The sequence below is a fragment of the Ochotona curzoniae genome, unplaced genomic scaffold (assembly GCF_017591425.1).
Source record: "Ochotona curzoniae isolate NIBS_2020 unplaced genomic scaffold, NIBS_Ocur_1.0 scaffold_3835, whole genome shotgun sequence".
Lineage (NCBI taxonomy): Eukaryota > Metazoa > Chordata > Mammalia > Lagomorpha > Ochotonidae > Ochotona > Ochotona curzoniae.
This window is the reverse complement of record NW_024467114.1, coordinates 23878262-23949458: the sequence shown is the minus strand read 5'-3', so window position 1 is coordinate 23949458 and position 71197 is coordinate 23878262. Positions and strand designations below refer to the sequence as shown.

The window sequence follows — 71197 nt, the reverse complement described above, 5'->3', positions numbered from 1 at the left end:
CTTTATTATTGCCAGTGAAAAGCATATCTTTTTAAAGTTACATTTTCTAACTTTAGTTGTTGATGAATAGCCTTCCTCTTAAGTTTTTCTGTGTTCTGCATTTTACAATCTTTATAAAATCACATTTCTAGGGACAGGTATGGTAGCCTAGTGGTTAAAGGTCTCACCTTGCATGCCCTGGGATCCCTTATAGGCTCCAGTTTGTATTCCAGCTGCCCCCACTTCCCAGCCAGCTCCCTGCTTGTGGCCTGGGAAAGCAGTCAAGGATGGCCCAAAGCCTTGGGATCCTGCACCTGCATGGGAGACTTGGAAGAGGCTCTTGGCTCCTGGCTTGGATTGGCTCAGCTCTGGCCATTGCAGCTACTTGGGGAGTGAACCAGTGAATGGAAAATCTTTCTCTCTGTAAATCTGACTTTCCAATAAAAACAAATCTTTTTTAAAAATCACATTTCTAGTAGCTTACATGTCTTTTTGTGATATTTTACTTCTTCCTCATCTTATTATACAAGCAATAATATTGAATAGAAACGATGACAGAAGACAAAGCTTCCAGCATGTTACCAATGTACATTGCTCCTGCCAGAGGTTTTTGGGTAGCTGCCAGGCAAACAACGTTGCTTTCTCTATGTCATCTACTAAGGTTATTGGTTATGACACAGTGTTGACCATTCTAAGGAGTTTTTCTACATTTATGGAGATGATCATAACATTTCCTGTGACAGGTCTTATCATGAGATCTAATTTTAACTATCCCTGCTTTTTTTTTGGTATGAATCCAGCTTAGCCATGGTGTATTTTTAATAGGCATTTCTATATTAAGTTGCCTCAATTCTTTTTTCCCATCTATATTTAGAAGTGAAATAAGTCATCAGTTTTTATTTCTCGTGCTGTCCTTATGATTGCCATATCCTGATGTGCTGTGCTTCATAGACTGAGGTGGGCAGTGTCCCTTCATTTATATTCACTGGAACAGTTTGGATAAGGAACAGAGATCGGTTCTTTGAAGTTTGAGTCTAACTGGCGAAAGCTCATGGACTTACCAGGTAGCATGCTGCCTTTTCTAAACTTTTTTCTTTTGGAGAGGAGATGAGAGGAGGGTAGATTTTAAAAACTCTTAATTCAAGTGTCCCTCTAATCCAAAATTGTATTTTTCCTTGAGTAGCTCTATTAAGTTATATCTTTGTGAGTAATTGTGCAACTATATTTTCAATTTAAACTGACTGTGGGTGTCTAGAACTGTGCCTACATGACCCTGAGGATTTACTCTTGAATGAAACCAGCTAGGCCTGGCCCTCCTTCAGCAAGGAGAAGCTGGAACAGGAACAGATTCAAGTTCAGCTACACTCAGGGCCAGTACCAACCTCCCTTGGCAGGAGGTCTCCCCACTCCCCTACAGCCTTGCAATGCCCCACAGCAGCTGGATCTCTTAGCACCTCCTGTAAGCAAGCAGCAAGCTCTGAAATCCAGACCACTCCGGCCAAGCAATCTGCTCACCTGCCATAGCCAAGGCAAAGTCTGGTGCTTACACTGAAAGAAGGCAGGTAGAGTAGCCGGGGGCTGACAGCTCTCTGATATGCAAAGCTGTGTAGGTCCAGTACATCAGCCTGGCCTTGACATGACTCTTCATGCAATGATGAAGGAACAAAGACTACACATCTCAGCCCTTATTGTGACTCTTATTGGGGTAGGTTTCCCCAGTAGAGCTTGATCTCAAGCCACGTTACCTTTTGAGATTTGTACAATATGGCGCCCAGCAGGTGGTAATAATGATAGCAATAATTTTGTGCAGCCATGGTATGACATTTCCACCACTGTGGAGTTCATCTATTAAAGTTATCTCCAATGACTTGTGCCACGGTGGGTTAAGCTGCCACATACGATACTGACTTCCAATAGGGGTTTCTTTCGACCCAATTCCCTGCTGATGTGTCTGAGAAAGCTATGGAAGATGACCCAAGTACTGCACCCCTCCACCCACACGGAAAACACAGATTGAGTTCCTTCAGCCTGTCCTAGACCTAGGTACGGAGGCCATCTGAGAAGTGAACTAGCCAATAGAAGATTCCCTCCACCTCTGCATCTCTCTTTTTGTCTCTCCTGTGTGTGCACTTCCCTTTGTAACTGTTTTTTAAGTAAACACCTTAAATAAAAGGAATTCTATGCACCCCCACCCCAACTGCACCTTCAAGGTCACCTTCAAGGTTTCATAGTTGTGTTGTTTGTTTATGTATATACAGATTAAAATTGCTACATTTGAGAAGAATAAAATTGCTTGCTTCTATGTAAAAAAAAAAAAAAAAGAAAGAAAAAGAAATTCGGTACCCACTATGTAGTCTGTTTTCTCTCTTCTACAGCCCTAATGCAGGAAAACTCCTATTCTGGATTTTTCTATTCTAGCTGATCCAGAGCCAGGAACCAGGAACTTCTTCCAGGTCTCGCATATGGCTATAGGGTCCCAAGTCTTTGGCTATCCTCTACTGCTTTCCCAGGCAATAAGCAGGGAGCTGGAAAGGAAGCAGAGCAGCCAGGACTAGAACTGGTATCCATCTGGGATGCCAGCACTTGCAGGTGCTAGATTAGTCTGCTGAGCCATGATACCAGCCCCCCAAATGAATGATTGATTTGAGAAATGGAGTGAGAGAGTGAGAGTACCTGCCTGCTGATCACTACCCAAATGCCTGCTATAGCCAAGGCAGGGCCAGGGCTGGAGCCCAGAGGCAGAAATGCAACCCAATTCTCCAACAAGAGTGGAATCATCCCAATTATTTTAGTCACCACTGCTGCCATTCAAGGTCCACTTAAAAGAAACTGGAGTCCACCAGCACCCACTGGTGCTCATGAGAACCAAGGTGGGTGTAGTATGGGGTTGGTCCCTGCTGAGCCATGCGTGAGCTGTGTTTGGGTGTGGATAAGCTTGGCTGGGCTGTAGCACCTAACAGTAAGAAATGGAATGGGTAAGGGCTGGTCAGGAAAGGCCACTGTTGCTGCTAGGACAGGGGGTGGACTAGGTTGGGCTGGGCCATGGTATGCTCCAGATCTGGCATTGGGAGAAGTGCTGATGGAGGAGTTTTGGAAACTCCTCGGTTGGTATGCAGTCCCTCCAGGTGAGTGCAAGAAACAAGCCTTGGAGCAGCCTAGACCAGGCCAGGTTACAGTACCCACCAGCATACATTTGGTTCAGGTCTTGGGGGAGCTAGGCTGGGCCAGTTTATATCACCTGCTGGCAGATCTGAGAACTAGAATGGGGCGTGGGACAAGCTGGGTAAGTCACCATACCAGCCAATTAGCCAGTTCACATTAGGGCTAGGGGCTAGCTGGGCTGGGCTAGGTTGTAGCACACACCAGCATGAGCTGAAACTGGATGTGGGTCAGGTTGGGCCAGACTACAGCACTTACTGGCAAATGCTGAGGGAGGTGGGCCATGCAAGAATGGGCCACAGCGCCCAACAAGTACATGTGAGACCCAGAGAGAGGGGTGTGAGACTAGTAGGGTGGCTCCAGAGAACTCTTCTGATGGGCCACTATTCCCATTGGTGAGCTTGAGAGCTGGGATTAAGGGCAGACTAGGATGGCAGGGCTACAACATCTGTTGGTCTTCATGTGAACTGGGTTAGGAGGAAAATCAGGCTGGGTTGACAGTACCTACTAATGTATGCATAAGCCAAAGTGGGTGCAAGTTGGTTGGCCTTTGCTGTAGTATCAGCAGGCAGGTGCTGGCACTGGTGGCAAATTTTGTCAAGCTAAACCGCAGAACTACCTGGAGAGTAAAAGATCTGGCAGTGGATGTGGGCCCATTAAAGAAGCTGGGCACCTCCCTCATGGGGTGCCACTCCCACTGGAGAGCATGAGGACCAAGACTGGGGGAGGGCATGGCTAGATAGAGCGTGGCACCTACTGCCACCTGCATGGACTGGATAGTGGGTCTGGTTGGGCTGAATTATGCTTCAATGCTCATTGACATGTATGAGAGCTGAATGGGATGTGGGAGAGACTGGATCAGTCTGTTGTACATGCTGGTAAGCATGGGAACCAGGGCAGGGGAAGATCCTGGTGGGGTTATTGGGAGTTGCTCCAACTAGGATGCAGCTCCCGCTTGTTTACATGAAGGCCAAGTGTGTGGTGGGCATGACTGGGTTGGGCTGCAACACCCATTAATTTGTGCAGGAGATGGGACTGGAGACAGAACTGACCCAGCAACAGCAACCACTTATGCACATAAGCTGATTTGGGCCATTGACTGTGCCAGACCCTGTATTTTCAAGCATACATAATAATCAGGTCTAGGATCACCTTAGATGAGGTTTCTTTGGGGATACCTGCAACTGAACTGCTGGACTCAGAACTCTACCATGGGGAGAATTGCAGGTTTCATTATCTGACCATGGAATGCACGCCAGAGCTGGGCCTCCTCAGTGGCTTAGACGGAGCAGTGCACAGCTTAACCAGATGCACATGGATGATATGGCAGTACATTGGAGTCTGTAGAGAACACTTGGTATTGTAACAGAGGCTGGAGGACAGAACAAACTGGTCATCTACCCCAGCCAAGCATTAGCAGTGAATGTCTGGGCAAATGGAGATTCTAAATTTGACTTTGTCAGATCTGAAGAGATGGGTTTGATCATGCTTGGAGTGGCAAGATTGACAGCAATTCAGAACTATTGAACTATCAAAACCACTTGAGTGGGACCCTCAGAGCCTACCCTACACTAGGGATCCTGGGATGGCATTGGGTGGCTGTCCCCCTTTGGGTACGAAGGCGGTTGGGTGTGGCTTCTACCCTTATCTCCTCCCTTCTCCCAGATACAGGAAGGGAAAAAGAGAATGTGGAAACAATGGTCTCTCCCACTTTCCTCTAGCTCTTGACCCTTCCCACCCTAGCCAACTATGTAAAAATCATCAAAAATAAAATTGAAACAAACAAAAAAAGAAACTGGAGTCCAGAGCTGAGAATAGAAGTCAGGTACATGGACATGGGATGCAGGTGTCTTTTTTGGGGGAGGGGTATGATGAGCACTATAGCAACAGCCTCTTTTTTTTTTTTTTTTTTTAAGATTTATTTCTTTTTATTGGAAAGGCAGATTTATAGAGAGAAGGAGATCCAGAAAGAAAAATCTTTCGTCTGCTGATTCACTTCCCAGTGGCTACAATGGCCAAAGCTGAGCTGATCCAAAACCAAGAGTCAGGAGTGGGTGCAGGGTCCAAGGCTTTGGGCCATCCTTGACTGCTTTTCCAGGCCACAAGCAAGGAGCTGGATGGGAAGCAGGGCTGCTGGGATCAGAACTAAGGCCCATATGGGATCCTGGTGCATGAAAGTTGAGGACTTGAGCCATTAGGCCACTGCGTCGGGCCCAAGGAGGCTTTTTAAAAAATATATGTTTGCCAATTTCATATTGTAGCACTCTGTCATCAGAAATCCTTGACATTTTTCGTATTCACTGAGTCATGTAAACTGAATTGTTCAAATCCTCCATATTCTGTTGTTTGCCTGTTTTGAATGGAATGTTGTCCTTCCTCCTTTCTCTCTCGGTGAATGCTTTTGTGGTGAATTGTTCATATTTTATTTTTTTCCCCCTACTTTCTCATTTCTAATAAAGTAAAGTCCTTTCTAATGTCTATATAATTATGCTGTCTTTGGGGTTCTGTTGTGTCATAAATTTTTAAGATGTGCTTAGAACTTGTGCAATTATTTTGTGTTCCGTTATTTTTTTCTTTCTTTTTTTTTTTTTTTAAAGACATTTATTTTCATTGGGAAAAACAAATTTACAGAGAAGGAAAGACAGAGAGAAAGATGTTCCATCCTTGGTTCGCTCCCTAAACAGCCACAACACCCAGAGCTGAGCCCATCAGAAACCAGCAAACCCCTCTAGGTCTCTCATGTGGGTGCAGGGTCCTAAAGCTTTGGGCCGTCCTCGACTGCTTTCCCAGGCCACAAGCAGGGAGCTGGATGGGAAGCCCAGCTGCCGGAATTAGAACCAGCGCCCATATGGGATCCTGGTGTGTTTAAGGCGAGGACTTTAGCCGCTAGGCCACGCCGCCGGGCCCAGCTTCCTAACTTTTAAATCTCCATGACTCTAGTTCTCATTCCTAGATATTCCAACATACTTCCCTTTTTTTTTTTTTTTTTGGTATAGCAATAGCAAAAGCCAGCACATAATAACGCAGTCTACTACACACACATAACCCTCAAAATAAGCCGCCAGTGCAGGTGCCCTAATGTTCCCACTTCACAAAGGGCCCAAGGCACAGAGATGTTGATAGGTCACCCCAGTCCACAGAGTTGCAAGTGGCAGTGTTAGCATTGGAACCAGCAATTTAGCTCCGGTTTCCATGCTCGTCACTTCCGCTCAGCTACTTGCGGGGATATGTGCTTTTCTTGGTATTTTAATTGCATTTCAGGACTTTATTAATTCTAAGCAAGATTATACTCTTTTTAGTTTATCATGTGAAGTTTTAAGAAGCCTTTCAGCCCATTTGTTGTATCCACTGACGTTGAAGGAGGATTTTTTTCTCACGTTTCATCATTTTTTGTTTATGAGCTCATCTTTGAAGCTGCTTGTTTTCCCGCAAGAATCCCCTGTGACTGGAATTACAGACCTATCCCTTGAGAGCTGTTTTACACTTGCTACTGAACGATCACCTGGACCATTTTGCTGGTTATTATCTTAGGTCATTTATCCTCATGGTTCCTGGATCATCTGAACATCTGAACCTGCGGACATTTCCCCTTGTGCACACAGGTTGGTATGTTTTGTGCCCCTGTGCCAGTGAATCAGTTTATGACTCTGCCCTTTCAGCGTGGGTGCAGGCCTTGGCAAACGGCGGCAGTTCTGAACTAGCCCCAGCTGGATCAGTGTCTCCAGCTCGCCACTCTTCCCCTTTTGTTGCTGACACACTCTGACACATTTGCAGCCTGTCTTTCTACTTTGCCAATCCATCCTTGCATTTAAAATAAGTTTTGCTGTATTTTGTCCAGCATTTCTAGGCAATGTGACAGGAGAGCTTTCACATGCTCTTTTCACTCACCTTCTCTGAGTAGAATTCCAGTTCCAGCTTCTTATTAATACAGACAGGGGAGGCAGCAGATAATAGTCCAAGTTCTTATGTCCCTGTCACCCAAGTGGGAGACTTGGATTGAGCTCCAGGTTCCCGGCTTCCACAGGGCCCAGCCCTAGCTGTTGAAGGCATTTGTGGAGTGAAGCTGGAGATGCAAGATTATAGGATGACAGTCAGAATCTTTGCTATTGAGGGAGACAGAGCCAGTTGAATCTCCTCTGACAGGCCCAAGAGTAGTTAAAAAGGAGATGGATCAACAGGAAACCTCCTGGTTCCCAGGTTTACATAAAGGACCTGTTAGAGGAACAAGTTGTGTATTGGGGGACTGTCCCTTGCTGTTGAAAAGTAAATGGCTCAAGCCCCTTTCCCTGGATGCCTACATGACAACCTTCTTTTAGATGCTGTTAATAAACTTTGGCTATTGATCATCAGTCAGTAGTCCATGCGTGTTATTCTAGGCTCTGTGCACCAGTCCATTGCTGCAGGATAGCAAACAGATCTCTGCTTCTTCCTATCTCTATCTCCACCTTTCAGGCAAAATGAATAAACTCTATAATAAATGAAAATTTAAAATACAGTGCCAATTGTTTTCTCTTGCTAAGAATAATTTTAAAAACAGGACATGCATAAAAATGTTGAGAGGAAAACTTCCCATGGTGCCACTGTTTGGAAACCAACTGTTAATGAGTTTCCCTCTTTTTATTCAATGTGTGTCTAGATTTACCCATATATATATATGTGTATATATATATATATATAAAAGATTTATTTTATTTTTATTGGAAAGTCAGATTTACAGAGAGAAGGAGAGACAAAAAGATCTTCCATCCACTGGTTCATTCCCCAAGTGGCCACAATGGCTACAACTGAACTAATCTAAAGCCAGGAGCCAGGAGCCTCTTCCAGGTCTCTCATGCAGGTGCAGGGTCCCAAGGCTTTGGGCCTTCCTTAACTGCTTTCCCAGGCCACAAGCAGAGAGTTGGATGGGAAGCGGGGCTGCTGGGATACAAAGTGGCGCTCACATGCAATCCTGGTGCATGAAAGGCGAGGACTTTAGTCACTAGGCTACCACACCAGGCCCTCTGTGAACTTTTTGAAGACTAATCCTATGCAAGGCTTTTTTTCACCAATAGAAAGTTCTCTCAATTTCACTTTCTACAAACTTTTCGAAGCATTGTTACATTATGTTGTATTAGTTGTACTGCATTAAAATTCACTTAAGGGGCCAGTGCATTGGAGTAGTAGTAGGCTAGACTTCTGCCTACAGTGCCAGAATTCCACATGGGTACAAGTTCAAGTCCCAGCTGTTCCATTTCTGATCCAACTCCCTGTTTATGGTCTGGGAAAGCAGCAGAGGATGGCTCAAGTCATTGGGCCCTTTCATCCACATGGGAGACCTGGAGGAAGCTCCTGGTTTCTAGCTTCCGATCAGTTCAGCTCTGGCCATTGTGACCATTTGCGGAGCGAACCAGTGGGCATGTTTCTCTCTGTTTCTCCTTTTCTCCGTAAATCTGCCTTTCTAATAAATAAAAGCAAATTTTAAAAAATTGTGACTAATAAAGAAAAACATCTGTCTTAGAAGTTTGAGGAGAAGTGAGAGGCATGCATTTGACGCTGATTTTGTGCACCCTGCAGACTAGAAATGAAAAGAGAAATCCTGGGGAAAGTACTGTGGATCAAGGCTTTGTGATGCTCACAGCCCATACTGGAGTGCTGTTTAGAGTCCTGGCCACTCCTCTTATGATCCAACTTCCTGCACATGTGCTGGGAAAGGCAATGGATAACAGCCCAAAACTTGGCTCCACGTCACCCAACGTGGGAGACCTGATCTTGGCCTCTTGGCATCATCCCAGTCCAGTCCTGGGTGTTGCCAGAATGTGGAGAGTGAACCAGTAGGTGGAGATACTATTTATGCTAGAAGTCCTATGATCCAAAGTAACTTTGCACCACTAATAGATGCCTTATATTTAAAGTGAGAGTATCCCTCCCACAGAAATGATTTTTATCAACCAGTCTGAGTTAGTTATTTGGTTGTATTTCCAGTCTCTAACTTGCTACAACTAAGTCTTAGATACATCTCCATTCCAGTTTTCTTATTAAAAATTGCTCTCTTGGTGAAGCCTGGGATGTGTAAAATAGTCCCCCAGGACAGCTTCTGTGTCTGGGCTACGAGCAGGATTTAATAGCAAGCACTTCTGCAGGCCTGAGCATAAAGACACTGTGAACCGAGGCTAGGAATGACAAATGTGATGGATAGATGGACACAGGTGTCACTCCCCTCCCTCCTGGGAGCCATCTGGCCTCAGGAGAGTGGCTGTGGAGTTTCATTTAGGGTTGGAAGTGTTTCGATCCAGTGTCTCCATCTTCCCTCCCAAATCCATGCCCCAACTGACACATGATTGCACAAGAGTGATGGAATATTAGAGGGGTGAAGACCCTGGGAACTGTGAGGGGAGGGCAGGCAGACATTCTTGAGAGGCCAGGGTTCTCAGCTCACAGCAGCCAGAGGTCCACTCAGACCCATGTACAGCCATGAAACAAAGTAAGAAGGTACACTTCTCAGCAATTACCCCACAGCCCTTCGTGCTGAAGTCAGAACTGGGCTGTGCCTCCACCAAACGGATTTGAGTGCCAAGTTGAGTTCCTGAAACTCAAATTAGTCCGGGATTGAGATTGCTTATGTTGGTAACATAAACAATAGCTTTAAAATCCAACACTGTGGACTTCCAACAGCCAGAATTTAAGAAAGAGGAATTTCATGTTTCAAAACCTTGCATTTGTTATTGACTCTAGTTTTTGACATACTCTTAATATAAATCGAGAAGCAGTCAGCCAGACAAGGTTAACTGAATCGAAGTTTAAGCTTGAGTTTAAGGGGGACAGCATGGCCAGGAGAGATTCCTCTGAATGGCTACCCTTGGGGAGCTGACTACAGGTATGGGTTGAGGAGATGTGGCCACACCCTCTCCGCCTCTACCTTAACCTCCTCTGCACCCAGCACTTGGGTGTATTGTGCCAAATGCTGTTCCTCTTGCACAGCACACTCAACATGGTGACCTTGCTCATGGCAGCTGTCTGGGGAGGTCATGCAACAGTGGCACTGGGCTGTTCTGGGCATGCTAGGAGATGGGGAAAGTGCCTACTAGAGCAGTAGACTTCAGGAGTGGCTGGGAGTTGGCTGCCATGGCTTGTGCTGACCTGCAGCTGATGGATGCAGGGCCATGTGGGGGAGGGGCTTAACCGCTGTGAGTCCTGTTTTCATCCTGTCTCATACCCAGAAAGGTCAGAGCACAAAGTTTACAGTGTCGGCACAAACTAGCAGGGTAACTACTTCCTGCCAATTAAAGGTGGCCCAGACTTAACTCAAATATCTTTTTATCAAGGAAAGAAGATTAAAATGTTTAGGTACTGGTGAATTCCCACCTGGGACACAAGAATGTGTGACAGTAGCCAAAGACCTCCAGAAGGGCTGTCAAATTAAGGTGGGGAGGAAGGGCTGTCATGAGGACATATGATTCAGGATGAGGGGGCACCACTCATACCTCAGTGACACATCTGTCCAGGGGAATAGCTCCCTATACCAACCAAGCCCAGAGATGACCTCTAAAGAGAAACCGAAGTGTGTGAGAATAATCCACCCTGTGTGGAACTCAAATCGCCTGGGGAAATGATGCAATGACCAAGTTTATCTGCAGCTTATTTGATTGTTTTTCTGCCAGCAGGTGGAATAAGGCCTCTAAAGAGACCCTGAATTGTGTTACAGGAAAATAAAGTTCAATTGCTTGCCTATTTGAGTTTGTAGCCTCTGAAAATCCTGCTCACCAAATCAGGAGAAGCAATGTGAGGGAATTCATTATAACTAGGCAGGTGGGCATCCCACGGAATTCAAGGGGAAGAGTGTGGGCTGGGCTCACAAAGGACCAGAACCAGGGCCTGAAAAGCCCAGGGATCTTGCTCAACTCTCTGCACTGTTCCTCACTTCACATCTGCTTCCCTTTCTCTTTCAAGAACCAGTTTTCTCCACTACTCCATCCATGTGTCAGAATGGATCGGTTTTCAGGTCCTAACGTGTGACACAGTTCCAGCCACACATAAATGCTAACCTTCTCTCTTGGCCTTATTTCTAAATACTCAGACAAGAATTTAACCCTATGTCTGTCTCCCTCCATTCATCCAACAGTGCCCGCAGGGTCACTGGCCTATGCTGCAGACTTGACTGCTCTGATTCCAACACCTTGGGTCAAAACGCAATCCCAGGGAATTACAAATGGTTGTGAGCTGAGAACACCTCCCCCTCCCCACTATGCCACAAAGTGATGACTTCTCAGTCACTATGGACCTGTCCCTCGTTTGTTCCTTCAACACAGTAGTAGAGAGTAAAATCTGTGGCACTCCTGCTTTTCAGTGAATGCATAGAGAACTGATGTGCCCTCACCACAATCCAGGAAGCTGTTAACCATGCTATATATCTTAGCACATCCTGAAAACAGCCCTAAGAAGCTGGCATTTTAATTTCCATCTTTATACCTAAGGGGTGGGGGAATGATGTTTGCAGAGATCAAATCTTACAGCTGGTGAGTGACAGAACTCAGACCTGAACTAGGAGTGAACAGCACCGCAGCCCTGGCAAGAGTTGTCACAGAGACTCAAATCACAGGTCTCTACGTGGGAGACCTGCTCCAAGGGCTCTTACATGTAGCAGAGATTCAAAACTGGAAGTCCCCTTCGTGAGAGCACCTCACCCTTCAATTACAGCCCAAGTCCTACTGTCCTACTGTCCTAAAAGGTTCTGCTCCCATGAGTCCACCAAGCACCTCTGGGAAGTAGGCACCCATCTGCTTTAAGAGGTTTTTGCCGCGACACATTTTATTAAAAAGGAAAAGGGACATGAAAACAGCAGCCACGACACATTTTATTAAAAAGGAAAAGGGACATGAAAACAGCAGCTGATACCTGTTTTAACTATACTTGACCTTCAGCCTCCTTCTGCTGCAGTGGATTACAGAGCTTCTAAAGCTCCCAGCTGCTTCAGGGGAGGTGTGGCCTTGACAGCCCAGGAGCGTGTTGCTGCAGTCTTTAGAATTCATTCACGTGTTCTGCTCTCCTGACCTCCTGGAGCTAAATATAACTTTTTCTTCCCACTGTGACCGAGCAGATCCACAAAACTCAGGCTCTCTTTCTCAAGACAGGTTTGTCAACAGGTAATGATTTATCAGCCTCTGTATTCTCAGTCCTGAGAATATTAAGCCACTGAGATACAATCCATGCATCTGAAAGCATTGGTTTCTATGCCACTTAAGCTAAGAAATGGATCTTGAAGGAAATGCAAATCAAAGCAGCAGTGAGATAGCTCTTTGCGGGTACTAGACTGGCTAGACTTTTTTTTTTTTTAAAGAAACAAACAAATAACAAGTACTGGCAAGGATCTAAAGAATTTGGAACCCTTATCCTTTGTTGTAGAAAATGGTGCAGCTGCCGTGGAAGACTGTGTGGCAGTTTCTCAACACATTAAATATAGAATTATATACTATATGACCCAAAAATTCCACTCCTGAGTATATACTCAAAAGAAGTGAAGACATATTCAGCCTGGGCATCTAACGCAGGGGTTAAGTGACTGCTTGGGACAACTCACTTCCCATATCAGGGTCCCTGGTTCAAACCCCAGCCCTTCTGTTTCTGATCCAGCATCCTGTTAATGTGTACCCTGGGAGGCAACAAGTGATGGCTGAAGTACGCAAGTCTCTGGCACCTACGTGGGAGACCTGAATTGAATTCCTTGGCTCCTGGCTCGGATCTGGCTTCACCCTAGCTTTCTCAGGCATTTGAGGAGTGAACCAATACTTTTTCCTTTTGTCTCTTTCCCTTTATGTGTGTCACTCTGTGCTTCGAGCAAAATGCAAATAAATTTGAGAAATTTAAAATAAAACCAAAGCTCATACACAAATGATCATAGCAGCACCACTCACAATAGTTAAATGATGGGACCAGTACTGATGCCCAGTACACAAGATGGATTCTGACCATAAGATGTACTATTTTGCAACCATGGAATGCACACACTAGCAGAAGGAATGATGTTTGACCACATGATACTAAGTGAAAGAAACCCCCAACAAAAGATAACATGTTCCATGATTCCCTTTTAGATGAAATATCTAGAACAGATAAACCCCTGAAGACAAGAAGGAGATTAATGGGGAGAAGGAAGAATGGGACATGACTGCTTAATGGATATGAGGTTTCATTTTAGGTTATGAAAATGTTCTAGAAAGAGCAAGTAATTATGGCTACACTACATCAAGAATGCACTAAACGTCACTACTGGCAAATTTTGTTATGTGTATTACAACAATTTTTTGTAAAAACAAAATTCTAAGATTCAACTATATAATTACCAATCAGATGTAATTTGGGTGAAATTAATTCATGTTATCTTGAGAGCATTTCTTAAAATCCTTCCTGCTATGTAAAGTAGTATGGTTGATGGTAGATTTCCTTTAGCTAAAAGCAGTAGGGTTAAGTGAGTGACTCCAAGCACTGTTAATGGGTTTCTAATCTGTAGGGTGGTCATGGCATTGGTCATCCAGACTGACACTTATATCTAAGACAGATGCTAACTCACAAAAGGCACCTGGGCAGAGCAGCCAGTCCCTGGTACCTCTGCCAGTAAATCTGGGTAACCAGGAGACTCTCCCTTTGGAACGCGTGGTGGATTTGGGAATATACCTGCAAAATCACTAACAGATAATATAACAGATACTTTCAGTGTTTCACTGAATTCCATAAATTTCTTTTTTTAAAAAAAAAAGATTTATTTTTTACTTTATTTTTTTTATTGGAAAGGCGGATATACAGAGAGGAGAGACAGAGAGGAAGATCTTCCGTCCCCAAGTGAGCGCACTCTCCAAGTGAGTGCAACGGCTGATACTATGCCGATCCGAAGCCAGGAGCCTCTTCCGGGTCTCCCACACGGGTGCAGGGTCCCAAAGCTTTGGGCCATCCTCGACTGCCTTCCCAGGCCACAGGCAGGGAGCTGGAAGGGAAGCGGGGCTGCCGGGATAGAACCGGCGCCCATATGGGATCCCGGGCATGCAAGGCGAGGACCTTAATCACTTGCGCCACCGCGCCGGGCCCGAATTCCATAAATTTCTGAGGAGAAAATCTTTTATATCAGAATTTCTACCCCGACCCATACCCCATACTTTCATTCCTTCATTTTTTGGAAGTTTTGTGGTCCTATCTTTACGTGACAAAGAATTTTTCAATTTGATCCTCTCAAACATATAACCTCTGGCTTCTTTACCAAAGCCAGTCATGGTATATGTTGCGATGATTCTGTTCTACCCAGGAGAAAAATGAAACACAAGGACAGAGTCCAGAGAGAGACACTATAGTCAAGAAGCTGGAGTGACAAGGTTGCACCTGCAAAAACATCCATCTTTTCCTTTTTTCAGGTCTGCCACTTCTGAGGTCATCCATATTTTCATTTCCTACTATGGAAGGTAGCCAGAAAATTAAGCTCATGGTGGCTATCAGAAAGACAGCCTGTTAGAAACAGACTAACACAAGGATTGGAGTGGACATGGAAGGAAGAATTTACAGTTCACAAACTTGCCTTCCTTTACCTTGAAAATGAGTCAGGTGAGTTTGTGTGTGTGATTTTTAATCTTTTTGTCTTTTCCAGAGATACATTGTGGGGTGGATTCTATCTAAGTTTCCAAACCAATAAGCAAATAGGGTTAAGGATCTAAAAGTATGGGGCCAGAGTTTTGGTGGGCCATCTGTGGGTGCCCACACCCCATGACATGGGTTCATGTCCCAAGTACTCCACTTCTGATCCAGCTCCCTGCTAATGGCCTGCAAAAGCAGTCAAGGATGATCCAAGTGTTTGGGATCCTGTACCCACGCGGGAGACCTGCATGAAGTTCCTGGCTATTACAGTCATCTGTGGCATGGACATCTTAGCCACCATACCAAACATCCACTCCCAACAGGGAACTTTTGGGGGAGCCCTACTATACAGATGTTAGAGATCTGTGAAACAAAGCAGTATGCTTGACTTAAATATACGAGCACACACACAGATGATCCTCAACTGAAAAGTGGTATATATTTCAGCAGAAATTGTACTTGGATTTTGAGTTTAGATCTTTTTTCTGGGATAACACCCATGTAGGGTGATATTCTGGTCAATCAGCCGTACCTTCAGGAGGGGAAGCCAGCAGGAACACAGTAAGTCTCGTGGCTAGGCTGGAATGTTGGTTACATTAGGAGGTACCACTTAGACTGTTTCAGGACACACTGCCACTCTAAGTCAGTGAGCACTTCCTACAGAATTATAGGAGCTACGATCAGGAAACATCAGTGTGAGACTCCCTGAGCTCCCGCCTGGGCATCCATCAATTGCTCTTCTGAGAGGTAAAATCAGAACACACTGACTTGGGAGCTACTTTTGGAAACCGGTCCATCTGGCTGTTCTGAGTTTGGAAAAGAAACACCACCAGATCCACATTTAGATCTCTCCGTGTCCTCTGCCAAGTGTGCACAGACCATACAAGACCCTCACACTGTGCTCATGTTACACTTTTGGTTACCACTATAGGGTTTTTTTTTTCTCTACTTTGTTTCATAAATTATGACACACATTCAGCTTCTTATGTCTGAATCCACTCCCTTCCATAAAATCATTTGTCTATGTGCGAACGTTGGTGTGTGGGTGGTGCACGTGGCGGTGCATGGGTTGGTATGCACAGGAGTTTTGAGTGATGCTCTTGCGATGTCTCTCTAGAGGGTGAACTAAGGTGATAGGTCCTAACAAGCTTCAGCAGATGCAGTAAATCATGGTCAGAAAGGAGAATGACCTAATAGTGGCTTTGCTACCCCAAAGTCTGTCTCTCAGCACCAGTCATGAGATATGGTCAAGAACGACGTGCTATGGATTGTATTTTACTGAAGGAAGGCAATGCAGATGTTGAGAAACAGGAAGAATCAGAAACTAGTCTAGTTGAAAATAAGGGCAAGAGAGGGAACAATTAATTGCACAATTCAGAATACTAAAGTGGTTAAGTGAACCAAATCTTAAGTATTTCTGTTTCTCTAATATACATAAAAGAAAAATGGTTAGTAGATGAATTTGAACACAAAATCTAAGTCTGAAATCCCATAGCTCCCTTAAATTCTAAGTTCAAATGTATCAGAAGAACTTAAAAAAATGAAAAAACAAAAATCTAAGGTCCATGGCAGCTGCTGGCCAGGAGCTGGAGCCACTGCTTAGGGCTTCTGTAGCCCCTATCAGAGTGTGAATTCAAGTCCTGAGTGCACTTCCAATTCAGTTCTTGCTAATGTGCTGCCTCCCAGAATGCCCACCACCCATGGGGGAGGCCTAGCTGGAATTCCCTGCTCCTGCCATCAGCCTGCCTGACCCCTGCTGCTGTGGGTTTTAGGGGAGTGAACCAGCAGATGAAAAACCTCCACTTTCCCCTTCTCTCCACGTGTCTCTTCCTTTCACACAAAGAAAACTTAAGAACCAACTGAAGCAAAACTTAGGACTGGCAGATTCAGGCATAAATTGCAGAATGAGTTTTTCTAGCAGGGCAGGCAGGTGTGCTACAGAAAATCCTTCTAAGCTCTCCCCAGAATCTAGGTTATGCATCATAGACTCAGCATGTATATATTTTACATTTTTGCTGCTCTCCAAGCTTCATCTGTTTCTGGACTCTGGCTGCAGGGTGGCACAGCTCTGGCCTGGCATGGCTGGAGCCCCTGTTCATCCTCCCAGCCCACAGCCAGGGCTGAGTGTTTTTGAGCGTACTGTGGGGAAGACATGATGGGCACATTTCCCATGATGATCTCTGGGTGTCACCTGTCCAGACTCTCAGGTCCTCTCACACCTCTGGCCACTTACAGTGACAAATTACCTACTGTCTTATTGACCACGACCACCACCTTCTCAAACTTGGGGTCCACGGTCCCCCTCGATGCAAGGGGACTCCCTTGAGCTCAACAAAGGTTGAATGCTTCTTATATGCTTGGTTTCCCTTACTGTATAATTGAAATGCTGTTACTAAAGGGAATGGCTAATTCAATGGATTTACCAACAGGGATGTGCACAAAAGATCAAATTAGATGTGAACACCAATCCTACTTACATTGGAATAGAAACCACGGAAAATTCCAGAACAAGGGTGGGCAGATGAGGCAGCTCTGGTAAGACAGCCAGGGGTAGATCTTCTGATGACTTTACACAAATCCAGGGGCATGTGACTTCTGCAGAGGAAACTTCTACAGAGAGGTGTAAGGACTCCAGGATCTGAGTTTCTGCTATCCATGTGGCAGATCTGGTTTGAGTTCCTGGCCCAGTCCTTACCCTGGCAGACATTCGGGGACTGAACCATTGGATGGGATGTCTCTTTCTCTTTGCCCCTCAAATAAAACACTCTAATAAACAGTGACATTTTGGTAATATCACCATTGTATGTTGAATCTTTATGTACTTGGGTTTTTTTTTCATTGTCCTGTGTATTTGTTTTCTACCATAGCAGAAAAATATATAATCCCACCAGCTGACAGCAACATCCATGGTGCCCAAAGTCAGGAGTGCCAGCACAGCCTCGCATGGCTGGGTTCTCCACAGGCTCAAGTCAGGCTTAGATATTTCAGGCTTGTTTCTGGCCGAATCCAGCTCCTTGTACAAGACAGGTAAAGTCTCCTTGCCTTGCTGGCTTTGGCTGGGGGTTGCTCTCAGTCCTGAACACCTGCTCTCAGATACATGACAGGAGGTTCCCTCCATCTCCCACCTCAGTGGGGAATCTCCCTGGTGAGGAAGCCACCCGCTCCTGTGAGTCTCTAGGGAGAGCCCAAGTGCCTCTCTAGAGCTTCTCTGATTGGTCAGGCACCTCAAGAATCATCTCTGCATCTCAAGCGCAATTAATTTAGGACTTTACACCTAAAGAGTCCTTCACAGCAGCCGACTGGAGGCAGATGGGCGTGTTTGGTCAGCTGTGCAGGGGACGGCTGAGAAGAACGCCTGGTTTACAACCTGTAGGTTCCACATGCAAAGTTAAGCCACCACCATGTAATGCTGGCATCGCATAGGAGTGCCCGATGAAGTTCCACACTCCTGATCCTTTGGTGGAGTGAGCCAGCTGATGGAAGATCTCTGTCTCTTCCTCTCTCTATGTAACTATGCCTCGCAAATTAGAAAAAGAATTAAAAAAAAATTTCCTTGGTGGCAAAAAAACCACGCCCCGTGCATGTTGCTCTTACACCCAGTACCCAGCACGAGCTTCATAAATGTTCACTGAAGTGAACCGAAGTGCGTTCCAGGAGGCCAGGAAATAGCCAAGTCAGATCATCATATAGCAGCATTAAGTTCTAAGTTGAGGACCAACTTCCAATAGAAAAAAAGTATATTTAAAAAAAAAATGAAAGAAAAAAGGATTCGACTTCCAGGATGATTTTAGGCAAATCACCAAAACCTCTTCCCCACCAAAAGATGAGTTTCGCTTTGGAACTGCTCCTTTGATTCGCTAAGGGGACTTGAGGGACTGTCCGGAGGGAGGAATTCCCGCCTCGGTGCTGCGAGGAGCGCAGAACCTTCCAGAGTCTCCTCAACTGAGGAGAGGGCGTGCAGCTGTCACTGCGGCTGATTCCTCGGGTTTACGTGCCCGGAGCGAGAGCAGCCAGGAAGGCACACCTCAGGGGCAGAAGCGGGTCGAAAGTTCACAGAACAAGCGTGGCTGGTAGCGCGGGACCACGGCGAAGCCGTCCTCCCGGCTCGTGCGATGCGCGCCTTCTGCCCCCTTCCTATTCCGCTACATCCGCCGGAGGAAAGGGACTTCAGGTTCGGAAGAGGAAGCTCTGTGTCCCCCCGAAATGTCCCAAATAGCTTCACGCCAGGTCCAAGTTTACCTCAGCGTGAACTGCGCTGAGGAAAACGCCTCAACCGCCGCAGCCCGGCCGGCCACGAACCCGGGCCCGCGCCGTGACGTCACCGAGCTGGCGGGCCGCCGCGCCGATTGGCCGGGGTCCGTGACGTCACGGGCCGGGGCGGTCCCCGCGCTCGCCCAGGAGGCCCCGGGATGCTCCGGGTTTGCCGAAAACTCCCGGGGCCCTGGGAGTAGGGAGGAGCCGGGGAGGCGAAGCAGGAAACCCCGGAGGCTGCGGAGGGGCGGCGGCCACTCCCGCCCGGCCGCGCCGGCCCCTCAGGGTCCGCCCGACCGGGGGCGGAGCAGGCGGGCCGGCGCGGGGAGGAGCCGCGCGCACGGCCCGCGCCGTCCGCCGCCCGCCCCGGCTGCATCCCGCATGTAAACAGTCGCCGCGGGTTCGAGCCGCGAGAGCCGGTGTGGGGGAACACCCGCGCCACCCCACGCCACGCCACGCTGCGGGGCCCGCCCGGGAGGAGACGCCGAGAACCGGAGGCGGCGGCTGGGCACGGCGACGGCGGCGGACGCGATGGATTTCCAGCAGCTGGCGGACGCTGCGGAGAAATGGTGCTCGCACACGCCCTTCGAGCTCATCGCCACGGAGGACACCGAGCGCAGGATGGATTTCTACGCCGACCCCGGCGTCTCCTTCTATGTGCTGTGCCCGGACAACGGCAGCGTCGACAATTTCGTGAGTGCAGTGCCGTGGGGGAGAGACTGGTCGCCGGGGCGGCTGCGGGTACCGGGCAGTGTATAGGGTCGGGAGGAGGGCAGGCGTACCCCGCCGCCGCCCCGGTGCTTTGCGCTCCCGCGGAGAAGCCCTGGAGCCGGGTGTGGCGGAGGGCGCCCTTAGGACCCGGGAGCTAGGCTGTGGTGCAGGAGGGGTGGCGGCCCCTGGAGTCCATCCAGCCTTGGGTCTTGCCAGCGCGCCTTCAGGGACGCGACCCCGCGGCTCGGGTGCGGTTTTTTGGCCTAGGGGACTTCTTGGGGTGTCCGCGGACAGGGGCTAGGCGAGTGGATCCTAGCAAAAGCTCCCAAGTCTGGAACCTCTGGCAATCCAGGCTTCCTGTCCGCGAGAGGAGCCCGCTCCTCTCCTGCGCAGAGCACAACTCCTCGAATTGCCCCGCACCCCGTGCGCGCTTGGCGCTGTCTGCTCGGGACACAAAGCCTCTGGCCGCACAGCTGCTGCAGCAGCTCTCGGACATTCCTTGCGGATTCTCTTCCCGAGTCTCCATCCCAGCACCCTCGGGCGTGCCAGGACTCGCTCCTAGGACCCCCGACACACACATACACACAACCTGGACCTGTGCTATCGGGAGCTCCCACTTGACTGCCTGTGACCACTTGGGATCGTGGTGTTGGCGGAGGAGAAGGGTGTTGCCAAGGGCCAGGAGTTGGGATGAGGGTGGCGCTCTGTGAAGACTAGGAATCAATGATGGTCCCCAATGTAAGATGGAGGCGACTGTGGGTGCGGGTTGCGGTGTGGTCGGCGGCCAGCGGCCGGAGCGCTGCCGCCGCCCCTTGCGGACTCGGGTGGCAACGCGGGTGCAACCTGGTGCAGGCTCCGCAGGTGGGGGCACCGCTGGGGGCCCAGTCCCTCCGCAGCGACTTAGCGGGCACTTGGGAGGGCGGGACCTCCCTGTCTGGTCCCTGGGAGGCGACAGCTAGTGCCCAATAAAGCGGGTCTCTCCCACCACCTCGCCGGCTCGGACGGCGACCCGCCTGAGTTCAGGTGTGCAGGTGGGAGGCTCCAGCAGAAAAATGGCCTGGGGTGGGGAAAGGGGGCGTCCACTGGCAGACTGTAACTGCTGCTTTAGGACTGGGGCCCCATGCTGTACGCCCTCCCCCACTCCTCAGGCACACTGTCCAGGTCCAAAGTGTGAATGTAATGATGCCAGTGCCCAGCAACAGACCGCAAATTTGGTGTCACAGATCCTGTCTTTTCAAAGTTGAGAGCCTCTCTGTCTTAAAAATGGAAAACTCAGTTTTCTCACCTGTGAAGTGGGTTTAATAACAGATGCCTTCTTCAGCAGGTATTAAAGGCATTTAAGATTTATTTATTTTTATTACAAAGTCAGATATACAGAGAGGAGGAGAGACAGAGAGGAAGATCTTCCATTCGATGATTCACTCCCCAAGTGACCGAAGCCAGGAACCAGCAACCTTTTCCGGGTCTGCCACATGGGTGCAGGGTCCCAAAGCTTTGGGCCATCCTCGATTGCTTTCCCAGGCCACAGGCAGGGAGCTGGATGGGAAGTGGAGCTGATGGGATTAGAACCGACACCTATATGGGATCCTGGCACATTCAAGGCAAGGACTTTAGCCGCTAGGCCACGCCGCCGGGCCCTAAAGTCAGCATTTTCTATGTGAGGACATATTAACTACACTTAAAATAAGTCAGTCTAACTTCTTATGCAGAGAAATGGAGAATCATTCCAAAGGGGCTTCATTCCATTGCCAGAGTGAGAAAAGCACAGCCCCATGGCTGCAGTAGGCAGACCCCAGTGTCCCCCAACAATAACCAGCAGGGGAGCTGTAGGGACCAGACCCAGGAAACTGGTGCTAAGGAGAGTAGGTGAGCAGCTGAGAGAAAGGAAAAACCTTGGACGTGTGTAATGCCAGCTTTGAGAAGCATCCCATGGAGCCCTTTTCAAGGCCACCTGTAGGAGGAAGTGTTTATTCTCTGATGATGTCGATGGAATAGACAGGAAAGATGGGAGGTGGGAGCCAGGGCGAGAACAATTCTTTGCACAAACTGGAATTTTCTCAAAATTCTTGGAGGCTATAATGCCTGAGATGCCAACAGTAGGAGGCTTTTGTTTTTGTTTGTGGCTAACTCTGGGTTTGTGTGTGTGTGTGTGTGTGTGTGTGTGTGTGCGCACACGCTCCCATTTGCTAATTCGTTCTCCAAATGTCCCCAGTAGCCGAGAGGCTAAAGCAGGAGCCAAGAATTCAACCCAGGTTTCCCATTTGGGTGGCAGGGGCCCCATGTGCTCACTGCTGCCTGGTGGCATAAAGCCTAGGGGGAAGCCAGAGTCAGGAGCCAAACCAATAGGGAACCCAGGTGCCCTGACAGAAGACTGAGATGTGTAGCTGCTAGGTTAAATGCCCACCCAGAACCTCTTCCTCAGCAAGTCCCAGGCAGGCTTGCTGAGCTGCTGATGGCCTCTAAGTGTATCTAGGTTCTTTTCATGCGCTCTCAGGAAAACAGTAAGAAAATCAGAGTAAATTTGGGTGAAATCCCTGTTACTGGAGGAATTTGTTAACAGCACAGGTGTTTGCATGCATTTCTCAATTCATTCAGTCAACCAGCATTGATCAAGGGTACAACGCTGTATCCTGAGTACCTGTACACCCATACACCTTGGCCACCCAATTCTGGGTTTCAATGAATGGAAACAGGGTCTCTGCCCCTGTGATGTCTGGGTCCTTCCAACTGTCTAGGAGAAAGTATGGTGTTGTACGGTGATTTGTGGGGGTCGCGTCCTAGCCCCCCACTTCTGTGCTTTGTGAAAGCTGTTTCCTTTAGCCAGTCTATGCTACAGTTTCCACATCTGGAACATGAGGAGGATAGCAGCCATACCTCCCTGAAAGGGTTGTTTGATAACAGTGCCCAAAGTGAAGACGATGTGTGAGTGACTGTGGCAGCCTCGAGACCAGCCACCTGCTTGCACGGAGTGTTCCGTAGCTGTCAGCCCAGCTTGCTCTTCTTATATCTGTTGCCACCATCCATCTGGTTGCTCAAGTGAGAGATCTCAGGGTCTGCCTTCTCTCCTCACCACTCTCCACATCCAGATCTTCCCGATCCTGCCAGTGTTAGCATAGAAGATGAGCAGGGTGCACCTGTTTGCCTGTAATCCCATGCTATAGCACTTGTGTAAGCCACTGGGCCTTTTCCTTCTGTCTCCTATTTTGCCTCTTATGTGTAACCCTCACTGCCACCCTCAGTGAGTCCCCACTCAGCAGTGTCCTGGGCTCTCTGGTCAATATAGGAGCAGGTCGTGTGACACAGCAGTCATGGAACTGCTTGGGGCACCTGCATCCCGAATCAGGGAGCCAGGATTCAAGTCTTGGCTCTGCTTTGAATTCCATCTTCTGCTAACACATATCCTGCAAGGCTACAGGTGATAACTCAGTTATTTGGGTCCCTGCTATACCTAATGGGAGGCCCAGACTGAGTTCCTGGCTCAGCTGTGGCCCAGCCTACTCTGTTGCAGGCAATTGGAGAGTAAACCAGCAGGTGGAAGTTTCCACCAGTGTCTCTGCCCTTTATAAACCTGTGAGCCAACCTCTGCCTTACCTGACTTAAATGACACTGCATTATGTTTGCAGTGAAGGCTCTCTCATCTGATTCTGCCCTCAGTTTCCTCCTCTATCACATGGATATCATCTAGCCAGCCTGCATTGTCATTGAGAGGACTGAATGAGGACTGGTGGGTATGACTGCCTAGTGGACAGGCCATGCAGCCTTCCTCGATGGCTGAGCATTGTCCATACGGGGGAGATGATGTGTCCCTGGTCTGTGCATGGAATGGTCAGCCCCAGGAGACAAAATGGTGGCAGGTGAGCCCTGCAAGTGTCACGGTATCCCATGACTTAGGCTGAATGTGCTGAACTGTTCTGTTCTGTCCCACCCCTGCCCCTTGGTCCCTGTGTGACCTCAGGCAGGTAGCATACATAACCGTTCTGAGCTTTAGGCTCCTCCCTGGTAAGTCCTGTCTGTAGCCCACACACAGAACTGGTGGCTGCTCCTAGGTGTGACCACCCATGCTCTTCCCACTCTATACGCAGGGGCAGTGTGGCATGAGATGGCAGCCTGTGGACAGGAATAAACCACAGATTTCTGTAGTAAGGACTCCCTGGCTCTGGGAGAGAGAGGGCACCCACACTATGGGGCAGTTGCCCCTCTTGTCTCTGTTGGGGACTGTCCCAGGAGTGCCATGTGGACTGCAGAGCTACAGATGGCCCAGTACTTTAGATGAGATGGTATTGTACTGCCGTATCAGCCCCTCAATCTTCTGCCAACCTTAGATCAACTCTGGGCTCCCAACAAGACCTAACCATGGCAGTGTCATGTGAACAGTTCTCAGACTGCCTTGTGCAGGGACTCGAGGTAAGGTCAAAGAGCCCTATGCGTTCAGCACACATACAATTCTTTGTCTCATTTTGATCCCTACTTGCTGGGATCCAGGGTATGGAGCCTGTGCGTGCTAGGGACAAGCTGCACCGCAGTGACAATGAAGGGCCTCTAGGCGCAGGACATTGTGTTCAGAGAGGAGAGGAGCCAGGAGTGGTTTGTTTTGTTTGTTTTTAAGATTGATTTTATTTATTTGAAAGGCAGAGTTACACAGAGAAAGATGGGGTGACAGAGATGGAGATCTTCCATCTGCTGGTTCACTCTTCCAGATAACCTGAAGGCCAAGGCTGGGCGAGGTTGAAGCCAGGAGCTTCTTGCACGTCTCCCAGGTACGTGCAGGGCCCAAGCACTTGAGATATCAGCTGCTTTCCCTTGCATATTAGCAGGGAGCTGGATCTGAAGTGGAGCAACAGGGTCACCCATATGGGATGCCACTGTAACAGGTCTCGGCTTAACCGGCTACATTGCAATGCCAGCCCCTGGTGTGTTCTAAAGCCCCTGGCCCGGCTTACCCCCAGCAGTGCAGTAGAATCCTCACCAGAGCTTAACAGGGTGTGCCTCTAGGGTTTTGTAGGATAAAGGTGCCTGCGTGATACAATGCCAGCTTACAGCAAACTGCAATCTTCATGGAGGAAGCAGAAAGGTGTTCATTCTCCTGTCTTCTATAGCTGATAGGGCTTTGTTGTCCTCTGTAGGCTGAGCTTTTATGGTAAACACTAGCCCATCCTGAAAGAAAGAAGGGCCACACATGCATCCCACCTTGTGGCAGTCACTAATGACACCATTTAAGTTTATCCAAAACCAACACTCCCACCCTCGCCCCTTCACGTATGGACAGAATTCTGCTTTACTTGTGACTCTCAAGGTGTCCCCCAGACTGGCACCTGGAAATCTACCACCTACATTTTTTGGAAATGTAAATTCTTAACACAGATAGTGCTTCCCCATCCCAGGTGACCTAAACACACATAAAATCAAAACCCCTGAGGTGAGCATTTGGTGCAGAGATGAAAATGCCCACATCCTGTACCTGAGTGCCTGGGTTTGGTTGCAGCACCACTCCCCTCCGCCCCTCAGCTGCTACTGATGCAGCCTCTGGAGGCAGCCGGCGATGACTCAGGTAGTTAGGTCCTTACTGCCCATGTGGACTGGTTGCTGGGCTCTTGGCTTTGGCCTGACTCAGCTCTGGCTGTTGCAGTCTTTGAGGAAGTGAACCAGCAAATGAAAGATCTCTTTCTACCTGTCTGTCTGCTCTTGTCCTCTGCCTTTCAAATAAAATTTTAAAAATGAAGATTCATTCAGAAACCCTGGGATACTCTCTACAGCTTGGGAAGCCCTACTGGCCTCCCTTCCTGATGTGTCTTCCCTGTTCCGGGGAGTCTGTGGCCTGCTTTGCCCCAGCTCCCTACTTGATGGTCAGCACATTGTGTTGCTCCATTTGGATTTTCCGTGGCGTTGGTTATCACTTCAGTGGTTTCCTAGCAAAGCAGGTGTTGGGTTTCACATATCTTCAACAATTTTCCTGTTAAAGTCATGTGTCCATGCCTTGTGGCAAGCGATGCTTATCTTTAGTTCCCCATCCTGTTTTCAGCATGATCTGCCCTGTCCCCAGATACACATCAGGCCCCCCTTGGCTTTTGAAAGGTCTGTTGGTCCTCCTAAGTGCCCATCTGTCTTGTCTCTAAACACAGCCTCAGCTAGGTGTAGCTCCTTATCCCATCCAGTGATTCACTCCCCAAATGCCTGCTACAGCTGGGGCTAGGGCAAGCTGAAAACTCAGTCCTAGTCTCCTTCATTGGGTAGGAGGGCCCCAAACAACTTGAACTCTGATTTGTGATACAAGTTTGCCAAAGGACAGCTGAACTGCTGCACCACAGGGCCCATCCAAAATAATATTAGTGAAGTGGCTATGGTCACTTGAGCTTTTCTCCAAATCCTATACTCCCTTGTTTTTGCCCTATGGGCAAGGGTCAAGGTAACAGTATTTTCTAAACCTGCTTAGCTCAGAATCCCGGCCAGGCCAAATGAGGAAAATGCAGACAGAATGCTGTTGAGCGGGTGAGTGTTCCTTGTCTAACTTGTATTTGTTGCAAAGGAAGTCCCAAAGTAAAGGAGCAATGGTTATATAGCACGAGTAGCTTCCTCAGAAAGTTAGAGAGGCCTCAGAAACATCTAGCTAAATAAACTGATCAGCTCTCGATGCTGGGGGTGTTGTTGTTCTCTTACTGTTTGAGTGATACAGTCTGCTCAGGTCACTTTATAGTTTGAAGCTCGAATGGACCTTAAAAATCCTCACAGGTCTGTAAGTTTTTCGTATTCACACCAGCCAAGTTGTGGGTCGATGTCCTTGGTGAAGTCATACTGCCTGGCTGTTTTGCAACTTGTGTGACCTTGCCCTTGAGCCAGGTGAAAAGCACCTTCCCCTCTCGCCCCTGGAATGTAAAAGGGCAAGGAGCAGCTTAAATACATGGGGTCTTCAGAAATTGTTATGGAAAGTTAGGAAAAAATTCTTAACGGATTTCAAGGTTTTTTGCTTTTTTTTTTTTTTTTCTGGCATCAACTTATCTTTTTTTTCCCTCCCATTTTAAAAAAAGATTTGTTTTTTACTTATTTGAAAGGCAGAGTTACAGAGAACTCTGGTTTGCTCCCCAAATGGTTGTAATGGCCAAGACCAAGTCAGGCCAAAGCTTGGAATTCTATCAGGTCTTCCTCTTAGGTGCAGGGGCCAAAGAACTTGGGCTGTCCCCCAACATTGTCCCAGGTACATTAGCAGGAGGCTGGATTAGAAGTGAAGCAGATGGATCTGGCACAGTAGCCTACTGGCTAAAGTCCTCACCTTACACAAACCAGGATCCCACATGGGTGTCAGTTCATATCCTGGCTGCCATGCTTCCCATCCAGCTTTCTGCTTGTGGCCTGGGAAAGCAGTAGAAGATGGCCCAAAGTCTTGGGACCCTATACCTGCATGGGAGACCCGGAGAAGTTCCTGGCTCCTGCCTTCAGATGAGCTCAGCTCCAGCTGTTGGGGTCAGTTGGTGCCTGAATCAGCAGAAGGAAGATCTTCCTCTCTGTCTCCCCTCCTCCTCTCTATATATCTGCCTTTCTAATAAAAACAAATAAATCTTTAGAAAGGAAGTAGAGCAGGCAAAACCCAAGCCAGTGCCCATTTGGGATCCTGGCATCACCAGTGGAGGCTTATCCTCTAAGCCCTCAGCCCCTTTCCTTCTACTTTTGCATGAACCTTTGGAAGTCCTGCCACAGGAACTACTGAATGTCCATGGATGCCATTCAGCCCCTGGGCCCCAGGCACTCAATAAACTGTTGACTTGATTACTGATTTTCACATGTCTAGGACAGGGTTAAATTGTATGCAGGATAGTGTGAGCTGTTAATTCCACTTGGGCAAAAATTCACAATCAGCTAGAACTTTTACAAATGCATGAAGCATGGAGGACGTGTGAGGCATGAAGGTGGATACCGAGCAGATGCACTGAAACAGGACTTTGTTCCCACGGAATCTCTGCTGACTGAGCCTCAAGTGAGACACAGAAGCACTTTGTGCTGGTCCATCATTGTATGTTGTGAGAGGCTGTTACGTAAGTGACATTTTGGTGGCCTGGGAGCTTTTAGGATCTCCGTAGGGAAGGGCATTGGGCTGTTCTCCAAAGCCATAGGGTCCAGCCACAGTGTTTATTAGGTTAGGGAGAAAGCGTCCCGAGATATCTATTAGAGCCAGAGCCGTGGGGCTGGAGAATGGACGGACATGTACAACTGCAAGACATAGATAAATGAACTATAAAGATGGAGCATGTGCGCCAACTCTCATAGTGTCTGAGCAGCATTTCATAAGGCTGGTAGTCTGATTCTTGGACATCCTGCAGTGAGAAAGGAGCTAGTTGTGTTTGTTGAGTGACAAGCCCTGGTCCTGGGTATGAGCACGGGGTCATTTCTCCAGCTGATCTCCTTCTGCCTGCCCCCGTGTCTCGCTCCTCTCCACGGAGCTGTTAGCCCTCAGTCCCCTATGCTGCATGCCTGCCCAGACCAAACAGGCTTTTTCCAACAGCCTAGCACCTGGCCTTGCTGAGACCTGCAGAGTAGGAAGTTCCTACAGGTCAGCTGCTCCAGCCTGTTGCTTGGATTTGGTCCTGACCCCTGCACCTGTGTAGAAAAGGCATATATGACTGATCTCAGAGATGTTCTGAATTAAGTCACTCTTGCATGGGGAAGACGTCTCACCCAGCCATAGGGAAAACAGAAAACCCCAAACTGACCTTCTGCCACCTGGGTTATACTGTGAAGCCATGCTTGGTTGTGATGTCCCCTTAGAGTGCTTTAAGGGAAGGGCAGCTCTCATACACCTTTGCCTCCTGGCACTGAGCTATGGCTGTGGGTGTTCTTGGTTCATCTCATTTTGAACCACCTCCACCACACGCTGCTGTGACCAGAGGACACCCTGTTCCAAGTTACTGGTTAATGCTTCATTAATCCCTCAGCCACAGCTCAAGTTTGCAGTTAAGCATTTCAGAGACAGGCTTCAGGTGCCTCCTCACACTAGTCTTAAATCCACCCTCATGGGGCCAGTCTTGTAGTGCAGCAGCTTAAACCCCTACCCATCTTGCTGGCATCTCCCATTGGGGCAAGTTTGCAAACTGGTGGTTGCTCTGCTTCTGATCCATGCACCTGGGAAAGCAATGGAGGATGGCCTAAGTACGTGAGCCCCAGGCACCCACATGGAATACCCAGGTGGAGTTCCTAGCTCTGGCTTCAGCCTGGCCAAGGCCAGGCTTTTTGAAAAACTCCCAAATCAGTCGTCATGAAAGAAAAGAATACCCAAAGCCAGCACAAGAAAATGGGCAGTAGGCTTGGTGGTTGAGGGGCCCTGCTCACTGCCCTCTGCCATGTGTGTGCAGATGTAACAATGGACAGAGCAGGTGCGACTGGGACTGGAGGTGTGGGGCTTCTCCTGATGAGACATACCTGACCTCCTGCAAGGCAGACGGATCCAGCATGAGTGTGTGGGTTTGTGTGAAGTGTGCTTGTGCAGTGCACCCCAGCCTGAGTGTGCTGATGACTTGTGCGTCTGTTTTGTCCCCTACAGCACGTGTGGAGTGAGAGCGAGGACTGCCTGCCTTTCCTGCAGCTGGCACAAGACTACATCTCATCCTGCGGCAAGAAGACGCTGCATGAGGTCCTAGAGAAAGTCTTCACGTCCTTCAGACCCGTAGGTGTCTGCCCCGCATCACTGTGGCCTGGAGCCACATGGGTGGTGGGGAGAGTGGGCCCTGAGCACAGGATGACTAATTGTTTTTCTCTTGTCTGCCCTGTGGTTTAAAGATAGCAGCCAGGGGAGGGGGCGGGAGGAGGGGGACAGGATGTGACACAGCTGTTTGTCGCGGAGCTGGCGGATATTTCTAGCATCCCTTGAGTTGAAAGTTCCTAGTAGGTTGGGATGCGAACAATCCTTGTGTGAGACCGTGGAGTGTTCCTGTCCAGGTTCCCATGGCTCTGTTCTCACAAAGGGGCTTGCCTGCTGCACATTCCTGGAAAGACCTACCAAGCTTGCACCTCCGTGATGGATGGACCTGGATCCTGTTGCTACCCTTGCTTCCTTTTCCAGAGTCTCGCTGGCTTGTTTTCCATCCCTGTCGGGACTGAGCACTTCTATCTCCGTAGTGACAGACAGCCTGTTTCCACTCCGGCTGATAATTGTGTGGAGTGAAAGACCACCTTGGGTAGGGAAACAAGCTCAGACTCAGCACATCCTCTCGTCTGTGCACCTGACACAGAGGGCTTCTCTGTCCTCGGAGGCTATTGTTAGGGCACCAGCAGAGTGGCACTGCCTGCCTGGAGGCAGTGTCAGGTCCTTTGAATTTTGAGACTTGGCCCCCAAGACTATCCCCCTGGTCTCCTGTGCCAGTGTGAGCTACAGATGGTTTTCTTTTCTCTCTCTCTTTCTCTCTCTCTCTCTTTTTAAAATAAAGATTTAGTTATTTTCATTGGAAAGTCATATATACAGAGAGGAGAGACAGATAGGAAAATCTTCCATCAGCTGATTCAGGTTCCACGTGGCCACAGTGGCTGGAGTTGAGCTGATCTGAAGCCAGGAGCCAGGGGCCTCCTCTGGGTCTCCCATGTTGGTGCAGGATCCCAAGGCCTTGGGCCATCCTTGACTGCCTTCCCAGGCCACAAGCAGGGAGCTGGATGGGAAGTGGGGCTGCTGGGACACAAACAGGTGCACATATGGGATCCCGGCTTGCGCAAGGCAAGGACTTTAGCCACTAGCTACCACGCCTGACTCCAGATGGTTTTCCTAGTGTTCTGATCAGCTGGCTGTCTATTGGGGTTCCCAGAATTCTTCTCAAGTTTGTCTCACATGCTAGAGTGGCTCCCAGAACTTGGGAATCCCCCATGGGTCTGTCATGAAGGACAGAGGCTGCAGAGGAAGGGGTGCACAGAGGAGTGGAAACACTGCCCTCCTGGACCTTCTACACTCCATGTAGAAGGGTTTGTGTCCCTGCAAACCCTTCCCTTTGGATCTTGATGGAGCTGTCACTGCATAGACATGACTGGAGCATGGACAGTTGAGATGTGAGTGGACGCACAGGGTGACCTGAGGCTGGCGTTCTGGAAGCCTGGCAGAGTTTGGCTACCTGGGCAGCTTCCTACCCGCCCCCCCAGGAGGCTGGGGCAGGACCCCTGCTGAAATGGGGGTCATGTGATCTGTCAAGGACAGCAGAACAAAGCATTTCTTTATGGTCAGCAGGTCCCAGTCAGGGTCAGGGCAGAGTCTCATGTCCAGAGATGAGAGATACTAGCCTGCCTAGGACAAATAAGCAGCAGGTGGAAGGCCAGAGGCCAGAGAGCAAGAGACTTGAGGAGCCTGCAGGACCCCAGATTTATTCTAGTCACCTAGGAAATAGCAAGAGCTGTGGCAAGGCTGAGCTAGGAGCTGTGGGGAAAAACCAAAGATATCACTCCTGCCTCACCCTGCTGTGTTGATAATGGACCTAGTTCCCTGTTTCCTCACTGGAAGATGAAGTCAGATTGCTAGTGTCACGTTTCCCCCAAGTCCATTCGCTTGCCCACCACAGGCACTTGACATGCTCAATAACATTTGCACTAGAATTGTTCATTAGTTATCTTCAAGTTGTTTCAGTTGCGATCTGCTCTGCTGAGATGCCCAGGCCTGTCTCACATTGAATTTGGTTGTCATTGCTGCCTGATGGCCTAAGTCTGATACTCTGCTGTCTCACGGTTCATAGGTCTGTTTAGTTGTGTTTTTGCTCATTCTCACTCCTGGCATCTTGCTTCTTGGTGTGTTTGTATCAGTTCTGTGTGTGCACTGAACTATTAGGCCCAAGGTAACAACATCTTCTGCCAGACAGAGCTTAACGTGTGCAGATGTGGCACGATGCACTCCTTTCTGCCGTTTCTTTGGTCTGCCCAGCTGTTAGAGTAAGCTAAGAATGCAGTGAAGCATCAGGCTGTGTCTCGCATGTCAACCAATACCCTCAGGACTTGAGCTGCATTCATGTTAGGCTTGCCTTTCCAGGTTCTAAATTCTTCAGCATATTTTTATTTATTTGAAAAGCAAAGTGACAGAGAAGGAGAGATAGTTGAAACAAATTGCCCATTCATTGGTTCACTTCCCAAGAGGCCAAAGCCCAGAGCCAGGAACTCTATCCTGGGTTTGAGGCATCTTGCAAGTTAAATTAAATCTGAAGACGATCAGGTTCAGGCCTGGCATTGTGGTACAGTGGGTTAAGCCACTGCCAGCAATGCCAAAATCCCATACGTGTGCCAATTTAAGTCCCATCTGCTTCATTTATGATCCAACTCCCTGCTAATGTACCTGGGAAAGCAGCAGAAGATGGACCAAGTGTTTGAGGTCCTGCACCCATGTGGGGAGACCCAGATGGAGTTCCTGGCTCGCTCCTGGCTTCTTCTTTCATTAAAAAAATTTTGATGATTTTTACCTAGCTGATCAAGGTGGGAAGGATCAAGAATTAGGGGAAAGAGAGTGAGAGCATTGTTTCCAACTTTCTTTTTCTTTTTCCTATCTGGGGAAAGAAGGGAGACAAGTAGAGAAGCCGCACCCAGCCTCCCACCATCTTAGCACCCAGGGTTGGGGAATGGCCACTCGATATCAACCTGGGATCCCCAATGTGGAGCTTAAGTGGTTTCAGTAGTTGTGAAATGCTGTCAACCTCTCTGATTCAAGGATGAGAAAATCCTTTCAAGGTCCATTGGCTGACACAGTCTACCTTAAGAGTCTCCATTCACCCAGATATTTGCTGCCAACACTTGGCAGAGGTAGTCTCCAATTTGTTCTGCCCTCCTTCCTCTGCTGTGGTACCAAATGTCCTCTGCAGGCCCTGATTGACTGCTTTATCCTCCATGTGCCTCTGGGTATGCTGTCCACTGCTCCATTATAGCCACTGAGGAGGCCCAGCTCTGACACATTCACTCTAACCTTGGCTCCACCAATCCTGCAGTTCTCACCACAGTTGGAGTTCTGAGTTCAGCGATTCAATTGGGGGGTCCCCAAAAAGACCTTGTCTGAGGTGATCCTAGAGCTGATTCTTGTGTGTGCTTGCCAGTACATGGTCTGGCTCAGTCTTTTACCCACATCAGCCTACGCACACACTGGCAGTTAGTTGCAGTTGCCAGATCGATTCTGTCTGCGGCTCCTTCTCCTACACAAACCAGTGGATGCTGCAGCCCAGACCAACTCAGCCCTCATGTACACCAGCAGGTACTATGATTGGAGTGACCCCAATAATTCCCTCCAGGCCCACCCCCAGCCCTGGTTCCTGTGCTTGCCAATATGTGGAACAGACTGGTCCGGTCAGTCCCATATCCCATTCAGCTCTTATACACATTAATGGGCATTGAAGCCTAGCTCAACCCAACCAACCCCATTATCCAGTGCACACTCATGCCTGTGGGTTCTACTGCCTGTCTAGCCAAGGACTTCCTCAGCCCTTGTCCTCGTGCTCACCAGTGGGAGTTGCAGCTCATCAGAGAGGTGTCCACTCTTTCCTTACTAGTCACACTCTCATTCCTGAATCTTTCACTCTCTGGGTGGTTTTGTAGTCTAGCAGGCCAAGAGGTGTCGTAGCCTTGCCCATCATGGTCTACCCTCAGTCCCAATTCTCGTGGGAACAGTGGCCCAGTAGGAGAGCCCACACTGTACCCCTACCAGGCTCTTACCCTTCTCCCTGGGCGTCACATGTATCGGTAGGTGCTGTGGCTCAGTCTGGCATAGCCCATCTAACTTTGTCATTTGCCAGTGGCTGCTGTAGCCTGGCCCGGCCTGTTCTGCACCCGATTCCAGCTCATACTGGTGGGTGCTGCAGCCTACCCCAGACCAGCCAACGTCTAGTCTTGGCTCTAATGTGAGCTGGCTGGTGTTGTAGCCTGCCCCAGCCTGTCCTGCGCCCCATCCTGGTTCTCAGATCTGCCAGCTGGTTCCAAGCCCAACCTCTGCTGTTGCAGTTACCTAGGGAGCAAACTAGTAGATGGATAGAGATTTCTCTATCTCTGCCCTACCTCTTCCCTGCCTACATATCATTCTGCCTTTCAAAAATAAATAAATAAACTTCTTTTTTGAAAAGTTAAAGACATCATCAATAAAATAAGAAACTCAGTTCCCCTACATCTTAACTAGGAAAACTACCAGGCAGCATCGTTCACTCTGCAGCTGCTTCCCCACCAGGGGTTCATTAGCTACCGTCAGCTTCTCTTCCCACAGCTGTTGCCAAAGCTGGCAGCCCAGATCCCTGTGGTACAGATGTCCCAGCCGGGATGCAATGTGTGTGACTGCTTTTCCTTACCAAGTCTGTGTCTGTGTTTTGACCATCAGGAAGCCACATGTAAAAGGGGGCAGGGTGGAATGCAGCAATATTGCGGAAAGCAGCCGGGTTGGCTGAGTGTTGTCTTGTGCCTGGAGCTATGTGTGCTGCGTGGGTTTGACTAGATGCTACTGGGCTTGCTGGTTTCCATTGCAAAGCAGAACTTCTCCAGCTTAGTGCATGTCCTTGCTGGCTGGGCTCTGCCTCTGGACCAGGGAAGCAGAGGTGCCTCTTTCTGGTTGGTGAAGGTAAAGTACACCTGGCCACTGAAGTACATGCCTAGTGATGGGATCACAAACCCCAGTAAAAGACCATGCAGCTCAGAGGGCAAGCTTTCATCCACTCTGTCCCCACTGAGAATGAAAGCACAGGAAAAGGTTGTGTGGCTGTGTCGTTGTGGACAGAACATGTTAAAGACAGGCTGACCTAGTGCTGCCAGGCTAAGGGGCATTGAAAGGCAGCCCATCATTTCCCTGGGAACAGGTGCTAATACCACCAATCTGAGCAGCCATGCTTTGCTTCTCAGGGTGTGGCCCGAGCAGCAGCGGTTTTGCCTGCATTTGGGAACCACTGCCTCCTCAGCCACCCCAGACCACCCCATTGCCCATCCCTGTCACCTAGCTGCTCACAGTCTTCTGGGTCTTGCTGACCCACAGGGTCCCTGGCATCTGCAGGCACTGCCATGAGCAATACACATGCTTCTTGGCTGCCACTCAGTAGACTGCTGTGGCAGGGTGATGCCCACAGGGAAGTCCAGTTGTCACTTGTGCTCTTGTCCCTTCAGGAATCTGGTGAAATGAGATCGTGACCACCAGACTTGCTTGCTTATGGTTTTAAATTTTTCTTTCTTCATTTGAGATGTAGACATGTTTCTCGTACGAGTGGTGGGGGCCCAAGCACTAGAGCCATTGTTTACTTCTTCCCAGGGTATACACTGGCCAGGAATTTGGCATCATGGCATTAAACCTTGGTGCCCTGATAGCATACGTAGTCATCTTAACTGGTGACTAGGCCAAATGCTCATCTCACACATGTGAGTTTTAATGAAAGACATTAGATGTTGGGAAGTTTATTGTGGCTTATTACTTATGGTATGAACGTTGAAACCCTTGTGCTTTGTAGAAAGTACAGCGGCTCCTGCCCAGAGAGCGCCTGCTGTTCTTGCCGGCTGTGGTCTTACAGCCTTCTTGCCAATTACCTCGTTTTTTTGGCATGGTGGCTGATATGCCATCTGGGCCACCTTCACCCCATGGCAGAGTGCTTGGGTTCAGGTCCTGGTTCCACTGCTGAGTCCAGCTTCTTGCCTGTGTGCACCCAGGGAACTTTAGTGATGGCCCAGGGACCTGAATTCCTGCCACCCATGAGATGCAGGACTGAGTTCCTCGCTCCTGGCTTTGGCCTGGCCCAACCCTGGCCAGTGTAGACATCTGGCGAATGAAGCAGTAGATCTGCCTGTACTGTTTCCCTGTCTTTCAAGTGAATTTTTAAAATAAAACAAACAGGGCACACTGACCTCCAGGATGATCTCATCACAGGTCTTGGGAGTATCAGCATGAGGTCATTGATCATTAAGACCAGTGGTGTCAACCTGCTCGGAATGCTATGTGGCCTCCTTCCTCCAAATGTGGCTCCTGGACTAGCAATGTCCCTGTCACCTGGGAGCTGGCTGGAAGCATAGAAGCAGCTCCTGCCAGAGCCCACTGATGCTGACTCCACATTGTAGGTAGATCTGAGGGTGATCCACTGGGTAAGCAGTGGAGAGGAGTCTCCTGAAGGAGTGTCCAGAGACCTTTGAAGCCACCACTGAGTGACCACTGTCAATGCCCATTGCAGCACCTCCTCCCCTCGTTGTACAAGCACCTGAGGTGTGACAGTGGGCAGCAGGGACTGGAAGCAGCTCTCCGAGGAACTCTCCTGGCTGTGTCTCCCATTGACTGTCGCTGCTTGCTCTGAACAGGGGAGTGTATGGGGCTGAGTCTCAGCAGTGGCTGTGGCCTGGCTTGCACAGAGGTGCCTGAGGCATCCAGAGGCCACCGGGACCCACTCCTCTTCTGTTCTCCCTGTGTCAGGCCAGGGCAAGAACTCTGGGAGGTGCAGACAGAGCACTTCCCTTCGTAGAGAAGAGCCTTTTGGGGCCCATGCCTTGGGCCTGTGCACTTTGGGTTTCCTGCCAAGAGATATAGAGAGCTGGGAGGAAGGGCAGGGATGGGAAGTGGAAGTGGCTCTCTGGCTTGCTGCATCCCCATCCATACCATCCTAAGCTGAAGGGAGAGCTCAGTCTGCGTTGGTGTGACTCAGCCAAGTGTATGCTGAAGAACTGTCAGGCATAGCTTTTGTGGACTCTGAGGGCAGACACATAGATACACGCCTCTGCTGTGGCTGCTTTATCTGTGCCAGCCATTGCTGGTCGGTCCTGATGTTTTCCCCTAAACCCAGAACTCAAGGCAGCCAGTCCAACCAGACCTGTTGTTGAGCAAGGCAAAAAACAAAGGCCAGTTCTTATTTGTATTCCCTATTCAGTACAATGAATGGTTGTATTTTTTTATTGAATTTCTGCATCTTCTTTTGGCATTTCCATGATATTGTAACCACTTCTTTAAATGTTACCTCTCGTTGTCTACTTATGGCGTACATCTTTACTCCTGGGGCCATCATTGAGGTACAGTGAATTAAGCTGCCACCTACAATACCAGCATTGGTTCAAGCCCTGGCTATTCTCATTTTCATTCTCTCTCTCTCTGCCTTTCAGATAGATAGGTGGATACATCTATTGGGTAAATTGAAAGATCTTAAAAATAATGACCACCAAAATAGCAGTTATTTGTATTATGACCAGCTAGCTCTTCTCTAAGTAAGTTAAGGCAAACTTTAACTTATTTGTTCACCCACTACAGCGTGCAGCACCCGCCTTAGTGAGAAAAAGAGCATTGTCCCCAAGCTGACAGTGCCTCTTTGAGGCAGCTACAGTGAGCTGAGCTCAGATGATGCATCCTGCAGTTGGCTGGGCATCGCTGGCAGGCTGTGTATGTAATGTGACCAGCACTGCCTGGCACAGGAGTTTGTCCTGTGTTGGCCTTGCCTCTTCCTCCCCCAATCCTGGAGAGTGGCGTTTGGGGAACTTTTGATTGGAATTCTGCTCATCCTTTTCCCATGTTTAAGCAAGAGGGCCCAGGATGGCAGGTCGCTAGGGAGGCAGTACAAGGAAAACAGTATGGACCTTTTTTGGAGTTGGTTTCATTAGGGTCCCTCTGTGGAGTGGCCTGAATGTAATCAGCCTAGCAGCTCCTTGGTATAATGGTCTTTCGACCACACCCATGCCCAGGGATATCACAGACCAAGGGAGCCGACCCTCAGGAGACTTGCGGCTGGCTGCGGCACCAAGTGCTGCTCCATTTGGATCTGCAACCTTGGGTGATCTGCCTGCCTGCTGTCCGTTTGGTGCTCACAGCTGCTTCTGCCTCCTCTCTCCCTGCAGTTACTGGGGCTTCCGGATGCAGATGACGATGCGTTTGAGGAGTACAGCGCAGATGTGGAAGAGGAGGAGCCGGAGGCGGACCACGCCCAGATGGGCATCAGTCAACAGTAACTTCCCAGGTCTCCCTTGGAGGAGGGAGGAGAGTGAGCCTGTGGTGCCCGAGGCAGGGTCGCGTGCACCTCGAAACTGGACGCCCAGTGCCCAGCATCCAAATGACAATGAAACACCTTCCTAATGACCAGCAGATGCCTGTGACGAGCTTTGCTCAGAAGTGACCCGAGTCTCAGCCCTGCTGCAGAGGGGTTTCCATGAAGCTGTCTTGGTCGCCTCTGCCATCTTGAACTCTGAGTCCATCGTGGCCGGCTGTCCTTCTGGGGCTTGCTTTGGGAAATCCACATTTGCTGACTGGAATGTAGGGAACTCTGTAGGGTGACCACATGTGTGACCTTCCTGGGGAAAAGCATGGCAGAGGGAGATGCAGTCTGCACTTTGTACATGTTCAGTGTCTGTAAGTGGAAGGTTTTGCTCATAAAGCATGAGTTTGAGTATCTGATCATGAAACTGCAAATACAAGGGCGGGGAAAAAGAGAATCGCTTAGCTTTGGACCAAGAGAGTAGATGGGGCCTCAGAGAAGCCTTGTAGTGTTTTTGCCGCTGTTAAGTTCTCTGGGTGTGCATGTGCCGATGGTGCGTTAGTTTTAGGGAGCAACGCTGCTTGCTTGTTCATTTGTTTCAAAACATGCTAAGTCCAAAGCTGCTGTTCCAGTCTACAGGTGGAAACCCTGAGTGGGGTGAGAGGCACAAATCACTGACTCCTATAAAATACTGTGAATCTCCCGTCCGGGAAGTGGGAGGCTTACCTTTTCTCTTAGAATGAGATGGCAACTTCCAAAAAAAATCATGAAAGCATCCAGAATCCAAGTAAGTGCTGCTTAAACTTTGAAGCCATAGATAAATTTAGTAGGAAAATAAACCAGGATTAGAAAGCTTTTCAAAATATGATGGAATCATCTTTTACTTTCTTAACCTTGTATTCTTTTTTTCAAAAAAAAAAAAAGTCAAGAAAAGGATTCCATTGTGCAAATTACTAAAAAAAATTGCAATCAAGTACAATGAGGGACCTAACTGCAATGAACTTTAGGGTGGAAACACCGGGAGGCCTCCAGTCATCAACAGATGTTTTCTCATGTTTACCTGGGACTTTCTGTTGCCCTCTTCCTGTGCCCTTCCCGCCGCTGTGGGCCTGCTCACTCAGTTTGTGGGATTGCTCCCTGATGTACCTGCCTGTGCCTGGCACCAGGGTGGGAGGATCACAGCCACATATGCGCAGATTTCTGGCTGTCAGATTTCTGAGTAAATAATCTGTGACTGCAGAAGCCACAGAACTTCACAGGAGCCTTGTGGGTCTTGCAGGCACCACCAAGTATACCCAGTTGGCCCAGCAGTTTCTATTTAATTGATTATGCTACAGTTTTAGAACACTGGGTAGAATAAATCAATGGTTCCCATCGATGCCTTGGGCCCACTGCTTATTTATTTTTTTTTATTTCCTTGGAAAAACATGACCAACATTCATTTCCACCCCGTCAGTTGGGGTGGCACTGTCAACCCTTCACTGTCCACCTGTGTCATGACCAGTTATGCTCATGAACTGAGGTCACAGTGAGGCTGTTGATTGTGGAAAGACCCCCTCCCCCCGCCAGGCATGGTGACGTGCACTTGAGCACAAGATGGCTTCCGCAACCGAAATGTAGAAACAGCCCCTCCCTGAGCCCTTGGAGGGTCAGCTGGAGTTGGGTCCCTTGAGGCACAGACCCCAAAGTTGATAGGGATTTGGCAATGGAAGGGATGTTTGTATAAAGTATATTGTGTCACAAAAGTGTTTAGGCTGTAACCAGATACATCTTGGTGTTATTGTGTTAATGTTGTCTGTCAGTGAGAGTGGAGCTGAGACAGAGCAGGCTATTCTATGGGCTTATGAGAAGTCTGTCTTTGTTCTGTCCCGGGCATAGGTGATGCAGAAAACCCCTGTATGTTACTTGCATCCCATGGCAAAAGCCCAGAGGGATTAGCTAATTGGGTTGTTTCCTCTAAAACTTTGTTTTCTATGACGTATCTCTCCGAGTGTTCTCACACACACGTGCACACACGTGCTCTCTCCTGCACATTGCTTTTAGTATAGCACAAAGCTACCTTGTGTAGCTCTGCCTGTGGCCAGTCTGTGAGGCCTGGCAGTCCACGGTACCTGTCCCAGAAGTGGCTCTGTGGTGAGACAAGTGACACACAAATGTCCCTGGGAGAGGTTGCAGTGAGGTGATGGCTGAACACGGGCCCTGGAACAGGGAATGCAGCTGATCTCTGGTCCCAGCTCTGCTGGTGAGCAGATGGCGTTAAAGACTCCCATCTCACTGGATTGTGAAGCAAGGGCTGTTGGCCTTACCAGCTGTCAGAGCTGCCTGTGCTATCCCTGCCTTGTGAAATGTGGCCCTGGGAGCAGCACTTAAGGAGACCCATTTGGTTTGTCGTTCATCCCTAGAATGCTGGCCAGCCTGGAAACTGCCTGGGAACATGTCAGCTTTTGACTGTCCCCACCTGCTAGGGCCTGCACCGCCAGGGCTGTGGGCATTCAGTTCTTTCTTCCAGGGAGGGGGCGGAGTCAGGCTCCGGAAGGCATTGTCTATTTCAGCTGTGCATACCCATCTGTGCATGCTTCTGTTTGTGTTCTGACACGGGCTTGACACAGTGGAGTGTGTTCAGCTTCAGCAAGAGGGAGGACTGCATGGAGAGTAGGGAGTGACAGGCGAGCTGTTTTGTGACTTGACTTTTTGTTTTGCTTTGTTTTGTTTTTCCCATGCCAATAAGTGGCAAGAGAGTGATAGGGGAGCAGAGTGTGTGTGTGTGTGTGTGTGTGTGTGGGTGTGTGTGTGCGCGCGCGCGCGCGCTCTTGGCTCCCTGTGGGCCAGGTGTAAGGGCTGAAATCAGGCCAGGTTGGCATCTCAAACCCTGGCTCCTGGATTTGAGTGAGTCTCAGAGACTTTTTCTTCTGGCTTCCTGATCACCTCCCTCATCCTGTCAAACAGACTTCAAGAAAATATGGAGCCAGGGAGGGAGAGGAGGGCCCCCGAGGTGCCTGGCCAGTAGGAGTACAACGTGATGTCTTGTTTTCCAGAGCACAAAAGGTCTTCTGCCTTGGAGCCCTGTTAGTGTACTGGGGCCAGGGTTAGGTCTCTTTGCTGGTGATGACCGTGCCAGCTGAAGCTGTTCTTTATAACACGGTGGGTCTGAGAATGGTATTTGGTCTTGGTGAAAGCACAAAGTCTTGGGGCCCAGAAAGCCAGGACCCCAGGGCGTTGCTGGAGTTTATTGTTTGGGAATCTGCTTTGTAAGTTAGAATTCACAGGGAAGAAATGAATAAGGAGGGGAAGAGGGCTTGGGGGCTGAGTTTTCTTGGCTGTCCACCAGAGGCCTGGTCTTCTCAAAGGGAAGATAGCTTTGTGAGTTTGACATGCTCCCCAATAGGGGGGACAGCACCCATGCTATGCACCTGGTGGAGTTTTCCTTTATAGAACTGGCTGCAGAGCCACCTACAAGGGGAACTTGAACTTGAACCAGATGTGATTCACTATGATCAGGAGCCTTAGGACAGAACCTTCCTTGCTTCTCCACCACTCTTGAGGGGAATAGAAAGAGCACAACTAAGACCCACATGGCCTGTATTCTCCTTGCCCCTCTATTGAGTGCTGACCCCAAAGAGATACGAGTGCCGGCTGTTAAGTCTGCTGAGAAGCCTACAAAGTGATTTTTTTCCCCCTTTATTGAAACAGAAAAGAATCCTTTTACAAAGATCCTTTCAGTTCTCTTGGTTTTGTGATAACAGGTATGACACGGGAAGCTGGAGGCCTTTAGATTTTATACAGAATACCTTCACTTGGTAGACTGCCAAGACCCTGTGGTAACCAATGGCAGTAGGGTGGCCACGGTAAAAGATCTGTAGCTCCTGCGCTTGGCAAGTTGTTAAATAGCATATTGTTTTATATACCTTATGTCTGGATGGCAGAGATGTGGTACCGAGAGGCAATTCATATTGGAAAACCCACTTTTAGCTCTGTTGGGCCAAATCAACTCAAGTGTTTAAAACTCCACATGAAAGCAACATGTAATTCACCTGGGACCCTCTTTCCCTTATCGGCACCAGGGAAAAGATTGGCGTCTTGCTCGTTGCACACTGCTGTTTCTGGTTTTATTCTTGAGTTTTTGTTACTCACGATCCACCTTGAACCAGGTTTCTTCTGACCCAGGACACTGCCCTGCACAGAAAAGGAGGAGCATCTTCAGCGCCAGGGCAGATGGGAAACTCCCTGCTATCAGGTCATCATCACGTGTGTACAAGAGCAGAGGACCGCCATCCGTAACTGGCAGCAAAAGCAACCAACTATTGTGTTTCGTTTTCTTAGGCCAGAAGTGTCCCCTGTTAGGGGTGTGTGTGTGTGTGTGTGAGCGCACACACACACACGTTTCTTGGCCTTCCTGGTTCCTTTCAGAGAATCCTCTTGTAAATTTCAAAGCTGTGAAATGGGTTTGCCAAAAATTCATCACCCTCTGTCCCATGCTTCCAGCAATGTGCATCCTCTGTCCAACCCCATCTGGGCCTGCCCCTTCCCTTCCCGAGTGACGATCTCACCCAACCATGTCATTACCATACGCTTGCTATTAAAGAGCCTTCCCAACTCCTCTGAGCAGTGCCTCATTTGTTCCTGTCTCCACAGTGCTTGCTCCTGTAATCTGCCCATGGAAGTTAGGTATCAAGGACTGTGGACAGAGATTTTGTGTAGGGGAAGTGGGGAGGAAAGGGAGGTTGAAAGGCTATGGGGGGAAGTGGGGGGTGGGAAAGGTCACAGAAACACTGACATAGATTCGAAGGTTAATAATGTGTGGAGGTGTTAGTGTGTCTTTTCTGATGCTACAGGCAGTATCTAATGCTTTTCCACCCTTCCTTTGAACTGGCATTTTAGAACTTTTCTTCTACCATAAATAGAAATTATTTCTGATACCAGTTTGAAGTCTGTATCTTTCTAGCATTTTCTGGTGTCATGACACTGTTTCTCTTCTAATCTCTTCCTGGTTCCTACCCTTTAGGAAGCAGTAGCATTTATAGGAATGATCTGGGAAATTGGTGTTGAATTCCAGTACTGGATGAAGAATCGGTTTCCTTCTCCAAATCATTGGTCTCTGTAGACTGTTGGACAGGGTTTGAGGCTGGCTTAGTGGGTGCAGCATAGAGAGATGTGTGGGTGTCAAAGAGCTTGCAGTTCCCAGCTGTTAACAGAGATGCATGGCACTGCTGGGCTGCGTGTGAGCGCTGCAAAGCCCCTGCTCTAGGCGAGAGCTGCAGCAGGGTGGGTAGGGCACACAAGGCCTTACCGGTGGGATTCCATGGTTACCACTTCTGATCACTCACAGATGGAGAAGGGGACTTGAAAAACTTCAAAGAGTAATATGACCAAAAGAGATGTTTATTTTGGTACAAAAAAAATTTTTTTTGAAAGCAGGTGTTTTTCACCGTAGTTAAGATACCATATGGGAAATTTGGGAGGGGGTCTGAGTTCCAGTTCCAGCTCTGATTCCAAGTCCAGCTTCCTGCTAATGCACCCACATGGAAGACCCAAATTTAGTTCCCAGTTCTTGGCTTTTTGACCTGGCTGATTTCTGGTTAGTGTGGGCATTTGGGGAGTGAACCGGCAGATAGGAAATTAATGCTTCTCTCTCTTTGTTTTTCTGCCTTTCAGGTAAGTAAAAATAAAAATCTAAACGAATTTTTAAAATGCATGCACAATGTGGTTGCATTATATGTTTTCCAGGAACCATTGAAAGAAGAGAGAAGCCTTGTGTGTTATATAAAACACAGCTGGCCCCTGTGGCGCAGGGCCTAGTGGCAGAGGCACTGCTACTCCCTATCATATGTCATTTATTCTGACCTCAGTGGGTGGAGGGAAAAAGTTCTCACCCACATTGGTCCCAAGCATGTGTCCTCTGCCCCCATCCAGTTGGTTTCCTCATCTGTAAAAAGCAAGTGGGACTCATTTGAGTGTCTAGGGCCTCTGGCATGGTAGGAATGGGGTCGGTAAGGAGGGTGGGAAGCAGTTATCACCAGACTTTCACTCTGGTCTTGATCCCATCTTCACCAGGCTCTGCATTTGCCCAAATGCCCATATCCCCGAATACCGCCTGCTGTCTTCTGCATGTCCCTTCTCCCTGGGCTTGATAACTAGGGGTCAGAGATTACTCTAGCACCAAATGGGGAGTTTTGCATGGGGGGTATATAAAAAGTCGTTTTAACAAGCTTGGTTTCTGTCAAGGTGTGCATGCATGTTCACCGTGCACACATGTGGCTTAAGTCCACTGCAAAAAGGAAAACAAAACCCATTGCCCGGGCTGGGACCCCATACCTGATGTTCTCTCTTGTAGTACCACAGTGGGCACAGCAAAGCCCTAGGGACCCCTTGAACCATCTCTGACCCACCTTTCACCCTTTGTGCGGTAGGAACCAGCCTCACAGACATAGATCTGGCTGGTCCAGGAGACTCTCTTAGCAGTACGCGTGAGCAGTAGCAAAGGTGTTTCTTTCCTCCACATTTTCTGGGGAAATCTGCCATGCTAGGGATTTTTGACAAAGCCCAGAGGTAAAATAACGCTGGCCCCGTGGGATGCTTTTTAATTGGGAACCTCTAGAGGTCAGCAGCACATAAGGAAAGGGCTGGCTGGGTGGGTGGTGGCCATGCCCTTTCCTTGGCAGAGATGAGGAAAGAGAAGGGGCGAAGCAGACTGGGCAGCCTGGCCTTTATGCAGGAACCCTCATGTTTTGTGGCTCATACCCTTGTGCTTCCTTCTCTGGCTGCCACCCCCCTGCATCATGTACTGTCAGCTCAGTAAGCATGCCTTATTAACCAATCCATGCAGGGTGGCGTTCATGCTATTTTTGAGCCAGAAGGTGCGGTGCCTTCTGCTCTGAACAAGGTCAAAGGCTGCTGTGGCTTTGGGGCCATCGTACTTGCCTCTGCTTTATATTGATCTCTGCCAGTTCCCCAGCAACTGCAGAATTCACCTTAGAACCCCAGTCTGGCCCAGGTGAGATGCATGGAGAGGTGAGAGCCCAGTCCTCCATGGATGTGTTCAGACTTCAAGTCACAGGCACTCCTGGGAGGCCTGAGGTCCCGAATGCAAAAGCACCAAGAACGGATGGCCCCAGGCTTCCCAGGGTACCTGCAGCCAAGGCTGGAACCAGAGGCAACCTTGGGAATCCCTTGAGCCTCTGCTGTTGTTCCCGCCCCCCCCCCCCGCCCCCCGCGCATTTCCTGTTAACCCAATAAGGAATAGGAAGGGGAGATGGCTCAGGGACTGCCCCTAATACCGTGGACAAGGCATGAGCCCCCACCCCAGGCATAGCCAAGGCTTGCCCTGTGCTAGGGGGGCTCCAGATGAGTCTTAGGCCCTCCTACCCCCTCCCCAACTCATCTTGAGAAAGAGAATGGAGAAGACAGCAGACATGTCACAGGCACCGTGGAAGCCCAGTCCCTGCACTAGATAGCTTCACAGCAGTTTCACTAGTACCCTTAGATTTCAGAATGACAGGTTTAGATCCATAGGGCATGTTGGTGCTGCAGGCAGTGGCTTTACCCACTGTGCCACAGTACTGGTCCTGTTGATTAACTCTTTGACCAGCCAATACTGTTACTTAAAAAACATGTCCTTCCTGTTTGCAAATGGCTTTACGTCTCCAGAGGAAAACTTTCCTGTATGGGAAAAAAACATTTTTCAGCCCAACCCATGCCAACTGCCTTGAGCACGAAAGCCATGGGAGGGGAACAGCAGTGGGCACTAACATTGATGAATCCTTTTCCCTCTTCCCTTTAACTGCATTGCAGGAAGAGTGAGGAAGATGGTATTGGAGAAGTGGGGGAAGAGGCGACTTTATCCAGCAATTTGCCCTCCTTGCTGCTTTGGTGCTGGATGGAAGTGTTAGCCCCGGGTTGTGAGTCAGCCAGCGTAATTGCACAAGAGGCTGCAGGTGCTCACCTGGCCCCATGAGGACGCCAGAGGCTGCAGCCATTCTTAGTTGCTCCTCCTTGTGGCCAAGTGTCACTAGTGAAGCCCTCCAGCAGGAACTGTCCCCGGCTTCTCACCTGCCGCTCCTCCCACCGTCAACCCTGGTGGTTTGGCAGAGGTGCCAGCTAATGACCCTCTTTCTCTTGATTCCACTCTTCCCCCCCAACCCCCCACCTCCTTCCAAGACTCCATTTCAGGCCTGGCCAGCTCCCAGACAGCTCCTGTAATTGCTTTCCACAAGAGCCAGGAAGACAATGAGCAACTTGACTCTGAAAACACAAACCAGAGCCCTTCTTCAGGTGGAAGCGCTTGGCCTGTATCTCAGGCTTTTGAAAAAGAATCTGATATATCCAGAAGCAAGCCAAAAAATGCTGTCTGGCTGGGGGCCAATGACCTCTGCAGTTCCCTCTGCAAGTCTCGTCTTCTGAGACCCTTACCTACTCCTTGCTTAAAGGCATCAAGCAGAATTCCCTGGCACCTTGCAAGCCTTGCTCTGACCCCATACTCTTTTTTGTTTTTTTAAAAGATTATTTATTTATTTATTTATTTATTTTAATTGGAAAGGCAGATGTACAGAGAGGAGGAAAGACAGAGAAGAAGATCTTCTGTCTGATGATTCACTCCCCAAGTGTCCGCAACGACTGGAACTGAGCAATCTGAAGCCAGGAGCCAGGAACTTCATTCCGGGTCTCCCACTTCCCTCTTGGGTTGCCATTCTAAAAGACTGGTGAGCATGAGAACCAGGCCTGGGGCAGGCATGACTAGACAGAGAGTGGCACCTGCTGGCATGTGTGTGGGCTGGATAGTGGGGCTGGTTGGGCTTAACTAGGGTTCAACGCCCATTGACATGTATGAGAGCTAAATGGGATATGGGGCACACTGGACCACTCGGCCATACATACTGGAAAGCACAGGAACCAGGGCAGGGGGTGACGTGGTGGAGGTTATTGCAGGTTGCCCCAACTACGTGATTTATGTGGCCAAGTGTATGGAGGGTAGGACCAGGTTGGACTGCAACACCCATTGGTTTGCTTAGAGGACAGGGCTAGAGGTAGAATTGACCAAGCAATTGCAACCACCAGTAAGCACACAAGATGATTGGGGCTATAGATTGTGCCAGACCCCGTATTGGCAAGCACAGAAAGAATCGGGTCTGTGATCACTTCAGATGAGGTTTCTTTGGTGATTCCCCAACAGAACCGCTGGACACAGAACTCCAACCATAGAGGAAATTGCAGTTTCGGTGGTCTGACTGTGGAATGCATGTGTCAGAACTGGGCCTCCTCAGTGGCTTAGATGGAGCAGTGGACAGCATATTCAGGTGCACATGGAAGACATGGCAGTACATTAGAACCTGTAGAGGATACCTGGTACCATAACAGAGGATGGAGGACAGAACAAATTGATCAACTACCACAGCTAAGCATTGGTGAATATCTTCTTCTCTGTCTTTCCTCCTCTCTGTACATCTGCCTTTCCAATTAAAATAAATAAATAAATAAATAATCTTTAAAAAAACAAAAAAGAGTATGGGGTCAGAGCAAGGCTTGCAAGGTGCCAGGGAATTCTGCTTGATGCTTTTAAGCAAGGAGTAGGCAGAGGGCTACTCCAGCTAAGCTAAGTGAAAATCTGGGCAGAGACTCTAAGGTGAACTGTGCCAGCCAGAGGCTTCTGGAAACATTTCATCATGCTTGGAGTGGCGAGATTGGCAGCAATTCAGAACTGTTGAACTATCAAAGCCACTTGAGCCTCGGAGCATGTCCCAAGTCAGGGACCTAGGATGGTTGGGAGGCTGGGTGGGGATTTTCCCTTTATCTTCCCCCTTCCCCCAGATACAGGAAGGAAAAAAAGAAAATGTGTAAACAATGGTCTCTCACTTTGCTCAAGCCCTTGACCTTTTTGATTGTACATACTAATCAAGTATGTGAAATCATCAAAAATTTTAAATAATTAAAAATACATAAATAAAGCTTTACAAAGTTAAAAAAGAATTAAAGAATTGTGCATCTATGGCCAGCGTCCTGGTCACCTATTCTCAGCCACAGAGACCCTGGAGCCACAAAACTTCTTTGCAAACCTACTTTAGTATTCCATGAATATTCACCGTCTGCCAATATGTCCTACAGTTGCACCATTTCCAAGGGGGATGCGGAGGGCTGTCAATGACCTCACAGGACCTGGACCAGCCCCTCCCAATGGGAGGGGCTGCTGACTCAGCAGAAGCCTTGGACTCACGGACGGACCCTTACCTGCCATGTCTTCAGAACCTGGTTTGTGGGCCCAGCACAATAGCTCGGTATGCTAATCCTCTCCCTTCAAGCACCGGTATCCCATTTTGGTACCGGTTCAAGTCCCTGCTGCTTTGCTTCCCACCCAGCTTCCTGCTTATGACCTGGGAATGCAGCAGTAGGTGACTCACAGCCTTGGAACCCACATGGGAGACCCAGGAGAGGCTCCTGACTTCAGATTGGCTCAGCTCCAGGCACGGAGGCCACTAGGGGAGTGAACCGGCAGTTCGAAGATCTTTCTCTCTGCATCTTCTCTCTGTGTATCTGCCTTTCCAATAAAAATAAATCAATATTTTAAAAAGGTAAAAAATAAACAAAAACCTGGTTTGTTGCTCCACCTGCCTGTTCTTCTTGGTTACTTAGTCCTGTTCCTTCCACTCACTCCTGGCTTCATACCTCCACTGTAACCACTGCTATCATGGACTTTTCTATTAGATTACAGGCTTGCCCTCCCCCCAGGCACCCACAGGCAGGCCCTGGTTACCAGGCATGATCATCCCAAATATGAGCTTGGCTTTTGTGCCTCAGACACCATAGCACATTGAGTAACGTGGCTCTGATGGGTGTGGCCTAGTGGTGGAAGTGCTGGTTGGGACACCCATCTCCCACGTCTGAGTTCTGGGTTGGAGGTCTAACTGACTCCAGTTTCCTGCTAATGAAGACTCTGGGAATCAGTAGTGATGACTCAAGTCATTGCCTGCTACCCATGTGGGAGAACTGAATTGAGTTCCCCAAGCCATTGATGGCATTTGGAGAGTGACCTAGTGGCTAAGCATGCTCTATCTGACTCTCAAATCAGAGAAGGAAGGAAAAAAGGAAAAAAGAATTGGATTGGGGATTTGGATATGCAAATGCTGCATTAGACATCTGACAGTTTCCACTCTTGGCAGAACCGGGTTCTGACGGTGGCCAGGTTGCACTTTCTTCTTGTGAACGCTACGTTGACCTCAGCAAGTCTGAGGTTTGTAAGTCCAGGTTTATAAAGACACATTTGGAGGACCAGGCATGGTGGCAGAGTGGCCGAGATCCATATGGGCACCAATTCTTATCTCACCTGCCCTGCTTCCCATCCAGCTCCCTGCTTACGGCCTGGGAAGGCAGTCAAGGATGGCTCAAAGCCTTGGGACCCTGCCCCATTTAGGAGACCCAGAGGAAGTTCCTGGCTCCTGGCTTTGGATCAGCTCAGCTCTAACTGTTGCGGTCACTTGGGGAGTGAACCATCAGACAGAAGATCTTCCTCTCTGTCTCTCCTCCTCTCTGTATATCTGACTTTGTAATGAAAATAAATAAATCTTAAAAAAAAATGACAGGGCCCAGCGCGGTGGCCTGGTGGCTGAAGTCCTCACTTAGAATGCACCAAGATCCCATATGGGCACCAGTTCTAATCCCGGCAGCCATGCTTCCTATCCAGCTCCCTGTTTGTGGCCTGGGAAAGCATTCGAGGACAGCCCAAAGCCTAGGGACCCTGTACCTGCCTGGGAGAGCTGGAAGAAGCTCCTGGCTCCTGGCTTCGGATAGGCATAGCACCAGCCATTGTGCTCACTTGGGGAGTGACTCATCGGATGGAAGATGTTCCTCTCTGTCTCTCCTCTTCTCTGTATATCTGACTTTCCAATAAAAATAAATAAATATATATATTTTTAAAAAAAGACAGAAATGAAACCAGTGTCCATGATGGATGCTTGAATCTGGAGTGATATAAAGAATCAAAATTCATTTTCTTACGAGTCCAACAGCCTGTCTGACTTGCCTGGCTCGCTGTGAAAGCAGCCACAGCCGTGGGTGCTGCTGCTCTGTGATAGCCTTGGGTCACTGGATTTGAACAGCTGCCTGCCAGTTGCACCAGCTTCCCTCCCAGGATTATCTTCTCCATTGCAGGTCCTGCGCTGCATGTCGGATGTGGTGCCGTTGCTATGCAGCCTGCAAGCCCAGCAGAAGCCTGCAGATGACCTGCCTTGATAGGAGAAGCTCTCTTCAAGCAGGTAGTGTGTTCTAGACCTGCTGGGAAGTCCACCGAGACTCTGACAGACACTAAAGAGCAGGCTGGCAAGTCTCCCTGGCAGAGGAAGGCTCGGCTCTGCCACGAGCAGTGGTGGAACGGACCTGGCAAGGTGTCAGATGAGCTGACAGCACAGCTACCAGTACAGCCTCTCTGCCTGTGGCCAGCTGGGCTCTGCCAAACCCAGGAGAAGCCCAGAGCTTTGGATTCAGATTTTGAAAAATGAACTACAGAGAAAGGCAGGGACTGTCTAGCTCCAGTGGGCTTTGTCAGGAATGGCTACTAATCACGGGTTATTATTTAGTTCTGGCTCTCTGGCCCCTGTGGGGGAAGGCTGGGAGAGTGGAGGCAGTGTCGTTGTTACAGACAAAGTCAGAATGAAACCACAGTCATGGCCAGTCTGACCAGGTGGCCTGATGAGAAAGCCGAGCCTTCCCTGGATTTCCCCCTACCCCACCTCCCAGGGCTGACGCTGATGTCACCTAAACCCTGCAAGTAGGCTGTGACACACAGCTGGGCTGTCTGTGGTAGAAGCCAGAAATGCTTTCTCTCCGTAGTCTGTAGACCTCCGAACGACACCTGAGGAGAACAGCACCCCCTGGTGGCCCAGGGTGCTATTCGGAGGAGCACAGAGCCAAGCCAAAGTCCTGCTTCACCAGCTTATGAGTTGTGGGAAGCTAAGCCAGTTAACTCAATTTCTCCAGTCCTCAATTTTTCCACTAGTCATTTGGGATAAATATCCCACTAGAAAAACCAACCGTGGGTACAAAGAAGTCATTCATAGTATTAAAACATACAAATGACTAATAAGTACATGAAAATGTGTCCAAGCTCTGTAGCCAGCAGGAGACTACAGATGAAAAGGATACCTACCCCACTCTTGGCAAAGGTGAAGAGGCTGCTGCCGCCTGGTGTTGGCACACAGGATTTGTCCTTCACGGCTGGGCGGATGGCAGTTGGCCGATCCATGGAAAAAGATCAAAGGTTTCACCATCCCGCTTCTCACCCTAAGAGATGGCTATGGGTGGTGGGCGTGAGTGGTCCCAGTAACCTTTCTCAGACTAATGAAGTGAAGCAAGAAGAGAAGCAATGGAATTGTCCCTCAGCCATTGGAAGGTATGCAAGTCACGGGCATGCAAGCAGAGCTGTGAGTTCTGAGAGGGAGACACATTGGGCTCTGCGGTTGCCCAAAACAAACAAGCCAGGGAGCAGTATATGTAACGCCATGGCATTGATCGCAGTGGAAATGTGTGCCTTCATTGGCGTGAGGAAGGGCACGTGAGATCTAGCAGCACATCTGCCCCTGCTTGCAGCAGGTGTACACAGTGAGAGGTAGAAAAGGAGGCAAACTTGCTCTTTTCTGCATCTTCTTGCACAGGAAAGCAAGCCGTGCTGCTTCTGCTCACACACCTCAGCCAGCACTTCAGCCCCTCCCCATACACCAAGCGGACCATCGTCCTACAATGGAAACCGGCCACGTGTCTTCCACTGGGTTCAGTCCATACACGATGTGGGGTTGACATCAGATCCCATAGGTTGAGGGTCCTAATCCCAACCCTGCAGGCCTCTCCATCACACCCACTGGTTTCACACTAATCCTCTACCCGCCGCTGCACCAGCATTTCATAGAGGCTCAGATTCAAGTCCTGACTGCTCCATTTCCCATCCAGCACTCTACTTGTGGCTTGGGAAAGTAGCAAGGATGGCCAAGATTTCGGAGCTCTGCGCCCATGTGGGAGACCCAGAATAGGCTCCTGATTCCCATCTTCCGACCACTCCAGCTCCAGCTCCGTCAGTTGTATCCATTTGGGGTGTGAACCAGCAGGTAGTAGATCTTTCTCTCTGTTTCTATCTCTTTCTCTCTATCACTGACTGTCAAGTAAAATAAACAAATCTTTTAAAAAAATTTATGAGACAGGTTAATAAATAAGTAATAGTGCAGTTCATGACAAAAAACTAATCTGGTACCATTTTCCAAGAAGGTCAAAGATCCTTTGATATCAAATAATGCAGTTTCAAAGTCCATCTTGGATAATAAGTGGCAAGTTTTGACTGTTCAGTTAAGTGTTTGGCGGAAACAAAAGCTAAACTTAACTTGCCTGAGACCCATACAATATATCTGGTTTTAGGGTTGGCATCAGACTCTTGGACTCCCAGCCCATGACTCCTGCACTTTGGCATGTGGAGGCCACCTCCCTGGGCTAACTGATGGAGCAAACAGGAGGAAACCTGCTCTGAAGTCCAGAATTTGGTGATGTTCCAATTCTCTGTGACTGTGACTCATTTTAGAGGGACTAATCCGCTGTACCAGACCTTGTTATTGAGCAAAGGGCAGTGTGACAACCATCTGCCTGCTGGGTATGAGGTCTGACATCTCCACACAGCACGCTCAGTCCCCTAGGGCGATGACTTCCTGCATGGCCGTGTCAGCCACTCGCCGTGACCAGCAACTCCTTTTGGAGAGTGATCTCGGTATCAGGTAACATAGCTTCTAGACCCAACTCCATCAGCTATGCGGCCTTGGACAAGTTACTTCTTTGCAATTTTCATGTTCACATCCGAACAGGAAGGGAAATGACACTTGGTACGGAGTTCATGACATATGATGGAAGGTAACAGTGTCTAGCTAGCACAAGTCCCCAAACAACATTTTGGATCTAGGAAAAATTTTGTCCAAATCAAGAAATCTTAACATTCATTCTCAGCCTTGTGATTTTTTTTTTTAACTCCGACTTTTCTGTTTGATCATGTTGTATAATTCATTGTCATGACCTAATGAGTTTCATTTCTGACTCATGCAGTTCAACCCAATTCTGATACCTTGATCTCAAAAGCCTGCCTTGTCCATCGGTGACTTTTTCGTTCTTGATTATGGCTAGGACTTGGCTGTCCTTAGATGATTGGCAACTTGCAAAGATGAGTCATAGGTAGAGATTTTTTAAATTAGTCTGCTCTTGTGTTCTTACTCATTCCTGCTAATTACCCAGTATGTCTGCTGTTCCAGATGGGTGTTTAATGAATGACCTAATGACTGGGTCTGAGACACCACATTCAGATTTCTGGGAGTCGTGGACAGGGACGGAGGTGGGGGAAGATCCTGCGATTCTCCACCCTGCCATCCACACCTCTGCTTTTAGGGGAAGTCCAGGCAGGCAGACTAAGATCCTGAAAATCTCATAGCACTTTTTGATTCCAAGGAAAATGTTCTTAAATCCTAGGCTAAATGTGCTTCAGTGAAAACTCATTTTGGGGGAAAATTCTCCATCTTACACATGCCAACTTGAATTGACTCATTCCTGCAAAATTACGATCCCTTTAAAAAATTAGTAATCAATATGCTAAGCCTGAAAAGTCAAGTTTCAAGAAACCACATAAAGCAAAGAAGAAAAAAGGAAAGAAAGCAATGCAAAGGGTATAGGAAGAAATCCACAATGGGCACCCAATGTTTTTTTTCTTTTCAGACTGAGCTAAAGGGTAGCTGTAGGCTGTTTCCTGGAGACATGAATCTCCAATCAGCAGATTTGTTTACATTAAAAACAAAGCTAAATGTAAGCTTCAACGTGAAAACCCAACATTCAGGCAGACAGATGGACTGTTTGCTTTAAATGAGAGGTGGGGAAGCAGGCTTCTCCAAGAGTTGGCCCAGAGAAAATGTTTGAAACCCAGAGTGTGGTGAGAGTTGGCACGGAGAACACATGGAGTGAAACGGAGCCTTTCACAAAGAAACAGTGAGAAGTGACTGACAACAGTGAGCCCCGACAGTCAGTGCATTCAACGAATGTCACATTCTGCTCACTCGCTGTAACAAAGCCGCTGGTGATTACTCGTCTTTGGATATTTCCAGTGGGAAAATGTCCCATTTATGAAGTGTCTCCGTGGTTTGTTCTGAAGGACACAGCTTTCATTTTGGCCCAACATTACACTGCACTGAATTACCCCCTATCAAGATCATTCATGCTGCCTACTCATGCCCAGTTCTGCCCTTCCCCTTGGCAGGCACCCCTTGTAGCATGGCATTCCGTGCTGGCTTTGTCCCAGGCTGCCTGGCCAGCCCACACAAGGGTGCGGGGTGCAGGAAGAGATGGAGGAAGTGGTATGGCTGAGATTCAGACACGCAAGTGTCTCAAACCAGGCAGACCCCAATTCCAAATTTCAAATTGTCCTATGGGCCTCAAGTGCCAAGTAAATCTCGATGACAATATGAACTTATTGTACAGATTTAGTGAGATAATACTCACCAGGGCTTAGTTCGGTGCCTGTCACATGACATGTAATTAGCAAATGCTAGCTGATATTACTGGCTCTCTTGGTGCAGATTAAAAGCAAAGGGGAGGAGGTAGCATTGTGGCACAGGAAATCCAGTCTCCACTTGAGATGCCAGTATTCCGTAGCAGAGTACTGATCCAAGTCCCAGCTGCTGCCCTGCTGATTGGCTCACTGCTCATGTAGCTGCAAAGACAGCAGGAGATGACCCGAGGGCTTGGGCACCCCCCGCCCATGTGAGAGACATGGCTCCTAGCTTTCAACTGCCATGGGCCTAGTTGTTGTGGCCACTTGGGAAATTAACCAGTAAATGGATGGCCTCTCTCTTTCTCTCCCCCTTCCTTCTTTCCATCCTCACTTCTTCCTCTGATACTCTGCCTTTCCAATGATTAAATAAATCTTTAAAAATAAAAATAAGGTCTGGCGCAATAGCTAAAGTCTTCACTTTACATGCACCGGGATCCCATATGGACACTGGTTCATATCCTGGCTGCTCCACTTCCCATCCAGCTCCCTGCTTGTGGCCTGGGAAAGCAGTAAAGGACAGCAAAAAGCCTTGGGACCCTGCATCTGTGCGGGAGACCCGGAAGAGGCTTTGGGCTCCTGGCTTCGGATGGGCACAGCTCTGGCCATCGTGGCCGCTCTGGGAGTGAATCAGTGGACAGAAGATCTCCCTCTATCTCTTTCTCTGTAAATCTGACTTTCCAATGAAAATAAATAAATCTTTCTTAAAATCTTTAAAAATGATAAAAATAAACAGCAGGTCGGTCAAGAGCAGTACATACATAAATTTATACCTGATTATGAGGTTGGTCAAAATCAGTTTCTAAATCCATTATTCAGTGCTGTCCAATGGACCTTCTCATCACCAAAGAGAATCCCACGCTCTTGCTGTCCAACACAATACAGCTCTTCTCTGTGTGCAGCCACTGAGTATTCAGAGATGTCTGGAGGAAGTGACTTTTCAAACTGAATTCACTTTAAGTAGGCATGTGAGATGTGTGGCCATCATGTCAGGCAGCTAAGTTTTACAAGATTAAAACTGCCAAGTCTAGATGAGAAAAGCCAAGCCTTGTGCCAGAACAGCTAAAGGAGACAAAGAGCTTAGCAAGCTTGAACAAGTCAGGACAAAGCGTATTTTCAACGAATGGCAGGCATCACTCTTGCTGCAACCTTTAGCATAAACACAAGCCAGGGATGGGTTTGGGGCATGGCAGTTAAGATGTCTCGTGGAACACCTGCATTCGTTGTAGAGTCCCTAGATGTGAGTCCTGGCTTCCTGCCAGTGCACACCCTAGGAGGCAGCAGGTAACAGTTCAAGTCCCTGGGTCACTGGCACCTTCGCAGGAGATCCAGATGGCATCCAGGGCTCCTGGCTCCGGCCTGCTCTCCCCCTGGCTGTTGTGGACTTTTGGGGAATAAGACCTCTATTTGACTATCTGTCTCCCTCTCTCTCTATCTGTCTTCTATATCAATAAAATAAATTTTAAAAAATTTTAAGGCTTTTTTTTTTTGTTATTAGAAAGTGACATAAACAGAGAGAAGGAGAGACAGAGAGGAAGATTTTCTGTCTGATGATTCACTCCCCAAGTGGCTACAATGGCCAGAGCTGAGCCAATCCAAAGCCAGGAGCCTGAAGCCTCTTCTGGGTCTCCCAGGCAGGTGCAGGGTCCCAAGGCTTTGGGCCGTCCTTGACTGCTTTTCCAGCCCACAAGCCGGGAGCTGGGTGGGAAGCATGGCTGCTAGGATTAGAATCAGCGCCTTTATGGGATCCCGGCGTGTGCAAGCCGAGGACTTTGGCCTCTAGGCTACTGCAACTGGGCCCTAAAAAACATTTTTTTTTTTTTTAAAAATATAAACAAGATAGGAACCTTTTCTAAAACTTAGAAATGAGTCTGTTTGGCAAGTTGTGCTTCCATTGAAATGAGAGGAGTTGAACCTTGACTTGGGATTTATTGTAGCAAAATAGTACCTGTGGTCAACAGCCACAAGGAGCAGACAAAGCAGCCTCAGACCTCATCCCCAAGACCACTTAGTATGGGGGAGGCTCCTGGGCATCCTCAGAGAGTGCCCCGGAATCTCTCTTCCTAATGAAGGCCAACAGAGGAAGCAGCATTTTCATAGCTCACAGCTGAGCTGGCAATGAACTCCGTCCTTGGCAGCCTAATGAAAAAGCCCATATGGGAAGAAATTAATAAGCTTGGCATGTGTTTTGTTCCTATTGGCATAATCCAAAATATAGGTATCAATGGTGTTTGTTCAGTAATGACTCAATATGTCAGGGGCCCTGTGAAAGAATGTCTAAATCTAAACAGCAGGTGAACTGTAATAAGAGGGTCAAAGGGTCCCAGATGAGGAAAAAACAGCATCTCAGAAGGCATCATTGGGCTGGGCACTGTGGCACAGAGGGTTAACCCACTGCTTGTGATGCTTGCATCTCCTAGTGGTCCCAGCAGCTCTTCTTCCCTTCCAGCTCCCTTCTAACAAGGCCAGGAAAGCAGTGGGTGAAGGCTCACATACTTGGGCTGCTGCCACCCAGGTGGAGGATTTGAATGGAGTCCCTGGCTCCTGGCTGTGGCCTAACCCAGCCCCAGCTGTGGGGAGCACTTGGGGAGTGAACCGCAAGGTGGAAGATCTCTCTGTGTTTCTCTTTCTCTTGTTCTCTTTTGGTCTTTCAAATACATTAAAGGAAAAAAAAAAAAAAAGACACTGACTTCACACCGTACTTGGTCTCCTGCAGAGAAATCCTGCCTGGTTGAAATGAAAGTGGCCCTGTAAGTGGGGTTGAAGAGACCTGGCTGTGAGGCTTGGCTCTCCCAGGAACCACTTGGTAACCCTTCAACAAGCCAATTGTTGATGACACACATGTATAAAAATGGGGCGGAAGCTACCTTGTGAAATTCTTGTGAGGTTTACATGCAAAACCACAAGGCGCTTGGTAATGAGGCTTCATCCTCCTTGTCCTCCTCATCATCAGTTTTTCCTCACGTGCAGTCCTCTGAGGGCCATTTGGCAGACAAGGAAACCGACACTCAGAAGGATTCAGTGACCTGCCCCGGGCCACACAGCAGCGGGGCCATGCATGCATTCTCAACACGTGATGCACGGGGTGGAGCTGAAAAAAAAAAGCTTTCATGCTTGCTTTGGCTTCCTGGATCTAGAAATACTGTGCATCATGCATCATGGGGTTGTAGAACTGGAATGTCCAGGACTGCGTTTTGCTTGCCTGTTTGCTTCCTTGTGAAAAGCAGAGGGAGACAGAGCTGTTCTCTGCTGGTCCACACCCGGTTGCCCACAGTGACTTGGGTTCAGATCCCAAAACTCACTCTGGGTCTCCTATGTGGAGGCCAGGGTCCCGACCACTGGAGTTATAATCTGATGCAGTTCAGCATATGCATGAGCAGGAAGTTAGACACAGAGCAGAGCTGGACTCAACCCCAGGGTCTGTTATTAATTAGAGGTGGTCCTAATTCCTGTATAAAACACCTACCCAGAGCCGGCATGATGGCTCAGTGGCTAAATCCTCACCTTCCACGTGCTGGGATCCCATATGGACACCAGTTTGTGTCCTGGCTGCTCCACTTTTCATCCAGCTTCCTGCCTGTGGCCTGGGAAAGCTGTAGAGGTTATCCCAAAGCCTTGGGACCCTGCATTTACATGGGAGACTTAGAAGAAACTCCTGGCTCCTGGCTTTGGATCAGCTTGGCCTCAGCTGTTGTGGCCACTTGGAAAGTGAACTAGCAGAGGAAGATCTTTCTTTCTGTCTCTCCTCTCTGTAATTCTGCCTTTCCAATAAAAATAAAATAAACATATTTCTTAAAGCACCTAGCCCTAGGACTGCCTTCACGCACAGGTGACAGAGCCTTTGCTGAGCAGGTTAGTGTCGGTTCTGACAAGGGCTGGGGAGCTTTGGACGGTAAAGTTTGATTGCAACATAGGTATGTGTGTTCACTTATAGCTTGTCTTGGCACCAAAATAGAGACCGTATGGCCTGCAAGCCTAGGACCACATACTCCCTGTCTTTATGTACCAAGCTTGGTTATTCCTGCCTTATAGGCCTCCCTTTCTCAAACCACATAAAAATAAAGAAGAATTAGGGACCAGTGTTGTTGTGCAGGGGTTTAAGTGTCACCTCTGACACAGGCATTCCTCTTATCAGAGCCAGGGTTCAAGTCCTAGCTGCTCCACTTCCAGTCCAGTTCCATGTTGATGCTTCTGGGAAAGCAGCAGAGGATGGCCCAAGTCCTTGGGTCCCTGCACCTATGTGGGAGACATGGAAGAATCTCCTGGCTTTGGATGGCTCAACTTCGACAGGCCATTGTGGTCATTTGGGGGAGTGAAGAAGATTCTCTCTCTCTGACTCTTTCAAATAAATATATAAATCCTAAAGAAGGAAAAGAAAAAAAGAAAAGAGTGTATTAACTATTCCTCAGGATCTGCTGGTTGAGCACCAGAAGGGCATGACACCCACCCCTAAGGAACACCCTGGAGGCCATTCCAGATCCACATATGCCTCGCATCCCTGGGCAGAAGAGACCACCTCTGAACCCCAGGAAGGTTTGAAACTCCCACCATTGCCCACCCAGGCAGGCAAGGCCTTGGGGCACACAGAGAATCTGAGTTGGTCGATCAACAAAACAGATGAGCCCACCTGTCAATGCTTCTTGTCCAATAGCAGAAATGCAGCAGGGGCTTGCGCGACAGGCTGTGCCCAGTACAGACAGGCATTGGGTTCTGAGTCTCAAGTTCTGGCCCTGGGGCACCTGCAGGTGGGCACAGTGTTTCCACAGATTCACGTGGAAGCCATTGTGGGATTCAACAACTCTCATTGCTCTAAAAATTGCAAGCCTTGATAACACATATACATCATGGCACATTTCCTGGGTGGGTAACAACAATGACAGTGGACACTAGAATTGTGGTATTTCTCTAAATTATTTCACTTAAATAATTATGGTCTTGGCATTTAGCATGCATATTTTACAGTTTGTATCCTCTTAATTTTTACAGATACATTTGGAGTTTTTAGAAGAAAAGTACATATTTGGAAAAGTTCCACATCTTTGGATTATTTTGCATTTCTTTTAATTTACATTATTGGATGAAACTACATTCAAACTTTATTGACTTTGAATGCTGCTATATCTTATTTTTAGAATCCTTTGAGCATTCCTGTCAATGAAATAAAATTCTATTTCTCATTTATGATAGTAGTCAAACTTTTTTTTCTTTTTCTTCTTCTTTTTTTTTTTTTTTGCAATAATGTGCCTCTCTTATTTTTTTCTTTTTCTTTTTTCTAATTGAGAGAACAGATGGGAGAGTGGGTGAGCCCAGCCTCCAGCTAGGTGGGAATCTCTGGTTGGATTCTGTATGTGTTAATTTCTTTCTAACCTGCCTGGGGTCTCTGGGATCCATTTCTTAGAAAAAAACAAAAGCAAACCCAGAACTTCTCTCCCACTGGGGCCTGCACGATGCCATTGAAGTTTGCTTTCCTGACGGGGTTAGGTCTCTTTTCAGGGGTATCATTTACCAGCAGGTTGCTTGGCAGTCCAAGGCTTTTCCCCAGGCAGCAGGGAGGAGGCTGCTGGGCTGGTGGGAGACCAGAACAGCCTTTGTCCCTCTGTCTGACAGACAGCTGCTTCCCCTGGGGTGCCATCTATACAGCCATTGGAGCAGCCAGCTCTCCTCAAAGAACTCCTGGAAATCTGGCACAGGACGATTCTTGATAGCTAGCTTCAGGGCCAACACTCAGTTCTGGGCTTAGGGGAGCTTCTCCCACACTTCAGAGAAATCATGCATTCATTCCTTCAGCAAGCACAGATGGAATGGCAGGCCTTGTGTGAGTCCTGGGGACTCAGTCATGAATGCAGCCACCCTGTACCTATGGATGAAAGCACCGGATCTGTTCCCTGGTTGCTGGAGCCCAGCTCCTCAGAGCCTTGCAATGTCCTGATAGCAAAGACTTTTGTGGTTTCTAAGGAACTCCCTCCTGTGGGCTGCAGCTGAGTTTGTGGAGTAGGTGGGCCCCTAGGAAGCCATAGGATGGGATCTGAGCCCAGAAAGGCCAGGGTATTACAGAATTGGGGATTCAGCCCTGTCCAGAGCCGGTGAGGAGTGCTGGTCGTGGGGCCTGCCGATGAAGCTATAAAACCACTCCTGAACTTTGGAGGAGAGTTTCTGGACTGACAAATGAGGCCATGTGCCAGCAGGTTGTTCACCTCAACTCCATGGACTTGAAACTTGCTGGGCTTAGCCCTGCAGTATCTCTCCACCTTGACACAGCCATCTTTTATAATAAGCTAGTCAAGGTAAACCAAGTGTTTTTCTGAGTCCTATGGGCCATATAGGAAATATATTGATCAGGAAAAAAGACTAAAGAAAAATCTGAGCTGTGCTGAGTGGCATTGCAGACTGGAGAGGCATTACAAAGAGAAGGAGAGACGGAGAGCTAGGTTTTCCACCCACTGGTTTACTCCCCAGTTGGGTGCAACGGGAAAGGGATGAAGAGGAAGTTAATCAGTGAGTAGCTTTGTGTGAACCCAATACTTTCAACTGTGGTTTAAAGTCACCATGAGGGCCAGGTTGTGGCACTTGGCCTGGGTTTTCCTATCCCAAAGCTTGCTCCTCCCACCCCTCACATTATCCTGCCATGCCACCCTTGCTTGTGGCCAAGACAGAGCCAACATAAACAGCCGGTGCCTTCACTCCCCCTGTTTCCATCCTACAGACACTCTCAGCTCTAGGTCTGGCAGACGTTTCCCAACTACCATCTTTCCTTGCTGCTGGTAGTCATGGAAACTCCTCCCAGGACCCAGGGCTTTCCTGGCTGGCATCCACAAAGCCTCCATACATTTGTTTCAGGGATCCATGTCTCCGGGGCTTTTACACAATGAGGAGACCCTGAAAATCTGGGTTTGTTGCTGAGCCAGCAGAAGCATCTGTGGCCAAGGCCTTGCTGGTGCCTGAGGTCAGCACTAGACCCTCACCTGGGGGGTCTGCCCTCATTAACCCTAACCCTGCTCAATGAGGGTCAGGATGGAATCAAGTTGTCGGGCACTAAGCTGGGGCTGGTGCTAGAAAACATCCCAGGGGTTCCTTCCCCTCTGACTGGAACAGGCAAGCAAGGTGGGGAGGCACACAACCATCACAAGGTGCTGAAGGAGGGTGAGGTACACTGAAAACCCGCAGCAGGAGATGACAGAGGTGCTCTGAAGGAGGGTGAGGTACACTGAAAACCCGCAGCAGGAGAAGACAGAGGTGCTCTGAAGGAGGACAGAGAGGGCAGGGAACATCGGGTGAGGGAGGGCTGGTAGTAGAGAAAAACCTTACAGCTGTAATGTACATGCACAGACTTTTCCCCAAGTGATACAGCCTGGCAACTATTTACATAACATTTACATTGTGTTGGGTGTTATAAGTAATCCAGAGATTAAAGAATCTGAGAGGATGTGCATGGGTTATATGCAAATTCTAGGCCAGCTTGGTTTTCTTTGTTTTATTTGAGAGACAGAGAGGAAGGAGGGAACTAGAGACAAAGAGTTCTCATCTATTGGTATCACTTCCCAAATGCCTTCACATGGTCAGGATTGGACTGCGGCTAAACCCAAGAGCCAGAAACTCTATCCAGCTCCTCCACTGTCAGTGGCAGGGGCTCAACCCCTTGAGCCATCACCACTGCCTCCCACAGTGCGCATTAGCAGAGAACTGAAGTCAGAGTTAGGTACCGGTAGGTTACACACCTTCCCTATGCCACTGCACATAAGGGACTGGAGCATGCAAGAATTTTGCTGTCTCTCAATCTTTCACAGGATTTGCAGGAAATATGCCAGCCTGTCATCTGTCACCAGTCAATTAGGCAAGCTTCTGGGGCTGCACCCATGCCTGCAGTCAGCCTTGATCAACAGATAGATCATTGCTCTGCCTCTGGCAATGAGCACACATTCCGCACAGGCCAAAGCTCCATAGCTCCACCTAGACTATTCATCAAGGGTCCTACTTTCTGGTCCATCTGGTCTACCAGCCAAGCCTCATTTGCAGAGCAGGTGAATAAATGTCAACTTCTATGGCAGATGATCAGGGTCACCTTTCAGGAGAAGAAAGGATACATTAAGTGGCCAGGGTCTTACATTTCTGGCTAAACATATCGCAACTTGTATATCCCTGCTTTACATGCACGAAAATACTCAATGGTCTTCAGGACATGCAGTGTTTCTTCAAGTAGATTCTGTTAAAAAGTGAAGGAAATTATATGTAAATGGAATTCTATGACTGAATCTATTTAGCATGTCAGTTTCTCAAGTCTTTATTATAACAAGTGTTAGTGAGCATTGTGGTGCTGCAAACTCAGCCCCAGCTTCCAGCACCTGCCTCCCATATTGGAGGGTTTGGACTTGAGTCTGAGCTACTTCACATTTGATCTAGCTCTCTGCCAATGCACCTTGCAAGGCAGTACAGAACGGCCTAAGTTCTGGGCCGCTCTACCCATGTGGGAGACCCAGGCAGAATTCCTGGCTTCTGGTGTCCACCTGACCCAGCCCCAGCTAGCAGGTAGAAGATATTCTCTGCCTCGCTTGCTCATTTTTCCTCCCTCCTCCCCTTCTTCCCTTTAAAATAATTTATAAACATGATAAAATCCATAAGTAAACAAATATATAGATAAGTGTGCATACTCACATGCATAGATATAAACAGCTATGCTTTGGACATGTCCAAGATAAAGATCTCTAGCATCCATCATGTGCACTGAATTCACTTGGCCTCCTAATATGCTGATGTTGACAGTTCCTGGGACTGTGGCCAGGAGGAACACACTCGGAGAAACGCTGCAGCTGCACACCCCGCTCTGGCCACAGAGTATTCTTCTGAGATTCTGGCTCCTGTGGTCTGAGGTGAGAGAACAGATTGGCTTGTCGAAGGTTAAGTGACTGAGAAACAGCCTTTTGGGATCAGTGTCAAGGCAGCCACTCTGCAGCTCTGTATGTTTCCAGATGCTGAGAAATCAGTGGCTGCATTTTTGCCAATACTCATTTCAGAGTTTTTCTTGCTTTGTTACTACATGTCTGAAGTCCAAATCTTCACTTATTTATGCTTTCTTTTTGAGAATACAAGTACAAACTTTCATGCCCTGGAAGCTGATTGGGATCAAATAAAGCACCTCAAGGTCTTTGCAGGAGGAAAAAAAAAAAACAAGTGGCCAATTCATGATTACACTAATTTCTCTACTTCCTCTTTGACAAATACTAGGTGTTGTTCTCTACCGAACACACCAAGTTGAATAAGGCAAAATCCCTACTCTTTAGTATCTTCTTTGCCAGACCTATCTGGTGTTTTTAGCTATTTATGTTCTAGAAAGTATTACAACACATTTATAGATACAGGGACTGGTCTGGAAATGACTGGAGTGAGCTACCCTCTTTTTTGGAGCTGTGAAATAAGAAACTGTTCCAAAATAGTGTGAACATGAAGGAAGATTGTCACTTTACTTCCCTTAATTCAGCAAACTTCTTGGAATTGGCGCTATTTCGAAAGAGCTTGAATAAGAATGTTGGGTTGGTGTCAAGATGAATTGCTCAATACAAGTGCAAGGATCCAGACTCACAAATCTGTCACAGGGACCACATGGTGGGATAGCTCATAAGGCCACTAACTACATCACCATTATCTGATGTAGGTGTGCATGTGTCACTAGCATTCAATATGGTTGTCAGTCCTTGTCCGAGGTGCTCTATTTCCAATCCAGCTTCCTGCTAATGTGCCTGGAAAAGCAGAGGAAGATGGCCTAATTACTCGGACTCCTGCCACCCATGTGGGAGCCACAGATGGAGTTTCTAGCTCCTGGCTTTGCTTGGCTCAATCCTGGCTGTTGTGGCCATTTAGGGAGTGAAATAGTGAATGGGAAATATCTCTCTCCCTATCTCTCTGCCTTCCAAATAAGCAAATAAATCTTAAAAGAAGCAAAACATTAACCCAGGGAATGGGAGGAGACAGCAGAGAGGTGGTCACAACAGGGTTTCTCAACCTCTCCATTCTCTGGGGAACACAGCGTCTCTTGCCTTTGCTAATTCCCACCATCGGGAACTGCTCTTCCAGTGCATCCTTGTGATCTCGGCCCTTAAGCATAGCCATTCTATCCAACACTGAATGGCTTTTATAAACTATAGCTGGGCCTCAGCTCACATTTGTAGTAGGTGATGGCCTTCATTAGCGAGGTGAGGAAAGAAGCCAGCTGCCGGAAGACAGATTTGCCATGGAGCAAGAAGGCAAAGTGTATGGCCTTTTCCAAGGATCCATTGTGAATCTTGCTGGACACACGGGGCCATGTTCTTTGAGGGGAGTGGAAGACCAGTGAAAAGTCAAGCAAAGAGGGACAGTTGGGAGAGGGCATGCCTTCCTTCCACTGACCCATCAAAGTAATTTGAAGCCCCAGAGACACATTAGCATGATTGTGTTTTTAATAACTATTCAAGGAGAACATGAAATTGGTTTTCTCTTCAAGCCTAATTAAACCTATGCAGGAAATTAAAGAGCTTCCTTCTGACTCAAAATGAACAAAAGATCTATTAATAATGTTACAATATGACTTCATTGTGGTTAAAAATATTGGGTTGCTTGCACGATAAATGGCATGCAAATCATTAGGGAATTGTATGGGCGATGGGGAACAAACGCACAGGAGAAGAAGTGAAATTGCAGGGGTGGGAACACTAGCTGGGATTAACAGCAGGACAAAAACCTGGAGGCAGGAGCTTCTTCTGGGTCTACCACGTGGGTGCAGGAGGTGCCCAATCACTTGGACCATCCTTTTCTGCCCTCCCAGGTACGTTAGCAGGGAACTGGATCAGAAATGGACCAGTCAGGACTGGCACTGGCGCTCATATGGGAAACTGTTGGCCCATAATGTAGGTCTCAATACCACTGTTGTTTCTTTTTTTTTTAATTTAATATTTTTGGAAAGGCACATCAGATTTACAGAGAAAAGGAGAGACAGAGAGAAAGGTCCTTCATCTTCTCAAATAGCTACAATGGCCAGAGCTGAGCTGATTCAAAAACCAGGAGCCAGGAACCAGGAGCCTCCTCTGGATCTCCCACGCAGCTGCAGAGACCCAAGGTATTGTACCATCCTCTACCACCTTCCCAGGCCACAAGCAGAATTAGAAGTGGAAAAGCTGGGATATGAACCAACTCCCATATGGGATGCCAGTGCTTAGAGGGGGAGGATTAGCCCCCAACATCACTGTGTTTAAAGGAGCTCAGACATATTCAGACTCAATAGAACCTCCTTCTCCAGGGTGTGACATACACTGTCCACTGAAGAATATGTCCAAGATTTGCTCAAGAGGTACAGCAATGGAAAACTGTGTGAGGACATGGGCCAAGGATTCCTGTCCCCAAGACCATCCCCAGATATACCTCTGCAGGTAATTTATTTAGATGTCTTCATTTAACATTTATTTGTTTTAAACACACACATACACACACACAGAGACCTGTCTGATTCATCCCCCCTAATGCTCACAGTAGTTAACCTGGGTCAAACCAAAGCCAAGAGCCAAGAATTCAGTTTGAGTCTCCCATGTAGCTGGCAGGGACCCGAGAACTAGTCACCACCTGCTGCTTCCCGGAGTGCACATTCACAGGAAGAGGGATCTGAAACAGAGCTTAGATTTGAACCCAGGCACTTGTATATGGGATGCAAATGTCCCAAGCCAAATTCTAACCACTATGTCAAATGCCCATCCCCTGCCCCGCCTTAGTTAGGAATTTTGTTAGCACACAAGCATTTATTCAGTCATTTACACTGGCACTATGGGTTTCTGGGTGAGATCATACACAGGCAACTTCCTCCTTCTTCATAGTGAAGAAACAGGCATCAGCATCCTTCCCTTGGGTGCTGCTCATCCCATGGAGAATCCTCAGTTTCTCTGAGGCTCAGAATCTGCTAACCACCCTACCACCTGCCCATGCCACTAAGCATCCATCTAGGAATGAGCAGAAGTTGACTTTAATAGGATAGGGGTTGGAGCAGGGTGATGGGGCATGAGTATTTGGGATGGGGGCTTTGAAGGCCCCTCCACAGAGGTTGCAACTTCAATGCTGGGAAGGGATTGCAAGGGAGGGTGTGGGTTTTGGGGACCCTGTGGGAAGTTAGTTTACTACTTGGGAGACAAAGAAGCCTTGATTGCTGCAAAAGGTTTTGAAGCTGAGTTTCTGTCACACCCCATACTCCCCTCCAGGAGTCCAAGCAAAGCAGGTGGAGAAGGAACAGTACAACAGGGCAGCAGTTATGCATAAAGGAACAAGCTCCATTTTTATGCAGTTTCTTGCCCTTGTGCCAGTCACTGGAGAGAGGAGAGGGAGATAGGGTAGGGACAGAGAGGAGTCCATGTGCAGAGTGGGACGGGAGTCCACCGGGAAGGAACAAAGGAGTGTGGCTGCCTGCATCTTTCATACGCCATGGAGCACACCCACCCAGCTCTCAGAATTACACATACTTTACTCTACGTCTCATCTGCGCTGTCTATTGTCTCCCCACACGCAGACCTGGCAGATGGCTGCACATGGCAGTAGTGCTGCTTCCCTACTGACAGAGAGCTTAGATGCTTTCTTTCTTTCTTTCTTTCTTTCTTTCTTTCTTTCTTTCTTTCTTTCTTTCTTTCTTTCTTTCTTTCTTTCTTTCTTCTTTCTTTCATGAACTCCTTTATCTTGCCTACAAAACAAATTTCTATAACAAAAGCAATCTGTTGTTTTTATGTTGTATAGCATAAGAGTGTAAGAAGAAACTTGCAGAATGCAATCACTGTTCACATTTGAGTGGTTTCCTTCCCAGTTCTTTCTCACGCATTTAAAACATTTTGTTGATTTCTTTTTACTCATTGGAAAGGCAAAGAGAGAAAATGATCGACAGTCAGGTAGAGATCTGCTATCCTCTGGTTCACTCAAATGGCCCATACAGAGACTGGAGTAGGCCAAAGCCAGGAGCCCGGAACTCCATCTGGTCTCCCACTTGGGTGGTAGGGACCCAAGTACTTGAGTCATCTTTATTATCACCTAAAAGTGCACACTTGCAGGCAGTGGGAATCAAGAGTACAGCTGAGACTGGAACCTAGGCATGCAAATATGGGAGGAGAGTTTTACCCACCACGCCAGAGGGCTGCTGCACACACGGCTCAAGCTCTTCTAGATCCCTCACCCGCTGTGTGACCCCATGTCTTCTCCCACCTGCACTCTCCAGGCACTCATTCACACAGAGGGGCACCACTTTTGTGACTGTCAGAACTGCAAACCTTCTGAACAGCCCCCTTGCCTATCACTCCTAAACCTTGAACGGGCACTCTAGTGGACTCTGAGCTGATTTGTAAAGTTTATTAGAATTTCCATGGTATTCCTCTCTATCAATTAATGCATGAATGAATTTACTTGAAAGGCAAGGTGACTGACAGAGAAAGAAAGCAGTTTCGTCTTTGCACCATGGTGGCTAAAATTTCAGTCCCTCTTTGGGGCTAAACTGTATACCTACCCCACAAAGACACACAGAAGTCCAACTCCCAGTATCCCAAAATGTGGTCTGATTTGCTTTTTAAAATAATTTTTGTTTTTATTTGATAGGCAGATTTACACAGAGAGAGAGATCTTCCATCTGCTGGTTCACTCTCCAAATGGATGCAACAGCCAGAAGCTAAGCCAATCCAAGACCAGGATCTTCTTCCAGGTTTTCCATGTGAGTGCAGGGTCCCAAGGACATCTTCTACTGCTTTTCCAAGCCATAAGCATAAAGCTGGATCAAAAGTGGAACAGCCAGGGCCCAAATTGACACCCATATGGGATATCAGCACTTGAAGATAGAGGATTAATGTGATGAGCCATGGCATTGGCCCCAGTGTGACCCTTTTTAAAAAGAGGGTGTTGTAGGTGTAATTAGCTACGGTGAGGTCATACTGCAGCTAGGTTGAGCCCTTAATCCAACATGACTGATGTTCTTATGAAAAAGATAGTGGGAAGATTCAGGCAGGCAGCCATGTGATGATGGAAATGGACGTTGGAGTGGTGCCTAGAACTGCGGGCAACATCAGAAGTGAGGAGAGAGGTCCGGAACAATCTCCCTCAGAGCTCACAAAGGAACCAACCTGTCAGCACATTCACCTCAGACTTCTAGAACCTTTCAGAGCCTTCAGGATAAACGATCCCAACATGTTCTTTTTAAATCCTCAGATTAAAAAAAAAAAGTGTTTCTCTCTTCCTTTCCAATGTATATGAAAGACAGAGACAGTGATGCTGTTTCTACAGGTTGGCTCCCCAGATGCCTACAACAACTTGGGCTGGACCAGCAATCCAGAACACAATGCAGGTCTCCTACACAGGGAGCGGGGGCCCAAGTACTTAAACCACCATCTGCGCATGACCAGGGAGCTGGACAGGGCATGGTTGGAACCAGGAATTGCTTCCAGAACCATAGCATGTGGATGTGGGCATCCTGGGAGGTAGCAACCTATGTACCAAAGTGACCCCACATTTCTGAAGTTTCAACGGTTGTTAGGGCAACCTTTAGGGCTACAGGCACAATGACTTTACCCAGACTCATAACTGGATCCCTTATGTGGGGTTTCTCTTGATACTTCTGAAACCAAAAAGCTTCTTGTGTTTTCCTTCACTTTTCCCCCCAAATGTCCCTACCCTATTTCCTGATAATGGGTTCTGGCTGTGAAAGTCTAACTGTGGCTGTTACAGTTTCTGCCTTTGAGGAGCACTGACCTGGCTCTGCAGGTGTGGGGGGGAACACAGAACGGAAAACTGCAGTCTGTGAGGCAGACATGCAGAGAAATCCTAGCACATAGAACCCAGGTGGACGGTACTCCTTCTGTTAGGCAGAGGGAATCTGGGGTTAGCATCCATCTTTTTCATTTTTAAAATAGTTATTAATATATTTTTTAAACGTGTTAATTAATTTATTTAAAAGTCAGAGTTATAGAGACAGAGAGATCTTTCATCTACTGGTTCATTTCCCAAATGAACCACAACAGCTGGAGCTGGGCCAGTCCGAAGCCAGGAGCTAGGAGTTTCTTTCAGGTGTCCCAACATGTGTGTAAGTACCCAAGCACTTGGGCCATCCTCTGCAGCTCTCCCAGGCACATTAACATGAAGCAGGATGGGAAGTGCAGCTGCTGGGACCTGGACCAGCACCGATATGGAATGCTGGACTGCATCCTGTGTGCCTGTTTCGCAACTTCATTAGCCCTGAGCACTCATCTTACTAAACTCCACTACCCATGACCTGATTCTAAGCTCCTCCAAACAAATTTTGTGTCTTCAACACTTCCTACAGAACCCACAAACCTTTCCCTGGGCCCCATGATCATGCAGACAGATTTGGGCTTTGTTTCTGGATGCAGGCTGGTTAGTCTTGCAAATATAGGCTTTCCTGGAAGATTACATCATGAGTTGATCTGCTGATGTGTATGCTACAGTGAGCATGGCCTGTCAACAACAAAATCAAACCCCAGAAAAGAATGCATTGAGAAATGGCTATGGCTAAAAGGTAGGGCCCCAGTGAGAGCGACTAGCCCCAAGACATCAAATGGCAAATGCATGATTCCAGTGCCACCAGTCCCTTAATACTTTCCCATGGTAACCATGGCTAATGCATGGTGTCCCTCCTATGCCCATGGGGCCGAGCCCAAGGCTTGCCTGTTTCTCAGCAAGCTACAGTACCTGCCCCCTCTGTTCACTTCTGCAAGAAACACTTCCAGCTGCCCATGCACCCTGAGTCCATAGTCTACTTCTCCATATGTCTAGTGAGCCCCTTGCAAGTTTTGAGTCCACAGATGTGATAAAAAGCAGAGTCCAGCCCAGGAAAGTTGCTGGGAGAGGACAATACCAAAATGACCAGGAAAAATTTGGCATTTAACACCTATTCCAGCTACACTGAGAGCCAGGGACTCATCAAGAGTCAATGACATTTAAAGACAATGCAGCAAGTGTGTAAGACTGAAAGTCTTTGTTCCCACTAAACAAACATTTTTTTTCCTTGAAAGGATCAAAGAATCCTAAATCTCACTTCCATCTGCCACAATGCGCCTTCTGCAGAAACAGAGAGTTCACCCAGTGTGAGCTGGAATGTGCAGCCTAGCTACGCCTGCCTGCCGGGCATGGCGTGAGAACTCACAGTCACTCCACAGCACTTCCTGTGCTGCGTGGGGATGACTGCTTCGGCACCTTTCCTGCCAGCATTTCTCTGCCTTTCCTAGCACTGCTGCTCCACTGACACCAATCTCAAATGAACTTCAAAGACGCCCACTTAGCCTGCTGCCTTCTGTCTGTTGTCACAGTTCTGTCTGTGCTCGGCTAGGTGCAATCAGCCACGTGTGGATTCGATCAGCCCTTCTGGCTCCTCATCTGTCATCCTCCTGCCCTTCACTCTGACAGTGCCTCATTCAACTTCTTAACTAAATGCTTGCGGTTTGTGGCATTCCCCTCCCCTTCCCCACCTGCTACTTTAGTATTTGTATCACATCCATATGCAAATGAAGCACTTCCTTATTCAGTGGAGAATTCATAATTCTGAGCAGAACTCTGGCTGTTTTATTTTTCAGTAGCTTTGCACAACACCAAGTTTTGCTGCTGTCTTCGAAAGCAAGAACATCTTCCCCTTTGTCTTGTCCTCTCTCCATTTCCTCCTCCATTTTTCTTAGTTTTAAAGATTTAAAAAAAAAAAATTTTTTTTAAAGACAGAGTGACAGAGGCAGTGGGAAAAGAGATTTACTTCCCAAATGTCCCCAAAAAAGGAATTAGGCATTCTATCTAGCATTCCAGTATGGGTGGCAAGGGCCCAAGCACTTGGACCACCTTCTACTGCGTTCCCAGGTGCCTTAGCAGGCAGCTGGATCAGAAATGGAGCTGCTGGAACTTGAACCATTTTTGGGATGCCAGAGTCACAAACAGTGTTGTGGGGTAGGCAGCTAGTTTAGGGTCATGAGCTTGGAAGCCAGTCCCCCCGCCCCCACCATCCCCTAGCTGTTCCCTTCTTCCCACCTGTGATGCTCACCTATCATCACCTGAAACCTGACGGGGGAGCGGGGAGCGGGTATTGCATTATTGTATA

General features: G+C 48.3%; 1 protein-coding gene and 1 long non-coding RNA gene across 2 annotated transcripts; one reads left to right on the top strand and one right to left on the bottom strand.

Moving 5' to 3' along the window:
* Window positions 1-19312: 19312 nt before the first annotated feature.
* MTURN (maturin, neural progenitor differentiation regulator homolog) lies at window positions 19313-39578 on the top strand. The gene is made up of 3 exons (XM_040964488.1): window positions 19313-19674; window positions 29219-29341; window positions 37450-39578. Exons 1-3 carry the CDS (start codon window positions 19513-19515, stop codon window positions 37558-37560), a joined length of 396 nt encoding a protein of 131 aa, XP_040820422.1. The 5' UTR covers window positions 19313-19512; the 3' UTR covers window positions 37561-39578.
* LOC121145570 lies at window positions 22776-25170 on the bottom strand. Its single transcript, XR_005882056.1, has 3 exons — window positions 25151-25170; window positions 24659-24846; window positions 22776-22790 (listed from the first exon to the last, which is right to left on the bottom strand). It is a non-coding gene; the product is annotated as an uncharacterized LOC121145570 (long non-coding RNA).
* Window positions 39579-71197: the final 31619 nt, after the last annotated feature.

Coding starts and splice junctions, on each gene's coding strand:
- MTURN (XM_040964488.1), top strand. CDS start 19,513: ATGGATTTCCAGCAGCTGGCGGACGCTGCGGAGAAATGGTGCTCGCAC. Junction 19,675..29,218: donor ACGGCAGCGTCGACAATTTC/GTGAGTGCAGTG, acceptor TGTCCCCTACAG/CACGTGTGGAGTGAGAGCGA. Junction 29,342..37,449: donor TCTTCACGTCCTTCAGACCC/GTAGGTGTCTGC, acceptor CTCTCCCTGCAG/TTACTGGGGCTTCCGGATGC.